This window comes from Drosophila subpulchrella, unplaced genomic scaffold, assembly GCF_014743375.2.
Source record: "Drosophila subpulchrella strain 33 F10 #4 breed RU33 unplaced genomic scaffold, RU_Dsub_v1.1 Primary Assembly Seq429, whole genome shotgun sequence".
In the NCBI taxonomy this organism is placed as follows: Eukaryota; Metazoa; Arthropoda; class Insecta; order Diptera; family Drosophilidae; genus Drosophila; species Drosophila subpulchrella.
The window spans coordinates 370,164-424,535 of record NW_023665645.1 but is presented as its reverse complement, the minus strand read 5'-3'; the positions used below and the strand labels follow the sequence as shown (position 1 = coordinate 424,535).

Below are 54,372 nucleotides of genomic sequence, written 5' to 3'. Positions count from 1 at the left end.
TTAAACGAACGAACCATCGCCGACCGCTATCCCATCCCAAGCATTCTGGCTCAGAAGATTGTGTGTTCGTCCCACCAAATTTATATGACGTGTCTGCTCGTAGACCAGTGAGAAAACACAGGGTTCGAATGGTAACAGTGGGTTTTATTCTCGTGTTATTAATACAGCGGGTGTGTGGCTGGGCTGGCCCCGGTATCTCCCCGCTCTGGTTCCACAGGCAGCCGATGTTCCTCGTCCTGGCCTGTCAACGCGTTGACTTGACGACTGCTGGCTCCTGTGTCTCGGGATGCTCGTAGTGGCCGCCTCTGCTCGCTTGCCGACGCGCTGCGTCGGGGTCGCTTTTCGCGAATTGGACTCGCAGAGAGTTCGGCCTTGTGGGCTTAGGGAAGCGTCACCGTTCTCAGACTAGGGTGAACAAGCCTTGCTCTCTAGGCCAACTCCTTTCGAGGCAATACCTGTCCCTTGCTCTGTCCCGGACGGTCCCGCTAAGTTCTTGTTCAGATCGCGCTGACAGTCAAGGCTAACACCAGGAAGCTGCCTAGCAGTTCACTTTGCTTTACGCCTGGTGCGAACGTTCCACCCGGCTTCACCCTAATGCTTGACGTCCGCGACGCTCCTGCGCTTCCCAATGAGCTCCGCGCGGCGATGGTAACGTTGCTGCCGGTGATGTCTGCTGGCGTCGCTGCCGATGTCTCCATGGACATGTTCTCCAGGACAACGCCTCTTGAATGCCTCAACGGGTCGTTCGCTCGCCTTTCCTGACTAGTAGTTCGGCGTTTTTGGCACTCGGGGCTTTGGGCAGTTTGCTGTTCGAGGCCAACGCGTCTTGGAACCACAAATCGATCCACTGCTCGTCCTTCACGCCAGGTTCTGCCTGGTCGGGCAAGGTACCCTGGGTCAACTTTCTTGACTCTGACAGACCCGCCGGGCGATTCGCAGGGTGTGGTCGTGACAAAGTTGGAAACCAAACGCTTTGACTTAGCCGTGTGATGTCTTCCACTTGTGTCTCAATTCGGAGATTCTTGATGTCCCAACCCCGAACGTCTCGACGTGGCGATCTTGCTCCTTGTATGCTTCCCACGGCGCTGCTTCCGACGACTCGCCTTGTTGTGGCTCCCTCGTAGATTACTTGGTTGACAGTTACTATTTTGACTGATCATGATGGTTTGACTCCTCGTGATCGATTAATCACGCAAAAGCAGCGAATCAAGAGCAGCCAAAGAGCCAACGTAAAAATTAACAAAGCCAAATCAAAAAAAATCAAATTTCAAATTCGTGCGGCCACCAGCAAACTAACAAAAACAACAACGTAGAAAATTATCAAAATCATTATCAGCAGCACAAAAATAGAAAATTACCCCGCTGTATGTGTGTGTGTGATACATATACCCCACAAGGACATCAAGCTTGATATTCGACATTAATTCTACATTTATCAAACAATTAGCAAAATAAAATAGCTACAACATGCGTTTTCAGCTTTTTTTTTTGGGTTTTAAATCATCTCATGGATGATAGGGTAGGGTTGTTGGTCGTAACAACACTGCCGCATAGACCAGGTACTAGTGGTTTGAAGGTGCATGCGCGATACACCCACGTAGACTCAGCTGCTAATCGTGGATATTCTCAATGTCGTGATGATCGAGGTTATTACTCCCGAATGTTCTTCTCAAGGTAGTGATGTCAGAAATGTGGTTAATTTTTCCTCCGGATAGGGTATCCGAGAGGTTTTGATATGGCGTTGTTGGTACAGGACCACAGGTTGAGTTTTGCAAGGAGCTTCAGGATGTGATCGTACATAGACTCGTACTTCACTCTGATTGTCTCAGATTTGGAACCATAGAAGGTGGTCCTACAAGGATTTCCTTGCAGTGAGCTTGACAGGTGGTTGGTTAGACAAACGCCACAGAATTTTACTTATTATAGATGGTGAAAAAAGAGGTTGATTAAAAGTCTAGATTTGCTGTAATAATGAATTTTGCGAGCTCTCTTAAATGCAGTGGTTCTTTTTTGAATTTGGGTCGTATGTTGTTAAGTTTTTGGCATTAGAAGATCATTTGCTTGGCATATTCAGGAACATTACATAGACCATATAAATTTGTACTTACAGCTTTTATTTTGTGAAGAAAAACCTTATCACATGTCGAGGCAACCATAAGTCTATTTAAAACTTTTATACTTTTTGCGTTCCATTTTAGATCATGGAGCCATGGCTTTTTTGGTATATTTGGGAAGACCTTTATGAGGTTTGATCCCTTGATTGTACACTTATTCTTGTAATCCTCATTCGAGTTGGATTCCAAAAGTTTTTTGATTTCCCTTAGGGCATCCTTAACGTTAACCTTAATGTCTATTGGTTCTCCTTCGTTTACAGCTGATTTGACAATGAGGTCAGTCCTTTCGTTAATGTTAATGCCCTTGTGGCCAGGTACCCAAACTAGTTCTAGCTTTTCAACATCTGAATTCTCAATTGTGTTATGAATCTCTTGAACCATGTACGCTTCTGACTTTTTATTATTAAATAAACTAATAGCCCCGAGGCAATCACAGATTATCACAACGTTTTTGTACTTGGACTTATGAGAAATATCACAGGCAATTTGGATTTCTGCTAGCTCGGCACTTACAGAAGAGAGTGGACATCGAACTTAAACTTGTGAGAAACCTCGCTGGGCATTTCTAGTATCCCAATGCCACTTGAGACAGGCCCTATTGACGCATCTGTGGAAACTATATTCCATCCATTTCGAATATATTTCTCAAAGATTTCCCCATAAAAGGCACGGAGTTCCCCAAATGAGTATTCATTTTTGCTTTTGCCTAGGCATTTTTCATTTACACAGATCTTGTTGGAGACGTAAAACAGGTCGAGTAGCTTGGTATTGTCGAAAAAGAATTGAAAGCCCTTTATCGTGTTAGTGTAGCTTGTTTCAGCTGGAGATGACCTGATGACCTCGAAGAGCAGGGTGTTTTGTGCTTTCAGCTTGAACAGTGAGAGGTTTGGCTCTGAATATCGGTGGCATAACACCGGCAAGTGCACCAGGAGGCACACCTACACATTTATCAAGGCTTCAGCCTGAGCAATCTCTAAGGTTTGGTTTACTCCACAACCTATGTCCGCAATACTAGTTATAGCATATTCATGCTTGCTTCTTACAAACGATTTGAAAAGATTTGTTACCGCCCCAGTACATTTTGAAACGTCGATTAATTTACATAAATTCATCGGTTGGATCCGACACCAATCAACCTCTCGCCGACAATCGAAAGACCATACAGTTACAGTGCGATCCTCAATAGGAGAGGAAGATTTTTTAAAGCTCTTGATTTAATTTTGATTTTGTAATTTGATTTAACTAATAAAAAACATCGGATTATAAAGCAGTGCTGTTAGAAGCTTTCATTTAGGGGTCGGCTGTAACATTCTTTAAAAAATCTAAATATACGAGAGTACAAAGAAACAAAACACCACAAGTTGCTGCGTCTGAACAATAAAGTTCCGTAGTAACAATATTAAACCAAATCTAGTTCCAACAGCGGGTTAACTATTAATTGGTACTCGACTGCGTCTTATGAACAATAAAGTTCCGCAGTCCCGTACATTAACAATAATCGTGACACGAACTTTAAATCAACTGCGACATTTATAATCAGTGTATACACACCAACCGAAGACAGAAACTGACAAATAGATTCTTGCGAAGACACTCCGCGTATTGGTGTTAGTGTTTCGTAAAAAAAAAGACCAAAAAGAACAAAACTATATTCTGATTCCACGGTTTGCCTTTCTGCCAACTAAGGCTGTGAGTAGGGGCATAGCTTGCGAAAGCAAATAAATTTTCCCCCAACAGGCAGAGAAGCTCACAACCGAAATCAATTTCTCGAACAATTAAAAATGCTTCCACGGGGAGATGATACCTCGATATGCGGTGCTTGCAAAAAAGATCGACCCGGGAAAGACATAATATGGGTTCAATGTGATAATTGCAAGACCTGGTACCATTTCTCTTGTGTGCGTGAAGAAAGCGCAAATAACCTTAAAGGCTGGGCCTGCCCTCCTTGCGAGAAGGGTGATACCGACATCGTGAAGACCAATACAACTGCACATCAAGGCTCCGCCGCGCAGGGATTGCAAAAAGAGCCGAAAATGAGTTTACAAGAAACACCCGGTATAAACACATCAACTAACGTTCTTATGTTACAGATGCTAGAGGAAAAACGAGAAGCTGAGCAGAGATATATTGAACAAAAATATAATATTTTGTCGCGCCAACATGATCCCAACATGACATGGACACCCACGACAATGGGCCCCAGCAGCGTTCAATTATCAGCTCGACAAATACTACCAGCTGATTTACCTACATTCAACGGAAACCCAGACGAGTGGCCCACCTTTATAAGCGCCTTTGAAAACAGCACTTCTGCTGCCGGCTTTTCAAATGTCGAAAATATGCTTCGACTTCAAAAATGTCTTAAAGGGAAAGCGTACGATCTAGTCCGAGACAAGCTTTTGTTGCCAACCATGGTTCCCGAGGTTATAAGCACATTAAAAACATTCTTTGGTCGTCCAGATCAAATTCTGGATCGCCTAATTGAGAAAGCTAAACGAGTTTCAGTAAACAAGGACAGGCTGGATTCACTTATCGACTACGCCCTTGCTGTTCGCAACATCTGTGCTACCGTGGAGGCCTGTCAACTAGATGCACATCTAAACAACCCTATGCTTGTTCGCGAGTTGGTTGACAAACTTCCAAATCAATATAAGCTGAACTGGGCAATGCACCCAAAAGATGGATCCATAGCAAATGTAAAAGCATTTAGCGATTGGTTGTATAAAATCGCAGAAGCAGCCTCCACAGTCGTTTCAACCTCATACTCAAGGACGAATAATGTACATACTCATACCAGCTACAACGATGCACAGCCGCAACATGCGGAATCGGAGGAGCACCCACGCAATTCCTACCGATCCGAGAACTCACCTTGCTTCGTATGCCAAAGCGCACAGCATCAAGTCGCTCAATGTGAACAATTCAAAAATCTCACTTACGAAGAAAGGCAACAAGTTGTTCGCGACAACAGGCTCTGTTTTAAGTGCCTGAAAGTTCATGGCCGTAGATGCTCTTTTACTAATGCATGCGGTGTTGGAGGATGTGAGTCAAGGCATCATCCCTTACTTCACAAAGGCAAGCCCAATATCAACGTTGTCACGTCTCACCAAGTCAAGTCAGCAGAAGTTGAACAATAGTTTCGTATCGTGCCAATACATGTCCAAGGTGACAATATTAAAGTTGACACCTTTGCTTTCCTGGACGAAGGCTCTTCGGTCACACTAATAGACGAATCCTTCTTTAAGCGTTTAAACATAAGTGGCACCCCCGAACCGATCTGTATGCAGTGGACCAATCAAACCACCAGAAGAGAGGGCAATTCCGTACGCTGCAATATTCGAGTCGCCGGGGCAGGCGCCACTAAAACATATTGGCTAAATAATGTCCATACTGTGAAAAACCTAGGCTTGCCAAAACAAACGGTGAACGTTCATGAATTGCGCATCAAGTTTCCACATCTAGATGGAATACCCCTACAATCTTATTCGAATGCCGAACCAATGATTCTTATTGGAACCAACAACTGGAAGCTCGCTGTACCACGAAGGCTCAGAGAAGGAAAATGGAATGATCCCATTGCGTCTAAGTGTATTCTCGGCTGGGGACTGCAAGGCTCCACAAGCTCCAAAACTGCATTTTCCATGCACCACTGCCAGTGCAACTGGGACGAGATTGAAAAGAGCATTAAAGAAAGCTTTTGCGTTGAAACTGTTACTCCAAAGACGTTTCGTTCCGTGGATGACGAGAAGGCCCTGGAAATATTGGATAAAACTTGTTCAAAGAGTGAAGGACATTATCAAGTAGGACTTCTATGGCGCGAGAATAATCCAACTCTTCCGGAAAGCTACAGCAACGCAATGAAACGGCTAAAATGTCTAAAGGCTAAGATAAACCGAGAACCTGAACTTTTTGGCAAAATTGAGATGCAAATAAATAATCTACTCGAAAAAGGGTATGCATCCGAACTGTCCAGTGCCGAACTCCTTGAACAGCCCGAACGCGTGTGGTACCTTCCAATATTTATAACCCACAATCCTAATAAACCTCAAAAGGTCCGTCTCGTCTGGGATGCGGCTGCTAAATCCCACGGGAAGTCACTCAACGACTTCATGTATACCGGCCCCGATTTACTACATCCACTTACCGAAGTATTAATGGCGTTTCGAGTTGGTAAGATAGCTGTTTGTGGCGACATTGCTGAAATGTTCCACCAAATTCGAATCCTGGTATCAGATGCGCACGCTCAACGTTTTGTATGGTATAACAACGAAACGCAAGCAATCAGAACATTTGTAATGAGATCTATGACATTCGGAATATCCTGTGCACCATGCATTGCTCATTATGTTCGCGACAAGAACGCGGAGGAATACAAGCTGCAAAGCCCGCGTGCGTTCGAAGCCATTACCAAGGCACACTACGTCGACGACTACATAGATAGCCTAGGCGACGAAACTGAAGCAATCGAGGTTACCCTAAAGGTCCGAGACATACACGCAGCTGGAGGTTTCAATATAAGGAACTGGGCTTCTAATTCACCCGAAGTCTTGAAACATTTGCAGGGTGATTCCCTCGATCTACAGTCGCCAAAGGAACTCGGAGATCCAGAAAAAGTCCTCGGTATGTTTTGGGAACCAGCAACTGACATGTTTAAATATGTTTTCAGATTTGCACGAATGAAAAGAAACGTCCTTTCGGAAGAAGCCTTGCCAACCAAACGCGAGGTCCATATTTGATCCATTAGGATTCTTATCCTGCTACACTATTGGCCTCAAAATGCTCCTTCAGGAAATTTGGCGCACAGGCATAGGCTGGGACGACATCTTACCAGGACCTCAGCTGAGTTTTTGGACGAAATGGAAAGACTTGCTACCCCAAGCTACAACTGTTCAAGTACCGCGCCATTACTCGCCCTTACTTTGTATGGCAGATTTTGTTGAACTACATACTTTCGTGGACGCCAGTGAGTACGGATATGCCGCCGTGTGTTACTTTCGGATAGGAAAAGGGGATGATATCACCGTCTCACTGATCGCAGCAAAAAGTAAGGTGGCTCCCCTCAAGCCACTTTCCATACCCCGCATGGAACTACTTGCTGCCGTAATCGGCGCACGTCTTTCCTACAAAGTGCCGAGCATTCGCAACATAAGCGTCGATCAACACACTTACTGGACCGATTCAAGGACAGTACTTTCCTGGCTGACGATGGACCCGCGTAATTTTTACTCTTTTGTAATGCATCGCGTAGGAGAAATCCTGGAGACCACAAACGCTGGTCAGTGGCATTGGGTACCAACAAAGCTTAACGTAGCAGACATGGCGACAAAGTTTATCAGCAAACCAAACTCACAGGAATGGATTAACGGCCCATCATTTCTTCAACAGTCAAAGGACCAGTGGCCAAAACAGCCCACTTTGTGCCCTTCTAACAAAGTCGACCATGATGAGATTAAAAAAACGGTCTTGATAATCAGAAAAGAAAGCATAGTAGTGATACCATTATACGTTGAGCGCTTTTCTAATTGGAAGCGCTTATACCGAGCAACTGATACTTTTCTGTTATACTTGGACATTCTACGAGCTAGATGCAAAGCTGAGAAACTCCAAAAAATTCTTACGCTCGAACAACTGACGTCGGCCAAAAACCTACTCTTCAGGAAAGCACAACAAGATGTTTTTCAAATCGGAACTCGAGACTCTTCAATCAAACGGATTCATAAGTAAGCCCAGCGTATTGATTGGACTGAATATTTACATAGATAGTGATGGAATAATGCGTACTCAAGGCCGTTCAGACACAATAAATCAAAGCCGAGACCAAATTGTCTTGCCAAAGCGCCACCACATCACTCAACTTATAGTAAAGGAATTTCACGAAACAAACCATCACATGCTTCACGAGGGAACAATTAATCTAATCCGCAGCGTATATTTTATTCCACAGTTACGTGTTGTTTACAAATCCGTACGGAAAGCGTGCCAAAGATGCAAAAATAATACGGCGATCCCGGAACCACCTCAGATGGCACCACTACCGCCAGCTAGAGTCGCCAGCTTCGAGAGGCCCTTTACATACACTGGAGTGGATTTCTTCGGTCCAATTCTCGTTAACGTAGGCCGACACAAAGAAAAACGGTGGGGTGTTATATTTACATGCCTCACTCTGCGCGCAGTTCATATAGAGATAGCCCACAGCCTTGACACTAGCTCTTGCATAATGTGCCTGGTAAACTTTATGTCGCGACGCGGGACGCCCAAGGAAATATTTTCTGACAATGGAACAAATTTCAAAGCAACCGAAAAGATTGTCAAGGAGGAGCTAAAAAATGTTGAGTTCGACAAGCTCGTTATAAAATATGACAAAATTAAATGGCGCTTCAATCCACCTGCCGCACCACACATGGGCGGGGCATGGGAACGTTTAATTCGATCGATTAAAATGGTACTCAAATCCATTTCCCCGAACGCCAATTACAACGACGAAAGTCTCAAAAATGCTCTTATAAGTGCAGAATACGTAATAAACTCTCGTCCACTGACCTTCGTTTCCTTGGAGGCAGAAGACGATGACGCACTTACTCCCAACCATTTATTGCTAGGATCCGCAGACGGCTTCAAGCCTCCACTGACAAGCGAGTCAAGCCCAAGACAACGTTGGCGCCAGGCAAACGAACTAGCCGATCTTTTCTGGAGGAGGTGGGTGAAGGAATACATGCCAATAATCACCAAGCGATCCAAATGGTTTCCCAAACGACATCCTCTGGCAGTTGGCGACGTCGTAATCGTAGTGGACGAAAATCTACCCAGGAACCTTTGGCCCAAAGGACGAATTACAGAGGTCGTCACAGCCAAAGATGGTCAAGTTCGATCTGCCACTATTAAGACTCAACATGGTATTATGGTACGGCCAGCAACCAAAATAGCTGTACTGGACGTTGCTTCTAAGTAAATGTAAACACCCCATAGCTGTTTACGTGGGGGGGAATGTTACCGCCCCAGTACATTTTGAAACGTCGATTAATTTACATAAATTCATCGGTTGGATCCGACACCAATCAACCTCTCGCCGACAATCGAAAGACCATACAGTTACAGTGCGATCCTCAATAGGAGAGGAAGATTTTTTAAAGCTCTTGATTTAATTTTGATTTTGTAATTTGATTTAACTAATAAAAAACATCGGATTATAAAGCAGTGCTGTTAGAAGCTTTCATTAAGGGGTCGGCTGTAACAAGATTTATACTGACTTTGGGTTTCAACCCAGACTTGATCGTAGTACCGTATTGAAGAATTCTTGAGCTGAGCTGATGTGACATGTTGGCAGATATGATCCTACCTAGAAAAGTAACACTTTTTTGATTAGGTACATCCACATTCTCTACGGCTACATTCGCTACTTTTTTACATCCCCTACCGACATTAATTACAACCCACTTACTTGGGTTGAAAGAAAATCCAAGGACTGTGCATAGTAGATTGAAATCTGTGAGTTTGTTTTGCAAGTTTTCATCCGTACTATTGAATGCTTTTCCTGAAGAAACTATCATGAAATCATCAGCAATCTGCAAAATCTGAGTGCTTTTATCATTGATTTGATGCAATCTTTTTGTGTATTTGTTGAACAAGATTGGGGATAAGCAGGATCCTTGGGGAACCCCACCTTTTGCAACTTGTATTGCAGTTCCCAGTTTCAACACACGATTTGATATAAAACTAAGAATCCAGTCTATGAAGACTTTTGGAAACCTGTCATTTTCGATAACCAATTTTAAGAAATTCAGACTTACACAGTTATACGCATTGGATAGGTCAACTACTGCTAGTACAACATTTAGTCTATTCTTTTTCCTTTCACATCATTTATGCACATCGCCGCTGATTTTCCTTTCTGGTATGCATAGGACCTATATGGCAGTAACTTATTTTCATTTATAAATAGTTCTAATCACTTTTTAATCCTACATTTTACTGTTTTGGCAAGAGAGGTATATGGTATAAAAGTTTTTGACATTGGATAAATCTTTGTTTCTTTCCTGTGGAAAATCACAGTTCATAACCTTATTATTGTATAAGGCTACCAACTCGACCTTGGCTGCTGTGCTGAGAGACTCAATCATTTTGTAAGTTATTGAACCCGCTCCTCCTGCAGTTTTTTTGTCTTGATCGACAACTTCTTGAAGATCCTCCAGAACAAAACCCAGATTTTCATTGTTCTTTCTGGAGGTATTTGCTCAATTAAAAATTCCAAAAAGAAACTTGATTTTTCCAGATCAAACCTATCTAACTTTTCGTCCTGACAGTTTTTCAGATTTTTTAAACACCTCCACGCAGTTTACGTGTAGTGTTTGGTGTTTATTTCAGTTATCTTTTTTAATAAACTAGTTTTCTTGGCAATTTTAACTGATTTTTTCCAGTTGATTTTGAGATTAACTGCATTCACATAATTTTCATATGACGGATTACGGCATGCTTTACTTTGACTATCGGAAAATTCCTTGAAGAGTTGCTTTAATTCATCATTCCACCTTTGGTGGAGTTAGTTTGGAGTTTTGTTAGCTATAAAACAATATGTGACTGCCTTGATTTCACTTGTCATACTTTTAGTGAGGTTTGCTATATTACCACATGACTCTATTTTTCCTAATTTGTTGAATAATCTGTTTTTTGCTAAGAACTTCATAGGTAAGCTTAAATCAGCATTTATTTTGTAAACAATTGGGACCACCAGTGCAGTACAGTGAATACCTTTGGTGAATGTCAAATCTAGCACTGATCCCGCCACTGAGTCTATGTTTCTTTTAAAGGTTGGACTATTGTTGTTTTCAAGTCTGTATCCAGCACTTGACATTACCCTTTTTAGAAAAATTCGTTTCCTGTTGTTTATACTGTCTCCAAAATCACTACATCTGGCATTGAAATCACCGGATATAATAACTTTGTTCAAAGGGTCAAGTTTTTCTATTAAATTGTTTACTTCTTCTTTGAAGTTACTGAGAGAAATGTTGGGTTCAAAATATACAGAGGTTAAAATCATATTTGTTCCTTTGTTGGAGGCACTTGCAATAATAATGTCACAGTTTGTGTTATATGTAAATTTTTTTAATTTTAGGCTGTTTTTGTATGCTATTGCTACTCCACCGTAGCCATCATCTCTGTGCTTTTCAATTAGGTTACAATTAATTATATTCCTATATGATAAGTCATGTGAAAAAACCTCCGATAGGATGGCAATGTCACAGTTCCCATTATTCAAAAAAAAATTCATGATTGCTTTTATTCTTTTTTAAGGATTGAATGTTATACTGAAGAATTTTGATACTCATTGTGTGAGATTACACGAATCTTTGTCAATGGTAGTAACTGGTTGTCTTCTTTCTCTTGCGGTAAATTGGCTATTTTGTTTGGTATCGAGTGTAGCTTTGATCTGATCTGATTTCGTTGATCTGATTTCGTTTGTATTGCTAATTTGGGACAGCAGCTTAATGATATGATGAATTTTATCCTCAGTGGATAGCCCAGGGAAAAAAGGAACATGGTCACTTGAGTCATTTATATACGGCTCCAAATGGAAATGAGGTTTCTGCACCGGAACTGTAGGTCTTTCCACCAATCTGCTAACGTAGTTGTGTTTTTTAGTACTGTTTACCTTGAGATCCTTATTCTGTGTCTGACTATCCTGTTTGATGAGAGGAGGAAAGTCACCATCATAATTCTTCAGAAGAGAGTAATTTTGATATACTGAGTAAGCACTTAATACCTCCTTCCTATCTATCTTCTTGATTGTCATAATTTTATTGATGTCCTGCTCCTTCGCCCATATTGGACAAATTTGTCTGTCCTTGGCACTGTGGTTCTTAGCATTACACAGAATGCATTTAGGCACCGAGAAGGTACCAAAACATTCCTTGTCACCACATTTGATACAGCGTTCTGATGACTTGCATGTAAAAGCAGTGTGTCCCAGTCTACCACAATTAAAGCACTGACGGTTTTTCGGTATGTAGTGGTCAACCTTCAACGAACAGATTGCAAACAAAATAATCTTCTTAGGTAAATCAGCTCCATCGAAGCTGACCTTAACGGTCTTGGTTGGAATCAATTTGTACTTAACACCCTCAGATCCGTTTGAGTTTTCCTGACGTCTCATCATGAGCTCAACTCGATTAATCTTTACTACAGAATTAAAATTTTCAAGAATTTCCTGTTCACAGAAATTTGTGGGAATACCCCTAATAGCTCCTAGAGACTCAACAAAGATTCGCGGAATAAAAGCATTTATCTTCATCTTCTTTAACTCGGCATTTAGAACTAGGGAGTTGGCATCTCGAGCGTTATGAAAGTATATTTTGTATAAAGAGGCTGCAAGTGGAATAATTTCCTTGTCTAATTTTTTCATACAGAAAAATACCACTCTTGATTCTCTTATTTTCAAACAGCTGACACTCCTTGGTTGAAACTAAAACAGCAGCTGCACCAACATGATTTTTTCAATATAAACAAGATAGACGCTTTTCCTCAATGTTTGTTCAATTCACTATTTGTTAATTTATTAGGATCTGAAATTGTGTTGATATTTTTCTTGGTCGCATCCAGGTTACTTTGACTGCAGTCGGCTGCAGCCACGTTTTTCGTATTTATGTTTCCACTCTTTTCGCTGCCTGAATTTGAGGCCATGTTATTTGGGTTCACGTTGCTGTTAGTTTGGTCATCCATTGTGTCCATCTGATTCGCACTAATACTTTCATACTGCACATTTTTTTTGCCATGATTTTTTCACAAGATCCTCCCATTAGAAAACTGGTTGCTGGCTGCTGATAAAGGTTTCTCTTCACAATTCTATTGCTGGTTGAATTTAGATCAGGGGGTTTGCCTTTGGCCAACACCATTTTACCGGCGTCCGCCATATTAGTCGCTGGTTTTACCAGCCTGCCAAAAACGTTCTAAACAGTATTCTACTTTATGTCACACACTTTTTCACAGAGCCTTTGATACTCAAAAAAGTAAGTTTTTCCTTGAAAAGAGCAGAAAACAACCCGTCTTGAGTTGGTTTTGAGCCTTTGGGCCAGAAAATGTTCACCCGCCGCAACTGGCTGCTGCGCTGCAGCATCCTGATCAACGTGGCGGTGATCCTGTACAAAGTCAGTTGATGATCGCCGGCGGCAACAACTATAGCCGCAGAACCAAAACGTGGCCGAGATCTTCGAGTCTGAGGAGAAGCAGCTGGTCAACTCCAATGCAGACTCTCCAGCAGCAGCACCTCAGGTGGCCGAAGGAGCTCCACCGTTGGCGAATGACAGTGGTGGAGCAGCCGCTGCCCTCAGCGATCCCTCCCAGGTGATCGGTAACATTGGAGCCAACGGCAATGCCGAGGCCAACAACACCCAGTCCAAAGGTGGCTACATAGTCACGGGCGACGAAAAGGAACTGGAGGAGCGGGTTCGATCGCTGATCAACTGTTTCGACCACGACTACCACCAACAGACGTTGCAGCGAGGTGATTTCTAAGTGCTCCAGAACTACGTGCGGGCGGAACACGGGTAAATCAAGTGCCACGAGTCGATCACCTACACAACGCATGCGGACTACTTGTTCCTGGACAACCTCATTCCGCTGCTGGAGCGCTGCAACGCCCCGGTGAGCATCGCCATGCACGCGCCCCTCACGGATTTTCAGCCCACGCTGGACTCGATCCGGTACCTAAGGGAATGCATGCCCGGCAGCCACCTGGTGCGCGCCTACACCACCCTTCACATTTACTTCGGCACCAAGCACATCCCCAAGTCGGTGCCAAAGCCGCACGACGTCTTCAAGATGGGCTATATGTAACGAACTGATTTTGTTTGTCTGCTCGCTACGAGATTCGTGCGGCTAGCTCAGCTCGCTCTGGTTCCACAGGATGCTGATGTTCCGCGTCCTGGCCTGTCGACGCGATGACTTGACGACCGCTGGCTCCTGTGTCTCGGGATGCTCGTAGTGGCGCCCAACGAGATTTTCCCAACAGTGAGAGCAACACAATAAAAATGGGAAGGAAGTGGATTTACCGCCTTTAGAAGGAGGACTTCGCCAATGTCGCACAGAGGCTTAACTTCGCCCTGGAGGACAGGTTAGACGACATGAGGAAGGCACTGTCGGAATACTACTCAGAAACGGGGAAATGACCAATGGTCACCACCACACCAAGCCAGACGACAGCAGGCAACAGACGCACCACGCGGAGGCCAATGGACACCACCCCCACAGCAACAGAGATAGCCAAACAATACCTTGTGGATGCCACCCATATCACAGACCCGCAGGAGGCCTGTCGGAAATGTGGTGGGAACGGACACTGGGCTAGAGGGTGTCGAAACCAACGGCTGTTATTCTGATGGATATGCGGCAAGATGGGTGTCAGAAGCGTCGATTGCTGCCAACGATCGGGAAATGGCCAGCGATCTCAGCCGCAGAGAGGCGAGCGGGGATCGCACAATGCTACCTCTACGAACTGACGGGCAAGCTAATCGAGGAAGAGCAGCAGTTGTCCGCAGCTGTGATGATTGGTGGGAACAGCTACAAAGCCACAATCGACACCGGAGCAACGGCAAGCTTCGTTAGCGAAGAAATGGCGGACAATATTGCTGCTCTAGGAAGGATTACAAGGACGAGACGACCTCGAGGTGGAGGTCAAGTTCGGCAACAAACAAGAGGCCATGAGCCTGTTGATTTTACCCGGAGTAGTGGATCCGTTGGTGTTGGGATGGAACTTCCTGAAATAAGTCGGAACCGAGATAAGGTGTGCTGGACACGAGATGATAATACCAGCCAGGAGCCGACACAATGGATGACTCGAGGAAAACCTATCGGTAGAAGTCGTTCAACAGGTAAACGAGTTGGACGATACTACAGCGTTCCTGAAAACAGAGCTGGCAGACTTCAGCACAATGACGGGAACATCGAATATGGCAGAACACCAGATCAAAATGAAGGATGACAAACCAATCAAACAGAGATACTACCCCAAGAACCCAGAAATCCAAGGGGAAATGAACGCAAAGGTGGACGAGCTTCTCCAAATGGGGTTCATAGAGCATTCAAAGAGCTCCCCCATCGGGATGGTGAAAAAGAAAACAGGCAAGTGGAGACTGCGTGTCGACTTCAGACAGATCAACGCGAATTCAGTGAAGGATGCCTACCCAATGTCCCGCATAAAGTACATCCTGGATCAACTAAGGGAAGCGCGGTACATCAGCAGTTTGTACCTGAAGGATGGATACTGGCAGATCCCACTGGAAAAATAGCAGGCAATACACGGCGTTCACGGAACCAGGCAAAGGTCTATTTCAGTGGAGGGTAATGACGTTCGGACTCCACTCGGCGTCGGCAACGTTTTAACGGGTTTTGGACCTAGTAATTGGCCCCGAGATGTCACCTCACGCATTCGCTTACCAGGATGACTAATAGTAATCGGTCGCACGCTAGACGAACACAAGAGAAACCTTAGAGAAGTGTTCCGGCGTCAAAGGGAAGCCAACCTGGGGCTGAATCCAGAAAAATGCCATTTCTTTAAGATGGAACTGCAGTACCTGGGACATCGAGTGACTAGCGAGGGAATAGGAACAGATCCAGAAAAAGTAGCCGCCATCGCTGAACTGGAACCGCCGTCGACCGTCAAAGAGCTCCGGGAATATCTAGGAGTAGCGTTGTGGTACCGCCGGCTTGTACCAGATTTTTCCAGAATCGCCAAACCCCTGAATGACCTGCTACGCACAGGCAGCAAGTGGCAGTGGACACCAGAGCACCAGATAGCGTTTGAGGAAGTAAAGGCAAGACTCGTAGCAGACCCGGTGCTAGCATGCCCGGACTTCAGTAGAACGTTCATCCTGCAAACAGACGCCAGCGACTACGGCATCGAAGCCATACTGACCCAGAACACCAAAAAGGGCGAAAGAGTAATCTCCTATTCGAGCCGAACACTGAACGGCGGGAAAAGGACTATTCAACAACGGAGAAGGAGTGCTTGGCGATACCGAAAGGGTCAGCTAAACGTCGTGGGCGACACATTATCAAGACAACCACTACCAGAGACGCTACGAGGATTGAAAGAGGCATCGGCGACAATAGCTTCAGGAGGGTGCAGCTGGATCAAGGACATGGGCGAAAAGATAAGGACCCAACCGCAGAAGTACCCGGACTATGTTATGCATGGTGAGACACTGTACAGAAACATACCACACCGAGCAGGCAGTGAAGACGTCGCGTCATGGAAGATGTGCGTCCCAAAGTCGCTACGGGAAACAGTGTTGAGGGAAAACCTCGACACATTATCGGCGGGACACGTAGGAAGCCGGAGGACAATTGCACGGCATAGAGACGCCCGAGCTCAAGTTAGAAAATGGGAGACTTGCATGCGGCTTAAGCCTAATCAAATGCAGGCGGCTGGGAAGATGTTGACCCAAATGCCGGAGGAACCATGGGCCGCGGTACGTGCAGACTTTGTTGGACCCCTACCAAGATCTAAGCGCGGCAACCAAATGCTTCTGGTCATGATAGACAGATTTTCGAAATGGACGTTTAGGGAGCGCATAGTCGCAAGGTACGGGGTCCTGAAGGTGGTCATAACGGACAACGGAGTACAGTTTGCAAGCCGTATCTTTAAAAGTTTCCTGGCTGAGATGGGTATCACACAACAATTCACCGCACCATACAGAAGCAAATGTTACGTACGCCCTCCACATAGAAAGATTCACATAGAGAAACACCGACGAATCTTTAGCCAGGTGGAGAGGTGCATGTGACTAACGAGACTCATACTGGTAAAGGCGGAAGAAAATGCAATTCGGCAATGCTCGGGTGTCGCGTGGCCAGAACAACGGCCACGATCAACCTACTTGTAACCATACTCCGGTAGCTGGCAAAGGGCAACAGCCGGCCGTTGACTCCCAAGATAGCAGATATCAAGAAACAGTAATCCTAGGTGGGAACACCTGGTTTATCCGATCCATACCGGCAGCCAAGTAAAAGCTCGAGTCTGGTATAAAAGACCTTAGACAAATAGAGCTTAGGAGAGAATCCATTTGTGTGTCTTGCTGACGGAAGCCGGCAGCTCCGAGGGAAGACGACTTTCCCTGGGGTAGTCGTCCACGGAGAATTTCGCCACCAGGACCAGCCACCATATCCAACAGTCCTTGAGGAGGACACAAATCGCTGCTCGAAAGATCCATATGTGTTGGACCAGCGCCGCCATTGTCATCAAAGAACGTGGAGAGGATCAACAATAAGGACGACATCTGTCATACTGTGATGTTTGTAGTCGCAGTACCCGTGATCCCCATGCTCCTGAAAATTGTTCAGCTGTAGGAGCCATTCGTTCAGAGGCGTAGCGACCAATAGCATACGTCGGAGAAAGTAGTGATGCAACATAAATGTGTTAATCGAGCCAACCAAAGTGAAGTCACGCATAACCAAAGACCAATATCCTCTTATAATACAATTGGAGAACAAGTGAAAATCAACAAAAAAACATTGGAAGCATTCAAACATGCACTGAAATACATTTAAACCAACCGAATCGATAGACAAAGGGCGAATCATGATGAACAGCCGTTGAAGAAGTCGCATGCCTCTGGCATATTATAACTATATACTTTGTGTTTAAGTAAATTGGTATACTTAGAACAGCCGTATTTTGGTGCACGTATATTTATATATGTATATAAGTTAACACCCAGAATGCTAAATGCTCAAGTAAGAGTATCGCCACACGCGCAAAATCCCAAACAAAAACAAATTGGTTATGAGCACGAGAAAAGCATAAGCACCAATTTCCCAACAGTAACCCTATACTGGCCAGAACGTTGCCCAATAGGCCCCTAATTGAGTTCAGCAGCCACGTGCGCTGAGCTTGCACTTCCCACCTTACGATCGTGGGAAAGCTTCAACGCTGGGTGATTGAACCCAACGCCGAGTGCATTTGGCAACAACAGTTATTGCCAAATTAAGTTGACCAATCAGAATAAGAAATGGTCAACTGCACCGCGGCAGCAGCAATATCAGCGACAGCAACCAATTAGGACCGACCACATCAACAACAGCAGCGATGTTCAATGACGATAGCAGAGAACGTCAGCAGAGGCAGCAGCATCAGCAGCAGCACCTAGGTTACATTATTAATTATTAACATAAAAAAAGTTAGTTGTAAATCTGAACTCAAATAATAAAGTTTGTATTTTTTTAAAATAAAATACTATCTAAACTTTTAACTGGCGCCCGAACAGGGACCTGATATAAAAGTTCGCGAAAGATACAAGTTCCGCGCTTCGCGACGAGCAGTAAAAAAATCCTGCCGGTTCGGTAAAGTTATCCTGCCTAATCCGTACGAAAAAACCCGACCACCGAAGCCCGGAAGTGCCACAATTAAAGTGCCGTTCCAGAAAACGCTACAAGGTGACACTCCTGCAAAAAGGACTTGTACCTGGTGGACATATCAGGCCAACTTTATCGCTGTGATTCCCTTTAGTACCCGTTTGGAGGGAACGTGCAAACAAAGGTGTAAAGGAGGTGCCCTAGTAGACCCGCATCCTGGAGAAATCACTGCAACGTGGGACAAAAAGGAGAAACACCAAGATTACCGGCACGAGAGCACACCGAGATATGATTATTTTGTAAGCATAAAATTAAGCAAATATTCCAAACAAAAACAAGAAAGAACGCTATAGTCGAGTGCCTCGACTATCAGATACCCGTTACTCAGCTAAAGGGACCAAAGGGAAATGGAAATAAGCAAGCAGCAAAGCAAGACTGAAATGCGCCACCTACCGGCGGTAGACAGATTTAAGCGTTATGGGCGTTAGGGTGGGCGTGGCAAATTTTTTTTTTGGTCAATCGATAGGTATTGATGAGACCGATACAGTTCAGTTAAAATTTTGTATCTAGCATGAAAATTGTGGGCGCCACAGGCTTGGGCGGTTTGTGGGCGTTAGAGTGGGCGTGGCATATTCGCGTATCAAAATTGCGCTGCGTACAAAGCTACGGAATCTAAATCTGAAATCCTGATTCTATATCTTTGATAGTTTCCGAGATATCCACGTTCATATTTACGATTTTTTGAAGTTTGGGGGCGGTTTGTGGGCGATAAAGTGGGCGTGGCAAACTTTTTTTTAAGTCAATCGATAGGTATTGATGAGAACAATACATTTCAGTTAAAATTTTTATTCTAGCATCAAAACTGTAGGAGCCACAGTTTTGGGCGGTTTGTGGGCGTAAACAAACAAACTACTGAAACAAACTTGCGCTGCGTAAGAAGCTCAGGAATCTGCACGCCAAATCTCCATAGCCTAGCTCTCATAGTTTCCAAGATCTCAGCGTTCATCCGGACAGACAGACGGACAGACGGACAGACGGACATGGCTAGATCGACTCGGCTAGTGATCCTGATCAAGAATATATATACTTTATGGGGTCGGAAACGCTTCCTTCTGCCTGTTACATACTTTCCGACGAATCTAGTATACCCTTTTACTCTACGAGTAACGGGTATAAAAAGGAAACAATAATTGTCAAGCGACAAACAAATTCCGTGAAAAGGAAAAGTATAATAACTAACGAATAATTAAATTGATAAACAAAGAATCAAAGAATTTTAAAATTAAATTAAATCGATCGCAAAAATTTTTACAAAATAATTGTTACCTATCAAATTTAAAGAAAAATATTTAAGGATTAAAAATCTACATTAAGAATTAAGAAAACACAGAGCACTTAAATTCTAAGCTCTAAATCGAACCTTATAATTTTTACAGCACTAAATAATTATTTTCTTTCCGAATTCTGAGTAACTATCAGAAAATTTTTTTAAAATATAAATTCATCCTTTTAATCTACTGTTCAAATATCGTGATCACAAAATATAACTAAAATGCCCGACCAAGATTTAGCGGACAGACTAGGAAACCTTACAGGCCCTTCCGCAACTACCAATGCGCGACTTATGACCGAGAGGGATATCGAAGAAATAATAAAATGTGTCTTAGAAACCAAATTAAGTGGCTTGGTGAAAGAAATAATTAAACCCAATAATGATTTTTCGCAATATAAAGACCAAACAATTAAACGAGAACTAGCACACAACCTTAGTGAATTAGACAAAATACCGGACATTGTACGATCGCTTAGGGAATTTTCAGGAAACAAAAGTGAATATTCCTCATGGAAAAAGAGTGTAGCACGAGTTTTAAAAATCTATTAAGGGAGAATTGGTTCACCAAAATATTACGGAATTATTTTAGCAATCCGCAATAAAATTACTGGACAGGCAGACGCAGTGCTAGAATCATACAACACCCCACTCGACTGGACAGCTATTTCGAAATGCCTAACATCGCATTTTGCCGACAAACGAGACCTTAAAACTTTAGAATACCAGCTCTATGCCCTCGCTCAAGGAAACAATACTATAGTCGAGTTCTACCAAACAGTCTACCAACAGCTATCCCTCATCCTGAACCAAGTTAGTAACATGAACGTTTCACAAGAAACCATACAATCTTTAACAACTATGTACAGGGAAAAAGCTCTAGACACTTTTGTTAGAGGCCTAAACGGAAATCTAGCTCAACTGTTAGCAATCAAAGAACCGCACGACTTAGGGCACGCACTACACCTATGCAGTTTGCTTGAGAACCAGACCACTAGAAACAATCAAACACCTAAAAACATTTACTCAGGAAAACCGCCTACACTACCACCAAGAACTCACCAACCGTTCCGAATGGTAGGAGCGAAACAAAATTTTCATCCCCATTTATACCACAACCCTAAACAGATGCAAGTAGTAGCCGCAACCGGGAAATTCCCCTTCACGCAAACCACCCAACCTAATTATTACAATCAAGCTAATCCAGACCAAGCAAGACAATTAACACCCTATATTTCCCCGACACCGCCCCCCCCGACCCCAACCAAAAGCAGTACGTATGGAAGTTGATCAATCAATTCGATCGCGTCATATTAACTATATGAATAAGCCGGCGAACAACGATTATTCTGGGAAACGACCCCTCAGCACTTCTAATGTTCAGAACATTAACAAGATGCCAAGACAATTTCATATTCAAACCGAGTCCAAAACTACTACACAACAGGAAACGCAAAAAGACACAACTAGTGCAGAGCAGGAATATTACGAAATGGCAGAACATAATAACATAGGCGAACTTCAAGAAGAATTTACTTGGCAAACTGATACAGAACAACAAGAATACATTGACATGTCCGAGCTCTATTTTTTAGAATGAATCGTTCCTCACTACCTTATTTTAAAGTAACGACGGGGAACGAAAAAATCTTAAAATTTTTAATAGACACAGGCTCAAACCAGAATTACATCCAACCACAACTGGTACCAAACCCAAAACCAAACGAGAAAAACTTTTCAGTTAGCTCTGTGGGAGGCAACAATAATATTACACAACACACGATTCTTAAACTCCCCAATATCTCAGATAAACCAATGAAATGTTTTCTACTAGATACACTAAAAACATTCCATGGCATATTAGGCAACGATACAATGAAAATATTAGGCGCAATCATAGATGTCAAAAACGATACACTCATTCTTGAAAACAAAAGGAAAATTAAAATTCACCAATTAGCCGCACAAGCCGTTAACACAATAGGACCACAAGTCAGTCACATGACCGAGTCACAAAAAATAATTATAAAAAACCTTGTACAAGGCCACAAAAACTTATTCGCCGACCCAGACACAAAATTAGCATACACAACTAAAGTGGTAGGAGAAATAAGAACTTCATCAGACTCCCCAGTCTATGGAAAACACTACCCATACCCAGCTTCACTAAGACAGGAAGTAGAAAAACAAATAAACGAAATGCTCGAAGATGGCATTATTAGACCTTCACGTTCTCCGTATAATGCACCCGTTTGGGTAGTTCCAAAAAAGTCAGGTCAGTCCGAAGAAAAAAAGTATAGATTAGTAATAGATTACAGGAAACTCAACGACGTCACTATCTCTGATCGGTACCCTATCCCAGAGATTGGCGAAATTATTGCACAGCTAGGGGTTAATAAATACTTTTCAGTGTTAGACCTTAAAAGTGGATTTCATCAAATCCCATTAAAGGACACGGATATCGAAAAAACAGCCTTTGCAGTAAACGGTGGAAAATATGAATTCACCAGGCTCCCATTTGGTCTAAAAAACTCGCCATCTATTTTCCAAAGAGCCTTGGACGACATCCTGAGGGAATACATAGGGAAAATTTGCTATGTGTACGTGGACGACATAATCGTTTTTAGCAAAAACGAAGTAGAACACGGTCAGAACCTCGAAAAAGTATTTTCAACCCTACAAAATGCCAACATGAGGTTACAAATAGAGAAATGTCATTTTTTCAAAAACGAAGTAGATTTTTTAGGGTATACCATCTCACAAGACGGAGTTAAGACAAATATTGACAAAATAAAAGCAATTGCAAAATTTCCGATTCCGAAAACGTTAAAAGATCTACGATCTTTCTTAGGCATGACAGGGTATTATAGAAGATTTATTAGAGATTATGCAAAAATTGCAAAACCACTAACCATTCTCCTCAGAGGAGAAGAAGGTCGCATATCAAAAAATAAATCAAGCAGGACAGCTATTAATTTAGACAAGGAAGCAATAAATGCTTTCGAAAAATTAAAAAATACACTTATCTCCCGTGACGTCACCCTAGCATACCCAGATTTTGGAAAAGAATTTCAGCTTACAACCGACGCGTCAAGTTATGCGATAGGCGCAGTCTTAGAACAAAACCATAGACCAATAACATTTATCTCACGTACACTCACAAAAACCGAAGAAAATTACGCAACAAACGAAAGGGAAATGTTATCCATCGTGTGGGCACTTCAAAGCCTAAGACATTATCTTTACGGATATTCGAAAGTGGTAATATACACAGACCACCAGCCCCTAAGTTTTTCAAATAGTGTCAATAACCATAACGCGAAACTAAAACGATGGAGAGACCTTATTGGCGAATATAATCACGAAATTAAATACAAGCCAGGAGTAGCTAATGTAGTAGCTGACGCACTTTCTAGGGCCCCGGCCGAAATAAATTCACTCAGCTCCACGGCAACCATTCATAGCGACGAAAGCTCATCTCACAATCTTATATTTTCTGTAGAAGCTCCCATTAATGTTTTCAAAAATCAATTATTCCTACTCATGGACGAAACGGACTCAGATACTTTTGAAATTCCATTCCCAACCTACCATAGACACATAGTAAAAAGAAGAGAGTACACAGAAGAACAAATAATAGCAATCCTAACATGCAGACTAGATCCCAGATTAATAAACGGAATTTTTACTTCCGAAGAAGTAATGGGAAAAATACAAAATATTTATCCCACATATTTCAGTTCATATAAAGTAAGGTTCACGCGAAAACAAGTAGACGACGTCATGTCCGAATTACAACAAAATGAATTAATAACTCTAGAACACAAGAGAGCGCATAGAGATGCGAAAGAAAATAAAATACAAATACTTAAGAATTATTTTTTCCCGCAAGCTCAAAAGAAAATTCAAGCAATAGTTCAGTCCTGCCAGACCTGTAAAGAATCTAAATACGATAGGCATCCGCCAAAGGGCGAAATTCAACCAACACCTATCCCCAAATATCCAGGAGAAATAGTCCATGTAGATATTTATATCACAGAAAAAAACAGCGTATTAACAGGTATTGACAAATTTTCCAAATACGCTCAAGTAAAAATTTTACAGTCAAGAGCAGCTGAGGATATTAAAAACCCCTTAAGAGAAATGCTTATAGCTTTCGGTATGCCGAAATGGATAATAATGGATAACGAACGTTCTTTAAGTTCTGCAGCTATAAAATTCATGCTTGAAGACCAACTTAAAATCTCAGTGCACACCACTGCCCCATATGCATCAACAAGTAATGGACAAGTAGAAAGGTTCCATTCGACACTATCCGAAATTTTAAGGTGCTTAAAAAAAGACAACGGGAGCATGGTATTTGAAGATTTACTTTTTCAGGCGGTCCAGGAATACAATAAATCAATACATTCAGTAACAAAAGAAAAGCCCATAGACATTTTTTTTAGAAACACGATCCCTAATACACCGGAAGGTAAAAGAAATCAACGAGAGGAAATAATACAAAAAATTCAAAAGAAACAACTTTATGACTTAGAATACCACAACAAAAACAAGAACCTACCAAGACATTTCAGGCCAGGCGAAATAGTACACGTTAAAATCGACAAAAGATTAGGGTCAAAACTAATACCTAGGTATAAAAAAGAAAAAGTAGCAGAAAATAAAAACACCACCATTATAACTCAAAGCGGAAAAATAATTCATAAAAATAATATTAAAACATAATTTTTCAGACTATTTTTACCAACCTGCCTGGGTATTACCACGGTCCTCGACTATTCAAACTCCCAACTCATTTCACTTGAAACCGGACAAGCAGCCAAACAAGACGGAACGTTTAAAATCATCCACATTTTCAACTTGACCAGCTACGAAGAGACATTTACAACTTTAGAGGAATCATTTAAATCACTTACTTCATCTCACCCGCTTCAACCATATCTGTCGTACGAACTAAAACAAATCAAATCCGACTTACGCAGATTGCAAACACAAAAAAGACCAAAAAGAGCAATAGAAGCAATAGGGACAGCATGGAAGTGGCTGGCAGGATCACCAGATCACCATGATTATGAGGTCGTAGAAAATAAGATAAATGAACAGCTAAAAAATAATAACAGACAAGTAGTAATAAACCGGCTAATTAACGAGAAAATAAATCAACTCAGTAATGCCACAAATGCAATTATAAAATTTACTCAAAGCTCGGAAGGAATAATAGACCAAAAAGCCAATATTTTAAAATACAAAATACAACTAATTAAAGAAGAAATTACAAACATTCTGTACGCAATAACTTGGGCAAAATCTAACACAGTGAATTCATTCATTTTCTCAGCAAAAGAAACCAACATTGTAGAAAACATTTTTAAAGAAGAAAACAGTTTATTTTCCGACATAGAAGAACTTTTAGAATTTGCTAAAGTCAAACTTGCCACCAACGGCCACGACCTCATTTACATTATTAGCCTACCAACAATTAACAAAGATACTTGCAGAACATTAAAAGTAAAAGCATAACGATCTAAAATATGAAAATCTACTAGAATGTAAGAAACAGCTATTCGCAATAACAGAACCTTGCGAGGCACATAACGATAAAACTATTTGTAATTCCGAAAAATTGCTAGACTTAAGTAACGATACTTGCGTAAATGCTCTGCTCAACCTTAAGGAACCAGTATGCAAAACGGTCAACAATCAACACATTCCCGATGTCGAGGAAATATTGCCAGGAACTCTACTGCTGAACGACTTTAGCGGATTTGTCTCGTTGGACGAAAAACTCTAAAAATAACGGGGCTCATTTATAATCCAATACAGGAACTCTACAGTAACAATTGGAGAAAACATCTACAAGTCAAAAGAAACCAGCACGGTCGAACCGGAATCCCCACTTTTTCAATTACCAGCGGAAAAGTCGAAAATAGATGAAGTACTGTCACTACAAATGGTCAAGGAACTTAACATAAACAACACAAGAGTACTAGAGAAACTCAGAAGCGAAGGAACTATAGATTCTTCCCTGAATTATGGATCCGCCATCATCCTATTTGTAGTTACCCTAGGACTGATCATACGATTCATGCGAAGGCGCAAACCAACAGAAGGCTTGCCAGCTCCAGCGAAAACAACTGAAGAGCCATCCCCTCCCGGATCTGTACTCTTTTACGTTGCGACCGAGGACAGTCGCGTTTAAGGGGGGAGGAGTTAACACCCAGAATGCTAAATGCTCGAGTAAGAGTATCGCCACACGCGCAAAATCCCAAACAACAACAAATTGGTTATGAGCACGAGAAAAGCATAAGCACCAATTTCCCAACAGTAACCCTATACTGGCCAGAACGTTGCCCAATAGGCCCCTAATTGAGTTCAGCAGCCACGTGCGCTGAGCTTGCACTTCCCACCTTACGATCGTGGGAAAGCTTCAACGCTGGGTGATTGAACCCAACGCCGAGTGCATTTGGCAACAACAGTTATTGCCAAATTAAGTTGACCAATCAGAATAAGAAATGGTCAACTGCACCGCGGCAGCAGCAATATCAGCGACAGCAACCAATTAGGACCGACCACATCAACAACAGCAGCGATGTTCAATGACGATAGCAGAGAACGTCAGCAGAGGCAGCAGCAGCAGCAGCAGCACCTAGGTTACATTATTAATTATTAACATAAGAAAAGTTAGTTGTAAATCTGAACTCAAATAATAAAGTTTGTATTTTTTTTAAATAAAATACTATCTAAACTTTTAACTTATATATATCCAATAAAATATTTTCCAAAGCCCAGGATCCGGAGCGTCGAGATCTCATCGCCCAGGATTTAAAGAGGGGGTAAGTTTGTCGGAACACGGTTCCTTTCTTATAAACATACATATATAAATATCCGTGCAGTATCCTACAGTTTTATAGACTACTATAAACTTTTCCAGCGGCGAGTATCAGCCCTGTTGTTGTATGTACAATTGCAAGAGCTCTCTGAGCGACGTTTTGTAGTCGTGAATAGTCAGCATTTTGCTGATGTGTGCACCTTCACAGGTGGTAAATTCGATACTCTCCGCTAACCATATATTGTCAATTAGTTTAATTTCCATATGATTTAGCCAACATTATGTTATTCATCCACGGCACACGCCGACCTAAATATTGTTTAATAAATTTGTAATGTAAAAAGAATATAAAAACATGAAGTGCTAGAGCTCTCTTAAGGGGGTGTGCTGACGCGAGAAGTGGAGTAGGTCAAGAACAATGACATAACTTTTTACGGACAACCTTGACAATAGGGGATCGTATTGCGCGGCCCGCGACGATCCATTGGCACGCGAACGTGTGAAGGGGAGGGAATATGACCAAAACACAGCCCGATCGTATTGCGATCAAGCGACAGCTAAGCTTGTGGGGCAGTGTGGACTGACGAACTTTATGAACTAATATTATTTTCCAGGCACTCTTAATATTTATTCTCGTTATGTTGGAGAGGAGAGAGGCTTACCAAGATCCCACGACCCGAATACGACGTAGCTTATGCCGGCAAATGGTGCCAGAATATCGGACGCCTCTCCCTCGGCCCAAGTCCCTGTCAGGCCTCGGGCACTAATATGCCCACGTAACAGAATTGTCGCCCAACGGTAGGATTTTTCATACTCCTTTAGGAATATTATTAGGGTCAACCATCTCGATGCCTGCGGTATCGGAGTGGAGGCACCTAAGTATGGCAAAGCTTCATCTTTTTTTGCCATGGGTAATTTGACTCTTTTATGGAGCAGGGAGATTAAATAATTTTAAATATACGCGTACCTACTTATTTGTCGAGCTAGTAACTGTAAAGTCCCCAACTTCTGTGACTGTCAGTGTTGAGCGGCCGCTCAATCAGAACTTCGTCTCAGAATAGTGGCTTGACTTTAGGATGTTTTAATTTTTGTCTTTTACAATCGTAGAATTCCCTGTTTTGTTCATGGACCAATTTGCCGGAATTTCCTTAAACCAAGAACTATGAGTTATCCTTTTTATAATACTTTAAAACTACGTGCTGAACGACTATTTGTTGAAACTAACGTAAATACAATTTATAGGTGCTTTCTGGCCGACGCCACACAACGTACTAGGCATTTGTCCGGTCGTTTGCTTGGTTCGAGTCTTTGCTGTTTCCCTTGACTTATTTGGGCGGTGGGCGATTTTTTTTTAGTTTCTCTGGCCGACGCCCCACAACGTATTAGGCTAGTTTGGTCAGATCGTTTGCTTGGTTCGAGTCCAGAGAAATAGGAGACGGTTGTGAAGCCCGAGAATGATCGGTCAAAAAACTTGTTTTCCGACGACTGGCGGGAGGAGGTTTTTGGACAGATTCCTTATCTAGACACAGCCATTCCGTTTGGAACATTTGGATGTCTAGAAAAACGGAAAGTAAGGGCATGTTAGCTTAGCGGAACCGCGTTGTGTAGAAGCGGCTAACACCCCTAGTTAGGGAAATTTATTTTGTTTTTTTTGGGGCTTAAATATCGGACGGTTCTTGACCGAAGAGAAACTTGAGAAGCAGAGAGAAGCACCCCCAGGTTATAAACATTTTTATTGTCGACTTATTCAGCGTTACGTCGCTGACCGGGTGTTTTGAAAAGAATCACGTAAACCTTTTATACCAAACGCAAAAAAGTGAAGACAATTTTAGCGCGTGTATTAATCAGCACAAAGTGACAATCTATAAAAGAAAGCGGAGGCCTTTAAAGAAGGTCCAATCATATAAATGAAGGGGGCCAAGAAGAAGGTCCTATTCCAACCCAGCACCGGAATAGTGACCCGAGCAACAACGCGCGGAGACAATCACCAACCCCAGAGTGCGAGCGCGCCAAGGCTAGGAGACTCACCTGAAAGAGAGCCGTGGGAGCACATAATCAGCCAGGACAGGTAGATACCCTGTCCGAAGAAAATAATTTGGACCAATATACTGAAATGAAAGGAGCCGTCGGTGGGGAGAATCTACCCCTAGGACCGCCGAAAGGAAGATCAAGTATGCTTCCCCAATTTCAGAGGCACGAGGAGGACAACTTAGAGGCTGCCGAGCGACGGGAACAAAGATTAATGGAGCTCTTGAGGCAGAGCAACGAAATGCAGCGTGGAATGAGTGCCCAGATAGAAGCACTGAAAGCACAGATAACAGAATTGCAGTCTCCGACTTCCAGGAGACCCGAACAGAAGGGACAAATTGTATGACCTCAGCCGCCAACAAGTCTTTCGTGAATTCCATCTTCTTCTGGCAGGTGCGGCCACCAAATGGTATTGACAGTTAATGGAGGACAAGGCAGAAGACTACGATTTTTTTTTTCTTGGACGTTGATGCACTATAGTCAGTACAAACAAGTGGCCCTACGACACCAAGCAAAGCTTGTTACGCGCGGAGCCCATCACCGTTTTGGGCGAGTAAACATAATCGCGGACAAAGAAAAAGACAATGTAACAATAGACAATTAAAAATACAGGTCAATATACGAATAGACAAAATACATCAAGTAAAACTAATTAGTTACTAGGGAGGATAGTATTATTGATTTAAAGATAGGAAGTGAGTCAGTAGTAGATATTAGATGATATAGTCTATTATAATCATTGCAAAGTACTCTAAAAGGTTCATGCATTGCGTTATTAGAGATACAGTGATTTAATACTAAAGGAATATAGTTTCTAGTGAATCTATTTGGCACATTAAAATGCAGTAACTCGGGACTCTCTACATCACCATGAATAAGATTTCTAATAAACTTAATACCAAGCATAGTTCTACGGTTAGCTAACGATGGTAAGTTAATTAGAAGTAGTCTACTAGAGTAGGATGGCAGTATTAGGCTTGTATCCCAGTTAAGTCTCCGTAAGGCAAATATTAAGAAGTTTTTTTGCACAGACTCAATCCGGTCTATATGCACACCATATTGGGGACTCCAAACAGGAGCGCAGTACTCAAGAATTGGTCGGACTAATGAAATAAACAAGGTCTTTGTGACATAGGGATCATCGAATTCCTTCGACCACCTTTTGGTAAATGCAAGCACGCCCCTGGCTTTATTTACCATAGTAGTAATGTGATCGGAAAATTTAAGTCTAGGATCCATGTAGACTCCAAGGTCGTCAGCATGCGTTATCCTATCTAACGCACAACCACTCAAAGTATACGTTGAGTAGTGGGGGCTGACACGAAAAAAGGTCATTAGTTTACACTTAGAACCATTTAAATTCAATTCATTATCCATGCACCATGTTTGAAATGCATTTAGATCCGATTGTAAAGCTAAACTTTGTGCGGGGTCATTATATTGCAGGCACAACTTAACGTCATCTGCGTACATAAGAACCCGTGACTTCGTTAAGACTAATGGAAGGTCATTTATAAATAATGTAAACAGGAGCGGACCAAGATGACTTCCTTGTGGTACACCGGAAGTAACTCGGATTAGGGATGACAAAGAGTTTTTAAAAATGACCCTTTGAGTCCTATCATTCAAATAACTTAAAATCCACCTAAGAAGATCACCTGGAAACCCTAAAAGATCGAATTTCCGGACTAAAATCGGGTGATTTACAGAATCAAACGCCTTACTAAAATCAGTGTAGACCACATCAGTCTGACGATTCTTTCTTAAACCTCCTATAACAAATGAAGTAAACTCCAAAAGGTTGGTTGTCGTTGACCTACGTTTAATAAATCCGTGTTGACAAGAGGAAATAAGGGACCTACAATTGTGTTGTAAATGAGGCGTAATAATGTTCTCAAAGAGCTTCGGTATAGCTGATAGCTTTGAAATACCTCTGTAATTACATGCGTTCAATTTACTCCCTTTTTTATGAAGCGGGATAACAAACGATTTCTTCCATCTGTGTGGGAAATCGGATGTTTCTAAAGACAAAGTAAATAGTTTGTGCAATGGTCTACACAAAGTCTCAGCGCAATACCTAAGCACACATCCAGGGACTCCGTCAGGACCCGGAGAGTAGACTGGTTTGACCCTTTGCAAATCTAAAAGAAGTGAGCTTTTACTTATAACAGGACAACAAATAAAGTTTGATTTAGGAATGACATATGGGTAAGACTGGTCTGGAGGACTTGATGTTGAATAGGTGGTTTGAAAAAACTGTGCAAAAAGATCGGCTATGGCTTGATCAGTGCTAGCAGCCGAATTTTCAAATTTAAGTGATGATGGGTAACTAGAAGATTTACGCTTTGTGTTAACAAAATTATAAAACTGTTTTGGATCCAGTGTAAACTGGGTCTTGCAACGAGCTAAATAGTTTTTATAACACTGGGCGTTAAGCACGGTGAAATCAGATCGAGCACTTAAGTATCGGGAAAAGGCAGCTTGTGAACCTGAAGCTCTAAACTTTTTGTAGAGTCTAGACTTTACATTTTTAAGTCGGGCCAGCTCTTTGTTAGGATAATACGTAGGAACGCATGTATCAAAAACTTCGTTTAATATGTTATAAAATATATTAACCGCTTCATTTATATTAGTACCTTAGTACAGATTGGACCAATCCGAGCAAGCTATAAGGCTATTAATGAGTGCAAAGTTCGCTCTACGAAAGCAGGGGATGCGTTTAGCTATTTTTTCAGATACTTCATACACTTTTGTACCCGTGTCAATAGTCAGCTCTAGCGTTGGGTGATAAGGGTCTTCTGGTAAAGTAATTGCAGAGGTTCTAGCTATGCAGACACAATCTGGACTGGAAACAAAGCATAGATCCAGTAATCGTCCTAAGAAATTTAATACATGATTTACTTGAGACAATGAAATATCAAGCAAACCGTCAAGAAAATCATGCTGCGTTGAAGGTAACAATATATTTGAGGTTTCGACTGTGGACCATGTCGCCCTAGGTATATTAAAGTCACCTAAAACTATTAACTGATCCCTATCTGATAGTTTACTTGAAATAAACTGGATAGCGGACAGATGATTCGCATATGTCGGGAATTCCGATGATGGCGGAATATATGAACATGTTATGTATATAGAAATACCCGGAAGGGATAGTTTTATACACAGAAATTCAATGTCATTTATTTCGTCGGACGTTATTACTTCAGACGTTAATTCTGAGTCAACTGCAATTAAAACTCCACCTCCACGTCGGGACGGACGATCAAGCCGGTAAGTTGTGTACTTACTTGGAAAAACTTCGGAACTTAGAACTTCCGGTTTTAACCAGGTTTCAGTAAAAACAATAACATGGGAAGACAAGGAAAAACTATCAGTATACAATTTGGTCAACTTACTTTGTAAATCTCTTGTATTCTGATAATAAAGCTGAAGAAAAGAATCTAGTTTTTTGAGATAGATGAGGATGTAGATGTCGATGGCTCTTTAAAGGGATTTCCAACTTCCTTTGAACGAATTTTCTTTTTTTTAGCTTCGTACTCTTTAACAAAAATGCCAACAGGCCAAAAATTGGCTGAGCACATAGTTGCAAAATGAGCACAGGGAACACCGATCTTAAAAGATGATACTTCCCTAGCATATGGAAAATTAAATCGTTCAACCTTTAGATCATCAATCTGAACTTTGTTACGGATATAGGCCGTAATGTCCAGGGATGAAAGGTCAGGATTTAGCCGAGAAACAAAAATTTGTTTCCGCTGCGGTTTTTTTGACTACTATTCGTTGACACAGGAGATGGAACGAGCGTTTTCCACTACCGGAAGTGACCTTATGAAAGTCAAGAAATTAATGGAACGCAAGCAAGGACAGCACAAAACCTTCAGCGATTATGTCTCCGATATGCACAACTTGCATTTCAAACTGAAGCATAAAATCGCTGAAGATGAATTTGTTGAGCTTTTGAAAGACAACATGAACTCCCAGATGGGCGGCTTGCTGCTAACATCCCCATTAACTTCGTTAGCGGAATTCAAAAGGGAGGGTCTCCGAGTGGACCGCTGGTTACAGTACTGCGAAAAACATGCCCAGCACTACAAAGCTTTCCTAATAGTACAAACGTTCTTACACCTTATAAACATATAAATCAAACATTTCTTAGATCAAAAGAGGTAACATCATAACCCAAATTCCATGCGCCAAGTTTATGAAAATACTAGAGTATGTCGAGGAATCACTAGAACCTTCCCCTGTCGAGGAATCACTAGAACCTTCCTCTGCTTCAGGCTGCTCTTCGTGCTGCTCCAAACGGAAACGTTTTCTGGCGCGTGGCATCTTTTCAGTTTGGCTCTTCAAATACGAATGCTTTCCCTTACAGCTTGCGTCCCCTTTTCCTTTTTCGCCAGCGTCACTCGCTACTTTCTTCTACTCTCGTTCTCGCATTCCAATACACACACTAATGAGAACTTCTCGTTATTCCTTTTTGATGCGGACACCTGCATCCTTCTATCTCGCTCACACCAGTGCACAGACTAACGTTGACAACAGAAACTATTGCCTCTATTTGAGCAGCCAAAGGAACAGCACAGAAGGACATACATGAAAACGAATGGGAAGCGAAAGACAAATCAAAGCTAACAGTTGTTATAACTTTAATTGGCCAACTAATCTACGACACGGCCATCCTGACTTTCACACGTCCTCGTGTGTTTCCAACCTTTAAACATTACAAAATATTATCTCCCAATAATAAATAGCACTAGATATGTACCTTGAAGTTAAAGCAAAACAACTATATTTTCATTAATCAAAAGCCTTATAAACTATTAATCTGTGAATAACAAATCAAACTTAGCATTTTTGCTTTCTTAACATTTTTTTTTCTCAATAACATTATTCTTTTAAATTCAAAAGTTATACAGAATTCTTAATTCTTAACTAGCAGATCGAACTTACACTTCCTCATACGTTAACAAAGGACAATATTTTTATTATTTTAAGCCTTGAGATCCGGACTACCATCAATTCAAACAATATTCATTTTCCATTTTCATTTGCTTCTCCAATAAGCAATCACATTAACAGTTTTCATTTTACTTAACAATTTAAGTCCTGTCTCAACCAACCGGCCAACATAGCACACAGCTGTCTCGACTATAAACAGATCGATTGACCAACCGGCCAACACATAGCACACAGCTGTCTCGACTATAAACAGATCAATTGACCAACCGGCCAACACATAGCACACGGTTATCATTAACATTTTCTTATTTCATAAATCATCGCAGCCATCACCGGCTCGATCAACATCATCTTCATCCATGACCGCCTCGTCATGCTCTCTGGTAATCCCCTTCTCAGGCATTTTTCATAAAAATTCGTGAGAATATTTGTAAGTTCGATTGCCCTTTAACGCTTTTAATTTATATCGATCGCCTGGTAATAGGTCAACAACTAAAAATGGGCCTTTAAACTTGGGGTCTTATTTCACCTGCTTTAACTTCAAACCCCAAATATTCAACACAGGATTTAAGAAATGAGCATTTGGTGATATTAAAAGAAAATCCGGCTTTAGTTAGGGTTTGCAAAACTACCTCAAGTCTTTCTAAAGCTTCGTCTTTGGTACCTGCTACTACCATAACGTCGTCCATGTAGACTACTACATACGAATGAACAAGATCACCTAAAGCACAATTTTTAGCTCGTTGAAATACGGAAGGGGCATTCTTTAACCCAAATGGCATGGCAACAAACTCATACTGTCCGTCCGGAGTAACGAACGCTGTTCGTTCGATCGAATTCGGATGAATTGGGATTTGGTGAAATCCGCTTGCCATATCTATGCAGGTGAAAAACTTAGCACCACTTAGTCTACCTATCTGGTCCGAAACAAGTGGCAACGGATACTTGTCAGAAACAGTGTTCGAATTCAGTTCCCTATAATCAACACAGAGACGGTCAGTTCCATTTTTCTTCTTAACAAGAAGCATCGGGCTTGCAAAGGGGGAGGAACTTGGTCTTATAATGTTCTTTTTCTTCCACGCTCAATCTGTAAGGTCGTCTCTGAACTGTCTTGTTTGGATCAATCAGTCGAATCTCTAGCTGCCTCGTAGTTACGCGACTTTGTGGAATACCGCTTATAAACGAACCAGAGTAATTTTGAAGCATTGATGTTAGCCTATCCTTATCTAAACCACTTAGATCGGTATCAACATTGGCCAAATCGGGAACACAGTTTGAAGTCAAGACAGGCAATACAGTTTTTTTTTATTAAACATTGAAAGTGAATTAGATGTAATTGTTACACCGATTCCCTGGCTCAAAATTTCTCTCCCAATCAAAGCATCATACTTGATATAACTATCTTGAACTGCATAAAAAAGAACTTCGAAGGATTGATCACAGATCAAAACCTTAGCCAATATCTGTAGGGTGCTATAAACCGTATTACTACCAATACCTCTTAAAATTACTGTTATTTATTCTAGATCCAGACAGCTTTAGCGAGACGGCTTCCTTGATGAGCGAGCACTCGGCTCCTGAGTCAAAACAAAATTGGAACGACTCACCAAATTATTGAAAAGTTCCAAGGGGCTCAAGTACGGTACACAGGTTGACATCTTTAACATAATCCCTCTTGACCGTCATTGAGCTTTCCTGACGATCCGGGCACACAGTAGCCACATGCCCTTCCTTTCCACACTTAAAGCAGATTAGAGTCGAGCGATCTCTTCCTCCGTTATGTCCAGAACGTTGATTAGCTAGTTGACTATGTCGCGGGGGCACACCAGACGAGCGACACTCCGCCTTCTTGTGACCCTCTTTTCCGCATTTGTGACATATGATATTGAAGAATGGTCTTGTTTTCTTATTAGTCGAGGCCGACAAGACGTCGCCAGTACCGCGGCTCGGTCCAGCATCAAAAGAAAAGGCTTTCAACTCCTGTTGCAACTCGTTTCGAGAATTGACTTCTGTAGTAAAAGCCAAGCGTTGCAATCGCTTGTCCAATCCAGCCACGTGTGCCAAAGCAACAGAAACGGCAATTTGCTCTACCGTCAGGGACTTCCACCTGGACATCAGGGATGTTACAACTCTGCTTCCATACAGCGACATAGATTCTCCCTCTGTTGGGCGACCATTCAGCAAATTCAACACAGTTGCAGCCAAGGTCTCCGTTCCGGCGAAATACTGCAAAAACAGTTCTCTGAACTGCGTCCATGTGATTCCAGGGTAGACCGTTTGTGCAAGCCAACAAGACGCGCTTCCTTGCAAGGACCGACTGAGAGCCATCACGAGAGCGCTGCCTTCTAGACTGTTTTCGGAAAGAATGTAATCCACCGTTGCACTCCATGATACTGCATCCGCGTTTGCACGATCAGGATTAAAGTTCGGAAGTACAACGGTAACTGCGTCCTTCGGGGCGCGCTGTACTGCTTTTATAAGTTCCAAGAAAGTACGATTTTGTGATTCCAAAAGCAGCTTCAGATTATTCTCGCTTTCGGTTTGAGGCCTGGGCAATCCCACTTCTGATGTCGAGGAATCACTAGAACCTTCCCCTGTCGAGGAATCACTAGAACCTTCCTCTGCTTCAGGCTGCTCTTCGTGCTGCTCCAAACGGAAACGTTTTCTGGCGCGTGGCATCTTTTCAGTTTGGCTCTTCAAATACGAATGCTTTCCCTTACAGCTTGCGTCCCCTTTTCCTTTTTCGCCAGCGTCACTCGCTACTTTCTTCTACTCTCGTTCTCGCATTCCAATACACACACTAATGAGAACTTCTCGTTATTCCTTTTTGATGCGGACACCTGCATCCTTCTATCTCGCTCACACCAGTGCACAGACTAACGTTGACAACAGAAACTATTGCCTCTATTTGAGCAGCCAAAGGAACAGCACAGAAGGACATACATGAAAACGAATGGGAAGCGAAAGACAAATCAAAGCTAACAGTTGTTATAACTTTAATTGGCCAACTAATCTACGACAAGTACATAATATACCTTTAACATAAAGCAACAGCAGTGAAGATATCAGCCCGAACAGCTCAGCCGATAAAACATGAGACTCTTGATCAGAGAAGTGGGTCGAAGCCACACGTGAATGGGCGCCTAAAAGAGAGAAGAAACACGGTACAGACAACGATGTCGTACGCAGATTCCTTTTGCGAAGTCATTCCATGCGGTCCGCATCGATCACTTCGAGCCTGTTATGTATGACCTCCACATAGAAAGATTCACATAGAGAAACACCGACGAATCTTTAGCCAGGGGGAGGGGTGCATGTGACTAACGAGACTCATACTGGTAAAGGCAGAAGAAAATGCAATTCAGCAATTCTCGGGTGTCGCGTTGCCGCGTGGACAACGGCCACGATCAACCTACTGGTAACCATACTCCGGTAGCTGGCAAAGGGCAACAGCCGGCCGTTGACTCCCAAGATAGCAGATATCACCTAGTTTATTCGATCCATACCGGCGCCAAGTAAAAGCTCTAGTCTTGTATAAAAGACCTTAGACAAATAGAGCTTAGGAGAGAATCCATTTGTGTGTCTTGCTGACGGAAGCCGGCAGCTCCGAGGGAAGACGACTTTCCCTGGGGTAGTCGTCCACGGAGACTTTTGCCACCAGGACCAGCCACCATATCCAACAGTCCTTGAGGAGGACACAAATCGCTGCTCGAAAGATCCTTATGTGTTGGACCAGAGCCGCCATTGTCATCAAAGAACGTGGAGAGGATCAACAATAAGGACGACATCTGTCATACTGTGATGTTTGTAGTCGCAGTACCCGTGATCCCCATGCTCCTGAAAATTGTTCAGCTGTAGGAGCCATTCGTTCAGAGGCATAGCGACCAATAGCATACGTCGGAGAAAGTAGTGATGCAACATAAATGTGTTAATCGAGCCAACGAAACATACATATATAAATATCCGCGCAGTATCCTACGGTTTTATAGACTACTATAAACTTTTCCAGCGGCGAGTATCAGCCTTGTTGTTGTATGTACAATTGCAAGAGCTCTCTGAGCGACGTTTTGTAGTCATGAATAGTCAGCATTTTGCTGATTTGTGCACCTTCACAGGAGGTAAATTCGATACTCTCCGCTAACCATATATTGTCAATTAGTTTAATTTCCATATGATTTAGCCAACATCATCCACGGCACACGCCGACCTAAATACTGTTTAATAAATTTGTAATGTAAAAAGAATATAAAAACATGAAGTGCTAGAGCTCTCTTAAGGGGGTGTGCTGACGCGAGAAGTGGAGTAGGTCAAGAACAATGACATAACTTTTTACGGACAACCTTGACAATAGGGTATCGTATTGCGCGGCCCGCGACGATCCATTGGCACACGAACGTGTGAAGGGGAGGGAATATGACCAAAACACAGCCCGATCGTATTGCGATCAAGCGACAGCTAAGCTTGTGGGGCAGTGTGGACTGACGAACTTTATGAACTAATATTATTTTCCAGGCACTCTTAATATTTATTCTCGTTATGTTGGAGAGGAGAGAGGCTTACCAAGATCCCACGACCCGAATACGACGTAGCTTATGCCGGCAAATGGTGACAGAATATCGGACGCCTCTCCCTCGGCCCAAGACCTTGTCAGGACTCGGGCACTAATATGCCCACGTAACACAACAACAAAAAGAGCAGACGGCAGACACATCAGATAAATAACAAGTGGTCACAAGGACATGGAAAAGCAGTTCATTATGCGTCAGGCCTAAGCGAGAGTCATCTACTCGCCACGCAGAAAGGACAATCATAATGATAGGTCACAAGGATGTGGATAAGGATGGATGGTGGTCCAGACCGCAAGGCAACAGGATTCAGCATCGGGCATTTTCCAGAGTCATCCGCGATTACGCCAGGCGGAAAGGACACTTTTTACCTCATGCGTGAGGTAAAAATCCACCTGGCCGTGCTTCCTACTTAGCCATGGCTCTATGCTGGGGATGAGCTTGTGCGTCCAGCGACCCTTGCTGGAGATGTCCCAGGCTGCCTGCCAGTTGACGACGCTCTGCATCCTGGCTCTTCTCTTCACCTCGGTCTTGGTACTGCGGTCCGCCTGTTCGCCTGCTAAAGCCGCGCGAATCTCCTTGGCCTCCCGCACCAGTTCACACAGGGGAACTTGGCCTGCGATGACAAGGGCTGCGTCGTCCGAGATCGTCCTGAAGGCACTCGAAATTCTAACGGCGCACAGGCGGTACGTCGAGTTAACACCTCGCATGTAGCTACTCACAGCAGTGGCTTCAGCCCACACTGGAGCAGCGTACAGCAACTGCGACTTGACAACAGTCGCGAGGAGCCTGCGTCTGTCCTGCTTCGGTCCCCTGGTATTCAGCAGGATCCTGCAGAGCGATCCTGTGGTTTCGCTTGCCTTCTTGTTTACGAACTCCAGGTGTTCGCGGTAGGAAAGGCGGGTGTCCAGCATGACTCCCAGGTACCTTATGGCACGCTGAGAAGTTATCGTTGACCCTCCGATCTGAATATGCGCCGACTCCACTGCTTTCCTGCTTGAAATCAGCACCGCCTCAGTTTTGTGTGAGGCCAGCTCTAGGCCCGCCACTGCGAGCCACTCCTCCACTGCTCGAATTGCGCAGTTTGCAGCTGCCTCCACGGCCGCAACTTCCTTGGCCACCACAACCAGCGCGACATCATCCGCAAAGCCCACAATGTCGGTGCTGCTCGGCAGTGGGAGCTTCAAAACACCGTCATACATCGTGTTCCAAAGCAGAGGGCCCAGTACCGGTATAGGAAGAAGCTTCGCCCGCTGGTTTCCCTGGCTTCGGCAGGAGCAGAAGTTTTTGGCGCTTCCACCTGTCGGGGAAGGTCCCTTCCAGCATTTACGTGTTGTAGAGCGATGCTACCACGCCCGGATGGAGGGATAGCAGGGTCTTCACTGCCCTGTTCGGGACCAAATCCGGCCCGGGTGCCTTCCTGCTCTTCAGGTTCCTTGCCGCAGACAAAAGTTCCGTCTCCGTGACCAGACATATCTGGCTCCCAATTTGTCGCGTCCATCGGGGGATGCAATGGCGGCGACCCTCTGGAAACAGCACTTGTACAATGCCTTCCAGGACCGCTGGGTCAGTAGGCGACCTGTTGCCGGCACTCACACGCTTAACCACCGTCTTGGAGGCTCTTCCCCATGGGTCGTTTTCCAGCTCGTCACAGAGCTTGAGGTAGCTCTCCCTCTTGCTGTCCCGAATCGCCAGTTTGAGTGCCTTCTTTGCACTCTTAAAGCTAGAGTTGCAGGCAGAAAGGTTTGCGGTGCCTCTCGCCCTTTGGACTAACCTCCTGGCTCGAAGGCAGGTCCTGCGCAAACTAGCGATTTCCTCGCTCCACCAGTACACTGGCGCGTGGTGCTTCCGAAAGGTCTTACGCTGCTGCATGCTTTGGTCACAGGCTTCCTCCAGTCTGGCTGCCAATTTGTTCGCTGCTACATCTGCCGAGTCCAGCTCAGATACAGCCAATCCCTCCAGTGCGCTGGCGAAGGTCTGTGTCCTAAAGGTGTCCTGGCGGTAGGCTTTTCTTGGCCTGGACATCGGCTGGCTTTGGCACGGTGGACCGCCTACTGTCAGCAGGATGGCCTCATGGTCGCTGGCCGTGAACAACTCTCATATCCTCCAGCGTGTGCTACGGGATAACGAGCTGCTCGCGAACGATAGGTCGATGATTGAACCGGCCCCAGCTCTGTTGAAGGTGTGCTGGGAGCCCTCGTTCAACAGGACGATTTCCAGAGACGCAATGGCTTCAAGGATGGTGCGCCCCCTGGCGTTGGTATAGAGGGAGCCCCATTTCTCGGCCCAGGCGTTAAAGTCGCCTCCGATCACCACGTTGCTCCTTCCTCCCAGGTCGCTGATCAGCTCGTCCATGATCCTGCTAAAGGACGTCAGTGATAGACTGGGGGCCAGGTAGCAGCTGTAGATCCATGTGCCGCCTACGTTCGCTCTGACAAATCCCTCTACTACCCTCGTGTCCCGCATTGGTGGAACACTCACGCCGCAGAGCCACAGTGCAGCTTTGCCTGTGCGATCCGTGACCCAATCGCTGCTGCTTTCCACTCTGTAGGGCTCACTGAGTATCGCCACCTCAGAACCCAGCTCGCGCACCGTCTGCTTCAGGAGGTCCTGCGCGGCCCTACAATGGTTCAGATTTAGCTGAATCAATTGCATGACGGCCGAGGTCTCCCTGTCTCGCTGGTTGTGGCTGGGCAGAGTCTGCTTCCTGCCTGGTGCCTGGTCTCCTTTCTTCCTGCCGCGGAGCAGAATAAACATGAAGGCTCCTTGCTGCACTTGGCTGCCTTGTGCCCTTTTTCACCACATCTCATGCAGCAATCGCTCCTGTCCACTAGGCTCTTGCAGTTAACTGCAATATGCTCGGATTCCAAGCATTTGAAACATCTTTGGGGGCCTGTTCTTTCCCGGATCCTGCAGAAGGTCCATCCAATCCGCACCTCGCCACGATGGAGGACGGCTTTCCCCAGGGAGTAGGGCTCCGAACTCTGATGCGCTCCGCGTCGATACCATACTGGCTCGCAATCGCAGCGCAGATTTCCTGCTCCGTCGCGATGGAGTCGATGTCTCTTATCTCCAGAACGAGCAGTTTGTTTTGTCCTGGGAGCTTTGGCACTTTTCTGCTGCGTTGGGGGCGTGGATGGTGGGGCCACTTGAGCCGCGGATCCTCCAGCCACAGTCGGCTGGCTTATCCTTCGCCAAGGCTCCGTTTGCGCTGCAGAATCTCTCCTCCAGACAGGCGTTGTCTGCTGTTCTTTGTCGGCGCTCTGCAGGCTTCGAGAGCATTTCGCGCACACAATTGCAGCATCTTGCCCATTCACCCTGATACTGTCGTCCTTGCCGCCCTCTCTGTTCGCCTCTAGGATGTTCGTGTGAAGCGCCTTCATGCGCACGAACTTCTCCCTCATGGCGACAGTTATGTGGCGCGCCGTCTTGTCCATCATCTTGGTGGATACCTCCTGCAGAAGCTTCCCCAGCTCCAAGAAATCCTCCAGGCAGGTTGCCTCGTGGGAGGCCTTGCTCCTTTTGGCCGGCGTTGTCCTCTGCGAGTTAGCTGGGCTCGCAGGATCACTCGTCCTCTTAGGGGTTTCCTTAGCTTCCTCGGAGTCTACGATCAGCTCATCGACTTGGGTTGTCGAAGGTGCCGGCGAGCGTGCGAGCTTGCTACCCTTCTTAAATGCCGCTGCAACTCCGTCGGTCCCATCTTCCCTCGGCTGGCGGGGAGATCTTACCACCACTGGTCTGCCCGCGAAAGGGTTTTCAGCCTCCTCCATCTCGGGCTACCCGGCTTGTTCGAGGGAGGCTCCCGCGCTGGCCACAGATTTCCCCTAGGCTTACGATGGGGGATATACCGCCCCTTTTCGGTCCCCAGTGCCCCTTTGATAGACACCGCCGCGGCGGAGGGGTTGGAATTTAGCCCGATCCTTGGCCTTCTGCCTTTTGCCGTCCCTGAATCCCGGTGCCAGAATTTGGAGAATTTCGAATATTCAAAATTCAAAAACTTTGGCTGGGCCCGCGTTTATGGCGCTTTCCAACACTATGTGCTGTTAGGCGCGGGGATCGGCGCTGTTAAGCTCCTACCCCGACGTTGTTCAACACTGTAAACAGCTGATTTTGTTGTTTGCAGTGATGAGGGAAAAAAACGCGCGGGTGGCAGCTTGTGGATGCTGTGCGCGTGAGAGAGATTTCGAGGTGAAAGCCTCTCACTCGATGGGCGCGGGAGAGGATCCCCCCCTGGCCCACGAACCGACAGCAGCCTCACCGGTCCAAGACTTGGGGACTTGAGGCCCCGCCGGAACAGTGCCCTGGTACGTACCTCTAGTCCCGGAGTGTCTCGCACTATACACAGTACACTTTTTAGGTAACGACCGTCGCTACACTGACTTTAAAACGAGATAATTTCAGAGCGCACTCGACTATACAACCGTCTTGCCTCACGTCAGTTCGTGTAGACTCCGATTACGCCACGTAGAAGGGAGTGTGCGCGGAGGAACCAAGCAACACAATTCGCGCAGTCCAGACACACCGTAGCATCCGCAGATTCTATACGGAATGCGCCAGACGAGTTCGTCTAGTTGTTACCCGAGGAAAGGAGGAGGACGGTGCAGAATCAGATGTTCACCGTATCCAGCTGATCACAAAAGGCAGAAACACGCATCGCATCAACAGTTAACAGGAAAAAAAAACTCGGGCAAACCCTGGAAAGAAAGAGAAGTAAATGCCGGTTCAACCAAAAGGGCAACTCACCACGTGCAGAAAAGCTCTGCTGCAAACGAAGGCCAAACGCTATTCAAAGCCGCTGGGGTCATTGTATTTGGGGTTAGGGACAACGAACGACATAGGCTGGAGGGAGCTGGGAAAATGAAATGGAAAAGACAAATCAGCCACAAGCTGTGCGGGCAGATCGAAAGTTGCAAAATCACCATGAGCTAGGGAAGGGGGCGCCTCGATTTGTACTCGGACTGGACGACTGTGACGATCGATGGGCGCAAGAAATACTGGAAACATCGGCAAAAGGTGGAAATATCGCAAAGAGCAGGTGGCAACGCTTCACCGTCTGTAACGATAGTCGATGAGACATCGATCACGCATGGATAATGTGACCAAACGGAGAAACCATGGAAAGAAGTAGGACGCAGCAATGAGCAGCGAGCTGGGGATCGATTGCCCATGAGTATCGATGTCCCAGTGGAAATATGTGAAATATTGGTGCGGGAGATTTGAAGTTGCTACGAGGAGGACGACCAGCGCTGTAGAAACTCAAGGGAGTTAAAATCGTCGAGGGAGCAACGAGGGAGATTTTGGCGAATTCAGTTCAAGAAAGTTTGGAGAATTCAGTTTAAGAGAGTTTGTAGAATTTAGTGAGAGAGAGCTTGGAGAATTTGGCTTAAGAGAGCTTGGAGAGTACGAGGAAAGAGAGCTTGGAGAGAAAGAGCGGAGGGTTAACGGTAGATCGCCGCGCTTAGCACCCTAGTGTGGGGCCGAGTGCAGACGGCGAAAGGTCGATCGCTAAAACCCCGGACCTTGGAGCCTGAAGTGGTGCCGTGCGATTTAACGGTACCTGAGCCCTATATAAGTGAGCCCAGCGCTGGAAGCAGGATCAGTCGATCGCGAGGAGTCAAACCATCAAAATCAGTCAAAATACCAAAGTGAACAGTCAGTCAACCAAGTAATCTACGAGGGAGCCACAACAAGTCCAGTCGTCGGAAGCAGCGCCGTGGGAAGCATACACGGAGCAAGATCGCCACGTCGAGACGTTCGGGATTGGGAGATCAGGAATCTCCGAGTTGAGACACGAGTGGCTGAGGTCCGGAAGGCATCACACGGCTAAGTCAAGGCGTCTGGTTTCCAACTTTGTCACGACCACACCCTGGCAAATCGCCCGGCGGGTCTGTCAGAGTCAAGCGAAAGAGGCCTGCGACGAGGAACCGTGAGCTCGGGGACGAAAGTGGTCTAAGACCCAGCGTACCTTGCCCGACCAAGCAGGACCTGGCGTGAAGGACGAGCGGTGGATCGATTTGTGGTTTCGAGAGGCGTTGGCCTGGAGAGCCCTGCGATTACCGGCGAAGTTCCCGAACAGCAACTGCCCAAAACCCCGAGTGCCAGAAACGCCAAGCTACTAGTCAGGAAGGGCGAGCGAACGACCCGTTGAGGCATTCAAGAGGCGTTGTCCTGGAGATGCCCAGCGGCAAGACATGAAGAATCGCAGAGGACATCGGCAGCGACGCCAGCAGACATCACCGGCAGCCACGTTACCATCGCTGCGCGGAGCTCATTGGGGAGCGCAGGAGGGTCGCGGACGTCAAGCATTAGGGTGAAGCCGGGTGGAACGTTCGTCTGCGCTAGGCGTAAAGCAAAGTGAACTGCTAGGCAGCTTCCTGGCGTTAGCCTTGACTGTCAGCGCAGTCAGAACAGTGACGCTTCCTTAAGCCCACAAGGCCGAACTCTCTGCGAGTCCAAGGCGCGACAAGCGACTCCGAGGCAGCGCGTCGGCAAGCAAGCAGAGGCGGCCACTACGAGCATCCCAAGACACAAGAGCCAGCGGTCGTCAAGTCAACGCGTCGACAGGCCAGGACGAGGAACATCAGCAGCCTATGAAACCAGAGCGAGGAGATACCGGGGCCAGCCCAGCTACACACCCGCTGTATTAATAACACGAAAATAAAACCCACTGTCCTCTCAAACCCTGTGTTTTCTCACTGATGTACGAGCAGTCACGTCATATAAATTTGGTGGGAGGAACACACAATCTTCTGAGCTAGCCGCACAAAATCAGTTCGATACATCTGGCGCACAACATGGGGTTGTTGTCTGTATCAGACAAAAATTCACCGCACCATACACACGACAAGAGAATCCGACCGAACGAGCAAACAGAACAGTCAAGACCATGATTGCGCAGTTCGCAGGGCTGGACCAGAAAAACTGGGACGAGAAGTGGCCAGAGATTATGATAGCAGTCAACACGAGCACATCGGAATCCACAAGCCGTACACCGGCGTTTCTTACCCAGGGCAGGGAACCGCGTCTACCCATGAGCCTATATGATAAGGAAACCCTAGGCACTGGACGAGCTACGGAGACCCCAGAGGAAAACGTCAACAAACTGAGGGAGGTATTTGAGATAGTACGGCGAAATATGGAAAAGGCATCCCAGGACCAAAGATTGTATAAACTACAAGCTGAGTAACAGACATACAACGGAATGTACGGCAAAATTTTTGGTGTGGATTTTGGATGTGGATTTTCGATCTTGCTTGTGTGCGTTGTCCGTGTAAAGCTCTTTGGTTGTGTTGGTGTATCATTTTGTGTGGTCTGCTGGAATAAGGGCTCAATGTCGCATTTGACTAACGTGAGGTGTCAATGGCCTGTAGGCCAGGGGTCTAGTAGCTCAGCCACGGGAAGTGCAGGTTCGAGTTCAACTCCGACTGGGAACAACTTTTTTTTTTATGCAATCGGTCTTTTTTTTTTTTTTAAATTTAATAAAATGAACATGGTGTTCATCAAAGATAATATGAACTATTCTATAATCTTTGGTGTTCATGGTGTTTTAAACAATCTCCATGGTATTCAGCATATGTTTCACTTGATTTTTTAAATCAAACAACTGCAAAAGATGTGAAGCGATTATTCTAAAACAGGGAGAAATGGTAAATTCGCCTTCCGAAATTTTTATTGCAGAAAAAAATTTCTGTAACGGTTCGGACTTTGAAAAGTTAAGTGCTCTTTCAGGTATATTTTTTAATGTATGTAAAATACATATCAAGGTTTTTGAAAACATTTTTAATAACAATAAAAACAAGAACACAATAAACAGTTTATAATGAGTAAATGTGTAACGTGTACTGGAGAAAGCGATTTTTCATCGTGGTTTGATGAAAATGATGAGTGCTATTCGCATAAAATGCTTATGCTAGATAAATTGAATAGAGTTTTGCTGTACAATCATTGTAAGTGGCAAGACTCCCCAGACAAATGTAAAACTAGCAATAAGCTAAATATACTGCGTCATAAATAAATAAATACCTGGGGATCTTTAGTCAGTAAAAAAAAGTAATAAAAAACTTAAAAAAAAAAACAAGAAAAAATAAAGAAAACTAAAAAATCTATCAAAAATATTTAAAAAAAAATTGTCAAAAAAGTACAGCTAAAAAAATATTAAATTAAAAATAAACCATATAAAAAAATTAAGTTGAATCCAGCCTCAGAGTGGACTCGAACATGGAACTCAAATCCATTATCCACGGGTCACCAACATACTCAGAGCGCCACAGCCCGCTTATAAACCGCATGAGCAATGCGTCTTTTAGATCGATTCCTTTTCGTCAACATAATTTAAGAATCGACAACTCAGACAAAAATTGAAGTTTGACTTTTTCACAGCGCAGAGTGTCGTGAGCGAGATGGCAAGAGAGAGGAAGAGAGAAGGAAGCAAAGCAACGGCATTCTAAAAATAGATTCCCATACGTGTGAGGGTTGCTTTGCAAAAATTATGCCACCTGTGTACATTTTCTTACTCCTCGTTACGCATCTTGATATTCTATGGTCTTTGCCAGGACCAAGCCAGACACTATAATCTGAGAAGGAGGCAATGGACGCCAGCAGTGGGCGATGTAGTACGGGCCAAGGAACATCACCTGTCCAAAGCGGCTGAAGTATTCGCTGCAAAACTAGCAACGAGGTACGAAGGCCCTTACCAGGTTGTAGATTTCGTCTCTCCGGTGATCTGCAGAATACGCCACACGCATTCAAAGGAAGATCGGACCGTTCACGTTGGCTAGTTCAAGCAACAACAAAACGAGCAGACGGCAGACACATCAGATAACTAACAAGAGGTCACAAGGACATGGATAAGGAGTTCATTATGCGTCAGGCCTAAGCGAAAGTCATCCACACGCCACGCAGAAAGGACAATCATAAGGATAGGTCACAAGGACGTGGATAAGGATGGATGGTGGTCCAGACCACAAGGCAACAGTATTCAGCGTCGGGCATTTGCCAGAGTCATCCGCGATTACGCCAGGCGGAAAGGACACTTACAAGGACGGCACAAGGATGGATGGCGATCCAGACCGCAAAGCAACAGGATTCAGCGTCGTGCATTTGCCAAAGTCAACCGCGATTACGCCAGGCGGAAGGACACTTACAAGGACGGCCCAAGGATGGATGGTGGCCCAGACCGCAAGCCAACAGGATTCAGCGTCGGGCATTTGCCAGAGTCATCCGCGATTACGCCAGGCGGAAAGGACACTTACAAGGACGGCACAAGGATGGATGGCGATCCAGACTGCAAGGCAACAGAATTCAGAGTCGGGCATTTGCCAAAGTCAATCGTGATTACGCCAGGCGAAAAAGACACTTACGAGAACGATAAAAAGCACGAGTAACGATAAGGGAAAAGGCAAAAGGTTTCAGCGTCGGGCGCGAGCCAGGGTCAACCGATTACGCCACGTAGAAGGGAGTATGTGCGGAGGGAGACAAGCAACACAAGTCGCGCAGTCTAGACACACACCATAGCATCCGGAGATTCTATATAGAATGCGTCGGACGAGCTCGTCTAGTTGTTACCCGAGGAATGAAAGAGAATTAAATGCCGGATCAACCAAAAGGGCAACTCACCACGGGCAGAAAAGCTCTGCTGCAAACGAAGGCCAAACGCTATTCAGAGCCGCTTGGGCCATTGTATTTGGGGTTAAGGACAACGAACGGCATAGGCTGGACGGAGCTGGGAAAATGAAATTGAAAAGACAAATCAGCCACAAGCTGTGCGGGCAGATCGAAAGTTGCAAAATCACCATGAGGTAGGGAAAGGGGCGCCTCGATTTGTAGTCGGTATCGATAGTCAATTGTCACTGGACGATTGTGGTGATCGATGGGCGCAAGAAATACTGGAATCATCGGCAAAAGGTGGAAATATCGCAACGAGCAGGTGGCAACGCTTCACCGTCTGTAACGATAGTCGATGAGACACCGATCACGCACGGATAATGTGACCAAACGGAGAAACCATGGAAAGGTGTAGGACGCAGCAATGAGCAGCGAGCTGGGGATCCGTAGCCCATGAGTATCGATGTCCCAATGGAAATATGTGAAATATCGGTGCGGGAGATTTGAAGTTGCTACGAGGAGGACGACCAGCGCTGTAGAAACTCAAAGGAGTTGAAAACGTCGAGGGAGCAACGAGGGAAAGTTTGGAGAATTCAGTTCAAAAGAGTTTGTAGAATTCAGTTCAAGAGAGTTTGGAGAATTTAGTGCGAGAGAGCTTGTAGAATTTGGCTTAAGAGAGTTTGAAGAGTACGAGGAAAGAGAGCTTGGAGAGAAAGAGCGGAGGGTTAACGGTAGATCGCCGCGCTTAGCACCCTAGTGTGGGGCCGAGTGCAGAGGGCGAAAGGTCGAACAGTAAAACCTCGGACTTTGGACCCTGAAGTGGTGCCGTGCGATTTAACGGTACCTGAGCCCTATATAAGTGAGCCCAGCGCTGGAAGCAGGATCAGTCGATCGCGAGGAGTCAAACCATCAAAATCAGTCAAAATACCAAAGTGAACAGTCAGTCAACCAAGTAATATACGAGGGAGCCACAACAAGTCGAGTCGTCGGAAGCAGCGCCGTGGGAAGCATACAAGGAGCAAGATCGCCACGTCAAGACGTTCGGGATTGGGACATCAGGAATCTCCGAATTGAGACACAAGTGGCTGAGGTCCGGAAGGCATCACACGGCTAAGTCAAGGCGCTTGGTTTCCAACTTTGTCACGACTACACCCTGGCGAATCGCCCGGCGGGTCTGTCAGAGTCAAGCGAAAGAGGCCTGCGACGAGGAACTGTGAGCTCGTTGAGGAAAGTGGTCTAAGACCCAGCGTACCTTGCCCGACCCAGCAGGACCTGGTCCACCTGGACCATCGCTTCGCGGAGCTTATTGGGGAGCGCAGCATTAGGGTGAAACCGGGTGGAACGTTCGTCTGCGCTAGGCGTAAACCAAAGTGAACTGCTAGGCAGCTTCCTGGCGTTAGCCTTGACTGTCAGCGCGATCTGAGCAAGAACCTAGCGGGACCGTCCGGGACAGAGCAAGGGACAGGTATTGCCTCGAAAGGCGTTGGCCTGGAGAGCAAGGCTTGTTCACCCTAGTCTGAGAACAGTGACGCTTCCTTAAGCCCACAAGGCCGAACTCTCTGCGAGTCCAAGGCGCGACAAGCGACCCCGAGGCAGCGCGTCGGCAAGCGAGCAGAGGCGGCCACTACGAGCACCCCAAGACACAGGAGCCAGCGGTCGTCAAGCCAACGCCCCGACAGGCGTATCAGACAAAAATTCACCGCACCATACACACGACAAGAGAATCCGACCGAACGAGCAAACAGAACAGTCAAGACCATGATTGTGCAGTTCGCAGGGCAGGACCAGAGAAACTGGGTCGAGAAGTGGCCAGAGATAATGATAGCAGTCAACACGAGCACATCGGAATCAACAGGCCGTACACCGGCGTTTCTTACCCAGGGCAGGAAACCGCGTCTACCCATGAGCCAATATGATAAGGAAACCCTAGGCACTGGACGAGCTATGGAGACCCTATAGGAAAACGTCATCAAACTGGGGGAAGTATTTGAGATAATACGGCGAAATATGGAAAAGGCATCCCAGGACCAAGCCAGACACTATAATCTGAGAAGGAGGCAATGGACGCCAGCAGTGGGCGATGTAGTGTGGGCCAAGGAACATCACCTGTCCAAAGCGGCTGAAGTATTCGCTGCGAAACTAACCCCGAGGTATGAAGGCCCTTACCAGGTTGTAGATTTCGTCTCTCCAGTGATCTGCAGAATACGCCACACGCATTCAAAGAAAGAACGGACCGTTCACGTTGGCGAGTTCAAGCAACAACAAAACGAGCAGACGGCAGACACATCAGATAACTAACAAGAGGTCACAAGGACATGGATAAGGAGTTCATTATGCGTCAGGCCCAAGCGAGAGTCATCAATCATAAGGATAGGTCACAAGGACGTGGATAAGGATAGATAGTGGTCCAGACCGCAAGGCAACAGGATTCAGCGTCGGGCATTTGCCAGAGTCATCCGCGATTTCGCCAGGCGGAAAGAACACTTACAAGGACGGCACAAGGATGGATGGCGATCCAGACCGCAAGGCAACAGGATTCAGCGTCGGGCATTTGCCAAAGTCATCCGCGATTACGCCAGTCGGAAGGACACTTACAAGGACGGCACAAGGATGGATGGTGGTCCAGACCGCAAGGCAACAGGATTCAGCGTCGGGCATTTGCCAGAGTCATCCGCGATTACGCCAGGCGGAAAGGACAATTACAAGGACGGCACAAGGATGGATGGCGATCCAGACCGCAAGGCGACAGGATTCAGCGTCGGGCATTTGCCAAAGTCATCCGCGATTACGCCAGGCGGAAGGACACTAACAAGGACGGCATTAAGCACGAGTAACGCAAGGCAACAGGTTTCAGCGTCGGGCGCGAGCCAGAGTCAACCGCTTACGCCACGTAGAAGGGAGTATGTGCGGAGGGAGACGAGCAACACAAGTCGCGCAGTCCAGACACACACCGTAGCATCCGGAGATTCTATACGGAATGCGCCGGACGAGCTCGTCTAGTTGTTACCCGAGGAAAGGGGGAGGACGGTGCAGAATCAGATCTACACCGTATCCAGCTGATCACAAAAAACAGAAACACGCATCGCATTAACAGTTTACAGGAAAAAAAAAACACGCGCATACCCTGGAATGAAAGAGAAGTAAATGCCGGTTCAACCAAAAGGGCAACTCACCACGTGCAGAAAAGCTCTGCTGCAAACGAAGGCCAAACGCTATTTAAAGCCGCTGGGGCCATTGTATTTGGGGTTAAGGACAACGAACGGCATAGGCTGGACGGAGCTGGGAAAATGAAATGGAAAAGACAAATCAGCCACAAGCTGGGCGGGCAGATCGAAAGTTGCAAAATCACCATGAGCTAGGGAAGGGGGCGCCTCGATTTGTTGTCGGACTGGACGATTGTGGCGATGCACCATAGACTGGCTGACCACTTTTTGTGGCCAAAAATCCATTTTTCGAAAGTCGTTAAATCTAAAATCTAATAACGTCAAAGTGTTGGGAAAACATCAAACCTCAATGTTACGTAACACGATCTGTTAAAATATCGGCTGTTAAAACAGCTGTTCGGTGTCACGGGCACACGAAAGCTACTTTGCGAAAAAATGAGTCGGTTCAAAATTATAAAAAAAAGGCACCAAACTAAGTTTTTATCAAACAAGTTGTAAAGGCATCGTAAGAGAGCGGCTTGTACTATATGTTTGTGGTCGTCGCATGTTGGATTTGTTTGTGCTGTCCCTGTAATTGAGTGTTTTTAATAGTCGCTTTACGTGTACAAATTTACAATAAAAATTAACTTTAAATAGAGACATAAAGTGAGTTTCACCTTAATAATTACACTGTATTGTCGGTAGTTCAGTTCTTGTTCATATGAATGCAATCCTTAAGTGCACTTTTGCGCACTTTCGTCGCAATTTACCTTTTTAGGTCACAACCTCAGGTTGGCCAATACAAAATTAATAGGGATTTGGAGTTCTAGAGAGACAAAGCAGGCAAATATTTGGCAGACTTAGATCTTCGATAGCTAGTTCAGATGCTTATAAGGATGTTTTAAGAAAACAAAGAGAAAGAGAGCTTTTTGTTATAGATTGTCCCGCAAATGGACAATTTGCAAAAGAAATTTGAATCATTTCAAAAGAAAGTACTCAACTTGGCTTTCATCGCAAACTGAGGCTTGCATAAATAGGCGCAGATCGATTAGCAGGCCAAAATTGCCTTATTTCTTGTCGGGAGCAAGGGCTCAGAGAACAGCAGCTTCAAATTGAATCAAATCCACGGCTGGAAATATTAAATTATTAATACATTCACCTAGTGCGGCTGCGCGTAAGGGCGGTAACATGTAAAAAATAGGCGGAGCCACTCCCTTTTCTAAATATATGTTCATTATAACAATATAAATCCAAATCAAAAATATACACATTTATATTAAGTTTTGTTTTGAGGGTAAGTAAATTCTTATCAATTTATACCCGTTACTCGTAGAGTAAAAGGGTATACTAGATTCGTCGGAAAGTATGTAACAGGCAGAAGGAAGCGTTTCCGACCCCATAAATTATATATATTCTTGATCAGGATCACTAGCCGAGTCGATCTAGTCATGTCCGTCTGTCTGTCTGTCCGTCTGTCCGTCTGTCTGTCCGGATGAACGCTGAGATCTCGGAAACTATAAGAGCTAGGCTATTGAGATTTGGCGTGCAGAGTCCTGAGCTTCTTACGCAGCGCAAGTTTGTTTCAGTAGAGTGCCACGCCCAACCGCCCAAAACTGTGGTTCCTACAGTTTTGATGCTAGTATAAAAATTTTAACTTAAATGTATTGTTCTCATCAATACCTATCGATTGATAAAAAAAAAGTTTGCCACGCCCACTTTTACGCCCAAAAACCGCCCACAAACTTCAAAAAATCGTAAATATGAACGTGGATATCTCGGAAACTATCAATGATATAGAAATGGGATCTCAGATTTAGATTCCGTAGCCTTGTGCGCAGCAAGTTTGTTACGCAAATATGCCACGCCTACTCTAACGCCCACAAACCGCCCAAGCCTGTGGCGCCCACAATTTTCATGCTAGATACAAAATTTGAACTGAACTGTATTGGTCTCGTCAATACCTATCGATTGACCAAAAAAAAAATTTGCCACGCCCATAACGCTTAAATCTGTCTACCGCCGATAGGTGGCGCATTTCAATCTCGCTTTGCTGCTTGCATATCTCCATTTCCCTTTGGTCCCTTTAGCTGAGTAACGGGTATCTGATAGTCGAGGTACTCGACTATAGCGTTCTTCCTTATTATACCCGTTACTCGTAGAGTAAAAGGGTATACTAGATTCGTCGGAAAGTATGTAACAGGCAGAACGAAGCGTTTCCGACCGCATAAAGTATATATATTCTTGATCAGGATCACTAGCCGAGTCGATCTAGCCATGTCCGTCTGTCCGTCTGTCCGTCTGTCTGTCTGTCCGGATGAACGCTGAGATCTTGGAAACTATAAGAGCTAGGCTATTGAGATTTGGCGTGCAGATTCCTGAGCTTCTTACGCAAGTTTGTTTCATAAGAGTGCCACGCCCACTCTAACGCCCACAAACCGCCCAAAACTGTGGCTCCTACAGTTTTGATGCTAGAGTAAAAATTTAAACTGAAATGAATTGTTCTCATCAATACCTATCGATTGACCCAAAAAAAATTTGCCACGCTTACTTACCCGTCCACAAACTTCAAAAAATCGTTAGTATGAACGCGGATATCTCGGAAACTATCAAAGATAGAGTATTGGGATTTCTTATTTAGATTCCGTAGCCTTGTACGCAGCGCAAGTTTGTTATGCGAATATGCCACGCCCACTCTAACGCCCACAAACCGCCCAAGCCTGTGGCACCCACATTTTTTATGCTAGATAAAAAATTTTAACTGAAATGTATTAATCTCGTCAATACCTATCGATTGATCCAATGTTGCCACGCCCACTCTAACGCCCATCACGCTTAAATCTGTAAACCGCCGGTAGGTGGCGCATTTCAATCTCGCTTTGCTGCTTGCATATCTCCATTTCCCTTTGGTCCCTTTAGCTGAGAAACGGGTATCTGATAGTCGAGGTACTCGACTATAGCGTTCTCCCTTGTTTTATATTATTTTTTATGATATAACAAGAAATTTTAGTATATTCTTATCTATTTTTATATTATTTTTTATGATATAACAAGAAATTTCTTCCAAAAAGGGGCGGTGACACGCCTATTATCTGTTAATTTGCTAATTATAAGCCCAAATATAAAAACCGAACTCAAATATTTGGTTTGGCGTGAAGTTATTAATTTTGGCCACAAAAAGTGTTCAGCCAACCTATAGTGCGATGGATGGGCGCAAGAAATACTGGAAACATCGGAAAAAGGTGGAAATATCGCAACGAGCAGGTGGCAACGCCTTCTGTAACGATAGTCAATGAGACATCGATCACGCACGGATAATGTGACCAAACGGAGAAACCATGGAATGGAGTAGGACGCAGCAATGAGCAGCGAGCTGGTGATCGATAGCCCATGAGTATCGATGTCCCAGTGGAAATATGTGAAATATCGGTGCGGGAGATTTGAAGTTGCTACGAGG

The 54,372-nt window shown here is 44.5% G+C and overlaps 1 pseudogene; it reads right to left on the bottom strand.

Moving 5' to 3' along the window:
- Positions 1-13,280: 13,280 nt before the first annotated feature.
- LOC119562359 lies at positions 13,281-49,065 on the bottom strand (annotated as a pseudogene).
- Between the last annotated feature and the right edge of the window lie 5,307 nt (positions 49,066-54,372).